The 72,089-nt window shown below is 39.5% G+C and overlaps 2 protein-coding genes and 1 pseudogene across 4 annotated transcripts in view; all 3 read left to right on the forward strand.

The window, feature by feature from the left end:
• Nucleotides 1-19,760: 19,760 nt before the first annotated feature.
• Nucleotides 19,761-28,801, forward strand: TM4SF1 (transmembrane 4 L six family member 1). Of its 2 annotated transcripts, none has more exons than XM_025377640.1 (5): nucleotides 19,761-20,482; nucleotides 22,117-22,206; nucleotides 22,298-22,443; nucleotides 25,968-26,168; nucleotides 27,967-28,801. In XM_025377640.1, the coding sequence occupies exons 1-5, from the start codon at nucleotides 20,306-20,308 to the stop codon at nucleotides 28,112-28,114; spliced, it is 762 nt and encodes a 253-aa protein (XP_025233425.1). In that variant the 5' UTR covers nucleotides 19,761-20,305; the 3' UTR covers nucleotides 28,115-28,801. The 2 variants fall into 2 exon arrangements, with proteins under 2 accessions (XP_025233425.1, XP_025233426.1); XM_025377641.1 differs by having other exon boundaries at nucleotides 25,968-26,148.
• Nucleotides 28,802-40,244: 11,443 nt separating this feature from the next.
• On the forward strand, nucleotides 40,245-40,675 carry LOC112619393 (annotated as a pseudogene).
• A 23,625-nt stretch (nucleotides 40,676-64,300) lies between these two features.
• The window catches only part of TM4SF18 (transmembrane 4 L six family member 18), a 13,808-nt gene continuing 6,019 nt past the window's right edge, over nucleotides 64,301-72,089 (forward strand). Inside the window, exons 1-5 of one of the 2 annotated variants that reach the window (XM_025376057.1) lie at nucleotides 64,301-64,369; nucleotides 65,103-65,199; nucleotides 65,310-65,503; nucleotides 68,811-68,900; nucleotides 69,981-70,123. In XM_025376057.1, coding sequence (XP_025231842.1) covers nucleotides 65,327-65,503; nucleotides 68,811-68,900; nucleotides 69,981-70,123 — 410 coding nt within the window. In that variant the 5' untranslated portion in view covers nucleotides 64,301-64,369; nucleotides 65,103-65,199; nucleotides 65,310-65,326. Of the gene's footprint in view, nucleotides 64,370-64,950; nucleotides 65,200-65,309; nucleotides 65,504-68,810; nucleotides 68,901-69,980; nucleotides 70,124-72,089 lie in introns of those variants that run through there. The other variant, XM_025376056.1, reaches the window with a different exon arrangement.

Consider the following 72,089-nt stretch of genomic DNA (forward strand, 5'->3'; position numbering starts at 1 on the left):
CCTCTTCCTTCTCATACTTTGTAATCAGAGATTAAGAAGCTCCTTGCCTTCTTGTGACGAAATTGATCTCATTAGGGTCATCTCTATATTAATGGCAGAAATTGTGTCAATATGTTGATCTTGGGCCCCTGAAAACAAGCGTTCTTTGGGTCCAGGGATAGAATTCAGGCAGTCCATGGGCCTGGATGAAGAAAAAATTCCTGTTTTTGATTTCCTGAACCTCTAGCATTTCTCTCAGTTATGAATTTAGACTCTAAACCATGGCAATTATTAGCTATTCCTATAAGTATGTCACCAAGGTAAGTAAAAAATATATTTTCCTCTCACAAGATAATTTTACATATATTAATGCCCTGCGTAAAAATTACAGTTAACTACAGACTGCATATGCAACAGTGGTCCCCTAAGATTATATATGTTTACTGTACATTTTCTATGTTTGGACACACAAATACCTTCTGTTGTATGACAATTTCTAATAGTGTTCAGTACAGTAACTTGCTGCAGCCTAGAAACAATAGTCTATACTGTACATCCAGGTGTGTAGTAGGCAATATCATCATAGGTTTGTGTAAGTACGCTTTGTGGATATTTGCACAGTGACAAAATCGCCTACTGACCCATTTCTCAGGATGTACCCTCATCCTTCACCCTTCACCATCAAGCAATGCATGACTGTATCTTGAAACTATCCTTTGCACTGATCACAACTTCAAAATATGGTAGCTACTAGACTTGCAGCTGGATCTTATTATTTAATATGTTAAGAAACACATATGTTATTTTATAATGAAGTTTTAAGAGTAATTTTGATAACTGTATTTCCATATAATTATTTTTCTAATTCAATTGTCATCTTATGTATTCTATTTTATGCCTTTAAAAACATTACTCTGAGAGGGGTACAGGTATTACTCTGTTACCACATGGGTCCACAGTGCAAATAAAAGTTTTAAAAACTTGCTCTAAAAAGACATTCACTGAAAATCTTAAATTATTCCCTAGGAACAAAATTTTCAAAACTTTTTTTTTTAAGGAAGAGAGATGTTAGGGCAACAATTCCTTAATTTCATCATTTCTTCCATTTATTTACTTGATTGAATGAATTCTTGACAAATAACACCTATGCAATAAACATGCATAGAAATGATGTCCCTTTTTATTCTTGGCAAAATTAACGGTGTGCTGAAAACAAACTGAGTTTGGTTCATGGGACATTTCCTGAAAGGAATGACAATTTAAGACAGAATAAAGTGGAAGGGGAAGGAATATCTATGTGGAGGAATTAGCCAACAATAAAATCTTACCTTGAAGAAGATCTTCTACATTGAGTCTGAAAACAACATTTGTCTTTATGTGAAAATCCATGCCCTGAACTAACTCTTTGTGTCCTGTCAGCTTAGGTAATCAAATTATGCATGAAATAATTTCATAATTCTATTTTCAACTGACAAGCACTACATAATGTATGCTTCTTCTCAGAAAATGATTATATTACAAATCTTAATCTAGGTACAGAAATGAAAGGGTCTAGGCATTTGACTAATATATATTGATTAATCCTATATAGCAGGAGGAGCTCCGAAATTGTCTGATAAAACTCTCCCAACAGTCTAGTTTAGTCTTTCATTTTGCTGCTAGAAATCATTTTGCTTGATTTGCTGCTGCTTCTTACATGAATCCACACTGGGCAGACTCTTGAGAGGTGGAGAAATGAGTTAGATGACTGTTAAGGGCAGTTTGTAGAGCATGTGTAGAAACCGCACAAGAATGGGGAGAAAGAGTGTTTGGTTGCTCCCCCTGGGGCTTACATTTTTACAATGCTAAACTCTGAGGTTCAGGGAGCAGACCGTATTTTTCATGTCCCCAAGCATTTTCCTGACCAATCTATCTCCCTAGAATGCTTTTCTTGTCCCTATTTACTCTCTGCAACTTAAGATCTGCTGATACTAAGTCATCAGTTTCTTGTAAAATCTTCACCTGACCCCTCCTCTTGTTCCAGATTGGGTTACCTACCCCTCTGTACCGCTAAAATTCCCTGTCCTCGTTTCATGGACTGGTACTGCTCTCATGTCCTCCCACCATATCCTTCTACCTTCTACTCAACATCAAACTCTAGACCATGACCATTTTGAGACCGAAATTATGCCCTTGAGTTACAGGCAAATATTGGGTTCTTTAGATTTTCTGCAGAATTAATTCCATGAAAAGTGAATGAGGCCAACAAGTAAAGAAGACAAATGAGACAGACAACATGAAGACTGAGGGGTATGTGAAGAAGGGTAGGGAGGTTAGCCAGCCCCAGCCGATCTTACTTCCAAGATGTTGATAGAAGAATGTGCTTGCATGTATGTTTGCATGGGAGCAGTAGTAGCCCAGAGGAGGTGAACTTTAAATGTGACTGCATAGAAATACTTCCAATATAGCAGGTGCGAATGTCACTGTGCCACTTTTTGGTGTAAATGTGACAGAAAAATTAGTTCTGTATTTTCACTCACAAGATGGTAGAAAATTCAATCTCAGTAATATTTGGGGGCTTTGGTGTTCATCCAAAAATCTCCTAGTATTTGGAGTGACAGAAGCTTGCAAGATGCTTGTCAGAGTCATTGGTGGCTCACCAGTGTTTGAAAGCGTTGAACAGACCGCATGTTCCAGCCAGACCAGAGATATGCCTCATAATGGTCCACTCCTTGACCACACACAGGCCCACAGAAACCTTCAGGATCTCAATGTCTCCTGTGAGCCTGGCGTTAAGTGTTGAGCCTCTAAAGCACATCCCGAAATAATTCCTGGCCAGCACATGTGTATGAGGGAGCCAACCCCCTTCCAGAAACCTGCCTGATTCCTGTGCACACTCCCCACTCCTAGCCTGAGGAAAATCAAATGTTTCCTTACATTAGGTAGCTTCTGTGTCTTCAACTCCAAAGACAACATCCATGCCTCTCCTTTGTGAACACAATCTGGGAAAACTTTTGTACTAGGTGTCATGAATGAGAAAAGAAGCTGGAAATACAAGTTATTCCTTTCTTAATAACTCACCTTGTTACACAGCTCTTTAGAAGCCACAGGAAATTTTATCCCTCTCCTCTCTAAATCCCACCCCCACCACATCCACCGGCTGCCCTGTTCTGTTCTGCAGCATGGAGATGCCCGAAGCCCAGTCTTGGCAGTTGTCCCAGTTTTCTTCGTCCTGTTCTTGACTCCAAAGAAAACACATTTCCCACTCAAAAACAAACTGGCAGTTTCTGTTGAGAACTCAGATATTTTCCCAGAGTCCACCATGAAAATAATAAGGTTATATTTTAATTTTAAATTATTTGGTCATGCAGATTCTTATGGAAAGACCTTGCTATAGTTTTGTTGATCATACAAAGAACCTTTTAAACAAAATATTTGCCAAAAATATAGCAGGCTTCCTTCTGCTGACCCAAATCTCAAGAAGAGTCAGCGTTTGTTATAAGGCTCTAAACAAATATTTATAAACCCTACTTTAAATTTGTTTTGCAACTTGCATAATTTTGACAATCATTACTCATGCTAGTATCATCACTCAGGGCTTGGCATTAATGTTTTCTTCAAAATATGTTACTTTTATAATATAAATGTACCCTATATTATATCCAAAGATGTATTGGACAAGGGTGGTCATCACTATACTGTGCTGAAACTTGGCTTCATTTTTGAAATAGTAGAAAATTTATCAGGGGAGTTTTGGGAAGATGAAATATTTTAGCGATCTAATCCCATAATATTTATGCCCTCTTACAAATAGTAGTGATTAGACCCCACTTGTGACCAACAAACTAAAAATTTGCCCTCATTCTATGAATAGGATTTCATTTTAAAATAATTATACTACGAAAACATAAAAAATACTTGAAACAAAAAACTTGTGAATATTCACATACTTCACTGCCCATTAAGAACAGTTCCACCAAAGCCTAGTTGACTTGTAACAATTTGTGTGCAGCAAAAATAGAGAGACAGGGCCGGAGTGTGCTAGTTTTGCATTAGAATAGGCTAATGAGAAAACGCTAAAGGTGTTGGGAAAGGCAAGAGCCAAAGAAGGCTTAGAGAGAAAGTTATGACTGAGGGTTCAGAATAGGAGATTGAAGGCATAGAAACTACAGGGCTTGCTGCAGAGCAGGCTGGGGAGAAAGGACTTGACCAGGTGTTGCCTTGGGGCTGTGTGTGAATCTCCTGTACAGACTCCAGTAAGGAGTTCTTAAGTGTTCACTTTTTTAAATTTAATTTTTGAATAGATTATACATTTGCAAGGTTCAAAAGTTTTAAAGGTCCTGTAGGGTTTATCAGGGAAAAGTCTCCGTAACACTCCAGCCCCAAACCACCCAGTTCTCATCCCCAGAAGCCACCAATATTATCAGTTGCCTGTGTGTCCTCCAGAGCTATTTTATGCACATACAAGCAAACAGACATTTGTATATATTCACTCTCTCTTTCATTTTTTTAAAACAAGTAGCAGCCTGCTACATAAATTATTTTGTACCCTGTTTTACTCTTTGTAAAATATCTTGGATATTGTTTCATTTTATTAGACAGATTCTTCATTCTTCATTTTTTTTTTAGCTGCGGAGTATTCTCTACAGCAAGGTACAAATGGTTTTTCGTCCGTTTCCACTCTTGGTTGCTTCTGATAATTTGCTATTACATACACGATGCTGTAAATTTGTAATTAATTTTGTGTCATGAACCCCTTTGGCAGTCTGGTGAAGCCTATTAATTTTTTCTTAATATAATGTTTTTCAGTGCATGCAAAATCCTCAGGATTAAAAGGAAACCAATTATGCTGATATATAGGCATCAAAATATTCTTTATATAAACATTTATTTAGAAATATATGTACTTATTTACTAACACATAATAAGATCTAGCAGTGGATCAAATTCCTGTAATTTCAAAATATGAATGAGCATAAATGCTGTTTCAAAATATCTGCAACAATTGTAATGTGACGTAAAACATCTGTGATTTTATTGGTAACAAAGGCATGGGCTGATACTATCGTAGTTTCCTGCATGCTTTCATAATTAAAGGAAATGACAAATTTTAGTTAGAGTGAAGAAACCCTGCCTGATACATACATCATTTCCCAAACACTGAAGTATATGTGTAGGGTATATTTTTTAGAAGTGTTTTAAATTAGCAACTGCAGATACATTTACAATTGAATGCATATTGCCAAACTGCTGAAAATGTAGTCATTCCACCAGCACTGAATAAGGGTTTGTTAACAAGCATTTTAATCCTTGCCAATCTGAGAGATGAAATATAATATTTTGGTGGTTTTATTTTGCACTTTCTTGTCAAAAGCAAATTTGAACATCTTTTCATATATTTATGAACCATCTTCTTTTCTGTGTGTTCATACCCCTTGCTCATTGTCCTATTGGTTTGTTAGCAGGTTTGCTGTGTTGCAAACGCCAGGGGACATTAGTTACAGAGACCTGAATGTACACAGCACCCCCTGGAGTTGGCAACGCGGAAGCCCTTGCTGTTGATCCCAAAGAAGATTTAAATAGCTGTCCATTATATTTTTATCTCAGACTTCCGTTTCTTTGAATAGTCCAAATAGATTAAAATATAATCTGGAATCGTAAGTGCCTTAGTCTTATTTAGGTAACAATACTATCTAAGAAAAACTCTAGAAGAATTCACAACACATTGCTAACTATAGTTATAGAGATAGAGGCAGAGGAAGTAGTATGGGAAAGGCGTGGGGAAAATTTTTACTTTGACTTTTTTCCAACTGTGTACTTATGTATAATTTGTGTGTAGAAAATAAAATAATAAATATACATGATAAAAGTTCGAATATTACAGAAGGACATAAAAAGGATAGGAACAGAATCTCTTTTTCCTACCTACTCTCAAGGTAGGAGTTTAAAAAAATTACAGGGCACTCCTCCTTCAGCCTGTATGATGGTTTTGAAATACCATTCAAAGAGAACCAGGACTTCTTAGAGAAATGACTGATTGCAGGTCTTGGGCAGGAAATGTACAGGATGAGCCCGGCACCTCTTATTAATACCACGTAGCAAGAAAGTTATGAAGATGACTAGGGCCATGGTAAAAGGACCATGAACTAACTGGAAGAGGCTTCTACTGACCAAAGACAGAGCAACTTAAGCATCAATATAAAGATAATAACTGTAATGGCTATGATGAAATACATTATGAATGCATAAAGTTCATACTAATATTAAACAAAATGAAAATTAATTGGTCATACTGGGTAGATGATGGCGAACCAACAAATTATTTTAAAAATTGGTAAATCCAGGCAAAGGATCTAGCATTTATTTTAACTTTTTTTTTTTTGAGACAGAGTTTTGTTCTTGTTGCCCAGGCTGGAGTGCAATGGTGCGATCTCAGCTCACCACAACCTCCTCCTGCAGGGTTAAAGCGATTCTCTGCCTCAGCCTCCCGAGGAGCTGGGATTACAGGCATGCACCACCATGCCCAGCTAATTTTATATTTTTAGTAGAGACAAGGTTTCTCCATGTTGGTCAGGCTGGTCTCAAACTCCCGACCTCAGGTGATCTGCCCGCCTTGGCCTCCCAAAGTGCTGGGATTATAGGCGTGAGTCACTGTGCCTGGCCCTATTCTAACTTTTTAATACAAACTGAGTCTCCAGATCATCAAATAATTGACAAGGAGAAGTTTCTTTTCATAAAAAGTAATCCGGTTAATAAATTAAAACAGAATGATAAAATTCATAATTCCTAATGAATGATCGCACCTAGACATTGGCCACCCACAGTGAGCTTTATCAAAAGGAAAACAGCTGGCCTTAGGTGGGTCCTAATGAAAAAGCGCAATCCCACATAAAACGTTGTTTTGCCAAATACAGGAAAAAGCAAAAACAACAACAACAACAAAAAACTTTGAATCTGATGAAGCCTCCAGGTCCAAAGTCCAATTGGCATGTTAAGCAGTACAAGAGGTTTCCAGGCTATGGACTGCAGGAAATGCTACAGCTTTCTTCACCAAGAAACTGAAAGGGAGAGAAAAAGAGGTAGGTGGAGGGGAACCTTCAGAGACTATCAACCAATCATTATCCGCAGACCTTATTTGGATTTTGATTCAAATATACAAACTGTATAAACAAAACAACTTTTATAACATTTATGAAACAACTGGAAATTTCAACACTGAAAGGATATTTGATTAAAGAACTTGTTTTACTAATTTATAATATTTTACATAACGCTATGAGGATTATGTTTTTTCAAATAGTTCATTCTCTTTTAAAGATACTGAAAAACAGATGAAATAATATTATATCTGGAATATGCTTCAAATAATGTGGGAATAGTTGAGGTATCAAAGCAGATAAATTGGTCACGGATAATTGTTGGAGCCATGTGAGAGAAAAACTATGGGGCTTTATATTATATTATTCTAATTTTGTCTATGTTAAAACTTTTTTAAGTAAACAAAATCATTAAAGATCATTTTGTCCTGAAAAGGGACATTGTATCACAAGAGGGTCTGTGATACTGACAAACTTGGTAGGGTCATCCTAGCTCCACAGCTGTCCGTGGGGTTGGCGGAGGCCTCTGTTGAACTGCATCAGAGTTCATCTGCTGCCCAGCCCTGCTTGCCTCACTCCTCTCCCCTCATAGGGATGATCCTGAGGGTACTCCCTAAGAGACCACCTATAAGCTCATCTCCACACAGAATCTGTTTCCCAGGGAAGCCCGTCTTCAGCACATGCGTTCTCCAAACCCATCAACTCACCTCCTGAACCCTAGGCTACCTGACAACATTGCTGCTGCTTCCTATGGAATGCAGACAGGAACATTTCTGAGCCATAAGGAACGTGAATTTTTAAATTCTGATTTAAAAAAACAACAACACGTGTATAGGACCTAAAAGAAATGAGTTAATTCAACTCCCTACTGCTACCAAGTTTGTCAGTTGAGGCAAGGAAGCCAGGTATAGTCTGCCTCCTCAGTGGTTAGAGATGGCTTCTCCTCAGGGAGGGGCCATAGCTTGGGTGATGCAGCTTCCTTAGGTAGAGGGCAGTCCCTGAGAGAACCTGGGCTGTGGATGGCTAACACTCACAGCACGCTCTCAACAGGAGGAGGAACAAGGGCCTCAGGCCAGAAAGAGAGCTGGACTGTGTCCCATCAGGGTCTACCAAAGACAACATTGTTGTCACACCAAATTTACTGCACACCTATCCAAGGATTATTGCTTCTAGGTGAATGACACATAAGAATTAGTCATAAAGGGCAAGTCAAATCCTGACATCAAATTCCTGACAATACACCAAATCTATATAATGTGATAAAAGGTTATGTATCATTCATGCTCTTTATGCCTATGTGACACTGATAGGTGAGTATCTTATATCTCAGTGCTCCTCAAGTCCCTAAAGTTCCCACAGAGGCAAAAGAGCTCTTTGAATGATTTCTAATACTATTCTAAAAGTAAAATCACACACTAGAATTTTTATTTTTTATTTTCTCATTCTGTCACCCAGGCTTAAGTGGTACAATCACAGCTCACCACAGCCCTGACCTCCTGGACTTAAGCAATCCTCCCACTTAGTAGCTAGTAGTCCCAGCTACTAAGCCTCCTGAGTAGCTGGGACTACAGGTGTGTGCCACAATGCCTGACTAATTTTTTGATTTTTTTTGTAGACACGAGGTCTCACTGTGTTGCCCAGACTGTGCTCGAACTCCTGAGCTGAAGAGATCCTCCTGCCTTGACATCCCAAAGTGCTGGGATTACAGGTATGAACAAACATGGCTGGACTATTCTATCTTTTTATGTTGAAATAGCTTCAAACTGACTGCCAAGTTGCAAGAATAGTACCAATACCTCCTATATACCCTTTACTAGGTTCGCAAACTAACATCTTGTCATATTCACTTTATAATTTTCTACATAACTACCATACAATAATCAAAATGAGGAAATTAAACATTTACAAAATGCTGTTATCTAACCCACAGTCCATATTTAAATTTTACCAATTTTAAATTTTACCAGTTGTCGGAGTAATGTCCTTAATAGCAATAGTTTTCCCTCCGGTCCAGGATCCAGTTCAAGGTAGTATCTTGCATTGTGTGGTTATATGTCCTCAGTCTCCTTCAACCCAGCATGTTTCCTCAGTCTTTCCTTACTTTTGTTATCTTGATGCAATTGAAGATTGCAGGCATCTTTGGCGAAAATAAAATAGAAACAACTATATTAGCTTTCTATATTGCAGTCAATCAATTTTCACATAGCAGCTTAAAACAACACATAATTATTATCTTACAGTTCCTGTAGGTAGAGACTTTGGGCAGTTTAGCTGGATATTCTGTGAGGCTATAATCAAGGTTTTTAAGAAATCAAAACATTATAATATACAGAAAATAAAAAATATAAACAATACATCCAGAAAGTAAGGAAGTGGCCAAAGAATAATGTCCTGTGAAAAGGACACAGGAGCCAGCTTTAAAGGGCTTTCACAGGCCAAATCTGGGACAATTTGAGCATTAGTAATGGATTATAATTCATTGAACAAAATAGGACTTCACGAGCTCATAGAGATATTAACTAAAAGTTTGATGAAAAGGCAATATTGACATTGTCCGAATGTATCTCTCCACAAAATACTATTTACAAAAGGGGAAAAAAGTAAGTGCACTGGAGAAGCCTGGTGGACACCACTTTCATTAAGTGATTCAAGTTAACATCGCTTGTAGTAGACTAAGGGGTGTGGTAAACCACCTCATAGGATGCAATGAGAACACAGCATCACCGTGGCTGACTTTATCGTGTCCCCCCGAAATCCCTGACTCCTAGTATTCACATCCTCATATAATCCCCTCCTCTTGAGTGTGGGTAGGACCTGTGACTTGCTTCTAATCAATAAAATAAGGCAAAGGTGATGGGATGTCACTCCTGTGATTGTGTTACATTATGTAAGGATCGGTCTTGCTGGCAGACTCACTCTAGAGTCTTGTTTTCCTGCTGACTTCGAAAAAGCGAGAGTCCTACAAATACTAGGCAATAAATTCTGCCAATGACCGGAGTAAGCTTCAAAGTGAATCCTTTCCCACTAGAGTTGGGGAGAGAGACCAACACCCCCCTCAGCCAGGACCATGTCTCTGATATGTAAACTAACCAGATCAGATCGTTACCTCTTCTATTTGGCTATACACACAAGAGGTAACCCTTCTCTGCTTTAGTCATTCCAAGGCCAGATACCAAGCAACTAGAGGACACCTCCATGACTTAGAGCCTATGGAAAATATTCAAACCAGCGAGTCCTAAACAGTTCACCCTGCCCCACTTTTCCCACGGCCATGAGGCCTGGCTCTCCTCTCACTCCTGCCCCTCTGCCTCCTGGCAACCCCGGAGCTTTCCCCTGAGGCTCTTTGTGGTGTACTGTACCTCCTGTCTTTAGGATCTGTGGGTACAGTAAACTGCGTTTTCCTGAGCCTCCTCATATGTCCTTTTGTGACCTCACCTGAATGACCATCTCATGAAAGAACACAGAACACCGGCACAAAATGTTCCAGAATTATCTCCCATTCTTCTTGTTTCAGCCCTGCAGTCAGTCACTTCTCCAAAGTCCAAAGTGCCTTGGTTTCTTTCACTGGAGAATCGTATTTAGAAACCAATATCTGGGCACTGTGTGTATTTTACCTATAATGGTATTAACACTCGTGGTAATACTTATTCTCTTCAGACCAGTTCCCCCAGGTTGGAGGCAACACGGTATAGTGGTTAAGAGGCTCTGGATCGAGACTGTCTGAATTAAAATCCTGGCCACCCTGGAAAATCTGTGAGACCTTGGGAAAGGCAGTTAAGCTCTTACAGTTTTATACCCTGTGTGATAGTGTTTACAATAGCACCTACCTAGAAGGTTGCTGTGGAGCGTAGTAAGATACATGTGTGAAGCTCTTAGACTTATGCCTGGCACTAAGTGATTGCTCAGTAAATATTTGTTGGGTGAATGATCCTTATGTTGATCAGAAACTCTAACTGAGGAATGAAAATGAGGGGAAAATTCTGCTCCATATCCTTTTAAGACAATGATTAAAATATTGTTTTGTCAGGGATCTCATCCTCCTGTGAGACTATCTTCCTTTAAGACTTTAAGAATTCCCTGTAATAATCTTTTTAGCTGTTTTTGACGTATGGACAACCTAGAAGAAATCCCTGTAAAGTATCACATATGTGATCCTAGAAGAAAAAAAAAAGTGCTTTCCACTTACACTTGTTTATGTTCTTCCTTCTCCTTCATTAAAAAAAAATAGTCAGAAAAGAATTCACACAAGCCTGGTGCCAAACCTGGATGTGTCTCTGTGTCCAGGACTCTGATTCCTAAAAACATCAAGTCATTATAGAAGACATCAGGACCATTGAGAAGACAGTCAGGAAATCAGAGGGGGAGAAAGTCAAGAAGGACGAGGCCCCGCAATCCTTCTTATTCCCCTGGTGTCCTCAGGATGGTGAATAAGAACTCTACGAACCTACACCTGCAAAAGAAGATCCAGGGCAATGTAGGGATTCCACATCCTGAGCTTGCTTTGATAAATCTTCTTGCCAGCTATCCCCAATTCCTGATTTAGTTCCTTTTAGGGACAGCTATTCTGAAGGGTCTCAGCAGAGAAGCTTATTTGGTTTCTATTGGGCAAGGAATAAATGCATTATAAACATTCCAGATAGTGTTTGTGTTTCAAATTGGTTTTTCAGTTGCTTTGCAATTCTTGCTCAAGTTTTCCTCACCTTCTAAGTCTGAAAAAGTAACTTCCAAATCATGGTGAAGGCATTATTGAAATATCAGGACCTTGCAGAATCTTACAGTCATGTGAAACAGGCCAGGCTAACGGTTTAACCTGAACGTGGAATGGATTTCCCATCAGGGTTCCCATAGTGAACAACTATGTTTTTGTAACTTAACACAATGAAGGGAGTTGTCACTAGATGATTCAGCTGGTTAGAATCTCAACTCCCTTTCTGGGGAGGAAATCTGAAGCATGGTGTTTGTATTAGAGTCTAGGGTCATGCTTATTTGGACTTCGGTTCTACCGCATCAAAGCCAGTCAGAGACTATGAACAGGGAGGGAGAAAGAAGGTCAACTGTCCACCTGGGCCAGAAGAGCAAGCAGTGTAGCCAAACCAAATCTGTCACATTTTTGGGGGTGTCTGTCTTTTTAACACATATGCTCACTTGTTCTCTCTCTCTCTGTCTCTCTCTCTGTCTCTCTCTCTCTCTCTCACACACACACACACACACACACACACACACACACGTTTCAACTCTCCACTGCTGTAAAGCTGTTGTTGGTAAAATTCCCTAGGGCAAAATCAACTGTAATTTGAGTTTTCAGCTCACTTAGTATCAGTGGGAAATTTGCCATGTTGGACTTTGACAGCCACAAAAACCAGTCTGACTTGAGAGTGGCGAGGCCATGAGGGCTAGGTGTAGTATGAACTCACCAACTTGGAATGATTACTTGGAGAATACTCACACTGCCTCTTATTTAGGCTTTGGTCCAAGTCTCTGAGAGTACTGAAGTCACAGAAATGACCAAACAAATGTATAGTAGGAAACTTTTTAATTCAGAACTCAACCACAAAAAAATGCTCCTCTGTCACCAGGGATCCCTGGAAAATGGTGTCTAAAAATCAGCTCTGAGCAAACCATCCTCAGTTCTTGTCCTTGCAGCATCTTCAACTCCCAACTGATGGAAGTCTCACTGGTCTGAACTTCAAATGGTATGAAAGCAGGAGTGGAGAGTTCCACCCCAATCTTTCTGCAAAAAAGCAAGCATATTTTATATAAGGTCAAAAGGCCATGTGAGGCAGGAGAATAGAGTCTGGAGACAGGGAACCTAAGGCTTTTCACGTCGACTTCCTAGAACTAAATTGCAAGGAAAACCCTAACTTTCCATTACTCAGTAACAAAAGGACCAGAGGCTACTCCCTTTGACCTTTCCTGCGTGGCAGATGGGAAATTGGCTGGAAGCGACAAATCAGACTGATTGCTGGTACAGTCTTTGTTTGCAACGTAGTAACTTCACTCCAGACTCTGGATGGTCTGATTGTGGCTCTGATCAGACTGATCATGGGCGGAGTCTTCAGTTTGTACAGAAGTATAACTTTATAACTTCACCCTACCCTCTGGTTGCTTTTTGAAATCAATTAGATGTTTGCAGGGGAGTGTGACCTTTGTAACTTCACTTCATCCTCTGGTTGGCTGCTGTCTGCAGCCAATCAGACTGATTTCAGGCTACCACATCATTTATATGAAGTGAGCATGAAGTAGCCGATGAGAAACTTTCAGGGGGTATTTGGACCCAAGAAGGTTCTGTATTCGGGCCCTTGAGCTGCAGCTTGGGCCCACTTCCACACTGTGGAGTGTACTTTCATTTTCAATAAATCCCTGCTTTTCTTCTTTTGTTGCTTCATTCTTTGCTTTGCTGGGCGTTTTGTCCAATTCTTTGTTCAAAATGCCGAGAACCTGGACAACTTGCAATCGTGACCAGAGACACAGGTAGGGAAATCCTTTTATAAGTTAGACCAGGGTAAAGGAAATGAAAATAGGCTTTATTATTTCTCTCCTCTACTGAATCTAGACAATTCTTTTAAAAATTTTTAATTGCACACATCTCTTGTTTGTTGATAGTTCTATTTTGCTACAATAAAACCAAGTTTGTAGAACAGGAGCTGTAGCTTTAATTTTGAGACATCAGGTTAACCTTGAAATCATTCGTCGAATTAAAGTAGAATCCAAGTGATTAATGTCTCAAAGTTATGTTATTTAGAAATGCCAAAGAAACAGTCCCCAAATCTGATCAACATTGTAGTAAAATCCGCCCAGTGTGTGAAGGAAAGAGCATGGGTACGTGAGTCAGGGAGCCCTGCGTAGGAGGAATCCAGGCCTAATTACTCACCAGCCTTGTGACTTTGGCCTGCATGCTTAACCCAGAGGAGCTTCAGTTTCCTCACCTGTAAACAGCTTTGCACAAGGGAGCTGTAAAGTTAAATTACAGCATCAGAGTGACTTACATGTGCCTACTCTCCTTCCACTCCACACTCCCCTTCCCCTGAATGCACAGAAAGTGGGTACGTATTACGCAGGAACCCTGAACAGTTTTGTCATTCTCCCCAAAGGCAGCTGTGATCTGGGGAAGGAGGCCAGCATGAGAGAACTTGCCACTTTTCCCAGGGAGGACCTGGTGTCTCATCAGACAGAGAGAGGAACTGGAAGTGGCCTGCTACTTCTCCTATCTCACAAAGAACCACTTGGTGAACCAGGTTCAAAAGGTGCAAACACATTAATTCATCAGTTTAAATTTTTTAGGGTTTTTTATTTTAATCAATGATTTTTCTTCTCAACTGAAATGAACCTTGCTGGACTTGTGTAGCCTCATGTATAAAACTAGAAAGTTGGGCCACCTACATCAGTGAACTTCAACTCTGCTTGTGCACTGGAGTCATTTGAGGGACTTACTTAAAATGCAGATTCTTGGCCTCACCCATAGACATTGTTTCCCTTGGGCTGAATCAGGGTGTGTCACTTTAGACCATAGACCATTTTCTGTTGAAAGTCAAATGGTCTTTGAAGCCCTCCACATCTCACATGCCAGGCTCTAATTATTCAACCCAAGGAAATGATACTCAAATCAGAACATGAGAGTCCTTCCCCCTTCAAGTATTTGTGCACTAGATGTCCTAGGTGCCCTGGATGCCATCAGCTCACTCATTCAACAGGAAGTCAGACCAGCCCTTCTGGGTAGCTAGCCCTCAGGAAGGGAGACCCAGAGCCACATCTTGAGCTTCAGATCATAGGGCAGGCACCCCAGGAGGTGTCTTGTCTGAAAATGGCAACTGAGACCTGGGAGAGTTCTTGGCTTAATAAGCCATCAGCTGAGCAATGTTGAACTAAAATTACCAGATAGAGATCGGGAATTGGTGATTAATTCTGGTTTAATTGGGCCAACAGAGCTTATTTTTTAGCCCAATAATAATTTGAGCTATAACCTAAAGTGAGGGGAAAGCCAGGAAGCTGTGTGTAGGGTGGTTTTACACTGCTCCCTGCCTCTGCATCTCTTTACTGTGGTTGTCTACCCTGATTATAGTTCCAAATAAAGGACAGCAACTGGCTTCCCTGCCTGGTCCCACACTCACCTTTTCCTCAGAACGACTTCTCCTCCATGTACCTGGTTGCAGGGATGGCTCCCAGCAGCCAAGTTTATGCAGGCCCCACAGGCATGGGCGCCTGGTCCCACAGGCATGGGCACCTGACCCCACAGGCATGGGCACCTGGCCTGGTCTTGTCCAATGCATGTCCCCTCTCTCACAATCTGGACTTGGGATGAATCTCTTGAACTGAGAAAACCATAAACTTCAGAATTGTCAGTAGCCATATTTTTTTTGTGTGAACTGAGAACCAGAGACAATGAGACTGCGCTAAGAATAATAAAGTATATGGATAGAAAGAGTCAAAAATGCAAAATGTGGAGTAGGACATTCAGAATTTTCAGACCTTTGTTGCCCTATCCATGAGTTCCATCATCCTATCTGCATCTCCACCGTTGAAGTTTGTAATTAATGCCCCTTTGTTTTAGGTAACTCAACTGGTTTCTGTTACTATAATCAGAAGGCGCTAATGAGCATAGTTACTATATAGGAATCATTACATTTGTCATGTTCAAATGACTAAGAAACTACAAGGAAGGAGAAACACATGTGGAAAAACACAACTAGGGTGCAGGAGATCTGAGTTCAAATCTTCCTCCTAGAATCCCACAACCACATAGAATCATAGACTGTTTATGTTAATTCTTAAAGGTAACCCAGTTCCACTGCAAACTAGCTAGATGACCTTGGGAAGAGTTTTTAACCCCTGTGGGATTAACTATAAAATGGCCATAATGATTCCATTCACTCTATTGAGGCTTCTTTCAGCATGAAAATCTATGCTTATATAGCACCTGATATAAGCAAAAGGAGTTTCCCCTGGAATTATTCTTCAAGCCACATTCTGTGCATGAAAACGTTGAAAGAGCTAACCCTAAGAAGCATATACCAGTTGCTTATGTTAATGATAGGTAAAATTGAACATTTTCTAATTTAAATATAGTAAATGTCAATTTTCCCTAACTTTTCATAAGATGTTTTGACTTTGCTTAAATGCAGATAATCTTAGAACTGAACATATTCAACTTCCCTCTTCATCTGAACAAAATTTGGCAAATATTAATTGAGAGCCAACTAAATGCCTGACACTATGCTAGCTGCTGTGCCCTCAAAGAAGAAAATAGAAGGTCCCTGCTCTCTGAGACTTCAGTGAAGGTGGGGAAGCTAAGGAGGATACACACTTGTGCATCGTGGTCAGATCGGGGCTGCCATGGAGGTGTGGTGTGTGTAAGAACAAAGCAGGAGTCATGAGCACGCGGAGGGTGGGTTGGTCGGGCGAAGCAGGCAGGGGTGTGATGAAAGGCATCATGGATGAAGTAACAAGTTCAGTCAGGGTAACAAGGCAGGGGTAGGGTAGGCTGGGCAGGAATAGCAGGGCCTTTCTGGCAGTTTTGGCATATCCAAAACATGGGGCTGAGAACCAGCAGCTCATGCTCTGGAACCTGCAGTTCTGTGATGCAGTAAAAACCACTGCTTCCAAGGGTGTCATGGATTAAGGGTGATTCCAGAAGGGATGAAGGAGCTAGAAATGAGTTTTACTGTAACTGGGGGAAGTCCAGTATTTTAAAATTTATCGGGAAAGATAACAAAGGAATCCAACATATATTGGAGTGATAGAATCCCAGAAAAGTAAATATAATGAATCACAGATAAAGTAGAAACATCTCCTCTGAGAGAGAGGGCTGATAAAAATAGTAAATAATCATAAGTAACATTTTTTGAGTGACTGCTAAATGCCAGAATCTTCAAGCTTTACACACATTGACTCAGTTCTGCATACCACAACCCTGTGAGGCAGATTCTATTATTGTCTCAGAGAGGGCCTCTAGTAAGGCCTTCTCCTCCCACCTATTTCCCTTTTCTGCTCTTATCACCATCTAATACCCTCTGTATTTTACTTATTATTTTTTATTTGCCTCCCTCTTTCTAATAGAGTGGATACTCCCTGAAGGCAGGAATTTTGTTGTTTGCTTTGCTTACTGCTATATCCCCAGAACTTACAACACATAGTAGGAATCAACAGATGTTGGTGAATGAATGAATTATAGAAATAGAGGTACACGGTACACAGTGGTTAATAGCTTGCCCCAAATCAAACAACCAGACAGTGGTGGGGCCTGGGAGCAATGGTGTGAGAGGCTGGGAGATCTTGAGCTCACAGACAGGCATAATGAAATTGAGGCTGGGGAGGCTGGAGCATCAGCCTGGTTAACAAGAGGCTTAAAAACTCATAGATTCACTTATTTTATTCACCCAACTCTTCAATACTATTTACTGAGCACCTATGATGCACCAGACATGCTCCAGGCACTGGGGAAACAATGGTGGACAAGGCAGAAGGTGTCTGCACTCTGTTGGGAGGGGAGACACCAACAGAAAAGGAAACAAGCAAATACACAGAGTAACTTCAGAGGCTGATAAATTCTGTGATGATAATACAGCAGCGTAACGTGATGGAGCGTAACTGGAGATAGAGGAATATCTTCACTAGATAGGTCTTCGGAGAGGACTTCTTTGACGAAGTCACATATAAGCAGCATCCTGCAGCATGTATGTTTCTTTTTTCTGCGGAGAGGGTTTTATTCCAAGATTTTCAAAAAATCTTTTATTTTTTATTTTAAGATTCTCAAAAACCTTCTAAGAACTACTGATCTAGCCCTGCCCGTTGTCTTATAGATTAGGAAACAGTCCTGGAATGTAAGTGACTGGACTGAGTCCACACAGCTGGAATATAGCAGAGCTGGGGGTCTCACTCCAGGCTTTCTCTTTCCAAGCCCCTCACTCTTCTCCATTCCCTGCTGACTTGGAGATGGGGGAAAGAAGACAGAAAGAGATTTAAGCGCTTGAGGGCAAAGCCGTCGTTTTAGTCCATTTTCACACTGCTACAAAGAACTGCCTGAGACTGGGTAATTTATAAAGGAAAGAAGTTTAATTGACTCACAGTTCTGCATGGTTGGGGAAGTCTCAGGAAACTTTCAATTATAGCGGAAGGTGAAGGAGAAGCAAAACTTTTCTTTACAAGGCAGCAGGAAAGAGAAGTGTCGAGAAAAGGGGGAAGAGCTCCTTATAAAACTGTCAGATCTCATGAGAACTTATTATCACAAGAACAGCGTGGGGGAAACTGCCCCCATGATTCAGTTCCCTCCCCCAGTCTCTCACTTGACATGTGGGGATTACGGGGATTACAATTCAAGATGAGATTTGGGTGGGGACACAAAGCCTAACCATATCAGTCTTTAAGAATCAGTTTGCCCCGTTTTGGCCCCAGGTGGGATAGATAAGCAGAGAGTGGGGTTGCAATGATTACGCTTCAACAAAGGATGCTGTCATTCACCCACAGGGCCCAGGCTCTGTCACCAGTGGAATTCTGTCTCCAAGCCGTCAGGCTGAACACAGGTTCCCTGTTGTTGGACACATGGTGGTGACCCAGTGGCGCTCTTGTGAGGATTTGCCTGCCTCTGCCTGAGCAGGTGGGTGGTTCCAGGCTTCCCGACTCCACTGATTTATTTCCTCAGGCCATCCTGGATCCTGGCTTCACCTCTGTTAGTGTGCTGAGGCCACACTTCTTGGGCCCTCCTCTGGTCCCATGCCATGTCATTAACCACAGCTGGTCTCCTCAAATTTGGTATGTGTCCCACGCTCTAGTTTCGGGCCAAATCCTTCAGACTCTAGATTCATGAACCTCATTCACCTTCTCTAAGCTAAAGCCTCCCTACCTTGGGCCTTTTCTATTTTCTGTACTCTCTATCCTGTCCTGGTGACCAGGCCCTCCAGTCTTGGCCCCACCCAACCACCCTGTCCACCTCCCACCGCCATCCATTGGCTGGTGCAATCTGCTGTTCAAGGCTTAAATTTATTCAGTGCCCAGCCCCTCCTTCTGCAAGGTAACCACATAGAAAGGTAGTCTAACACCCCTTATCTGCCCTGTGTGGGGAGCCTGTGGAAGCTGGTCTCAGGATCTGGCTGGGTAAACCATCTGTTTACCTCTGTGTGGGTTTTGACAGTCCTAGTCAGTTCTGTTTCTCTGAACCTTGTTTCTCCACTCTGCTTGCCAAGTCCCTTTCTCTTACTTTTTTCTCCCCCTCCCTCCTTCCCTCCCTCCCTCCCTCCTTCCTTCCTTCTTTCCTCCCTCCCTCCCTCCGTCCCTTTCTTCCTTCCTCCCTTCCTCCCTCCCTCCTTCCTTCCCTCCCTCCCTCCCTCTCTTCTTTCCTTCCTCCTTTCCTCTTTCCCTCTCATTCTCTTCCTCTCCCTCTCTTCTTCCTCTTTTTACTTTTGTCCCATGCTTTAAGCCTTCCTTGGCCCTTCCTGGCATTGGTTTTCCTGACAGCAACACTCAATAATTTTTAAAAAGCATCTGAGCCCTTTGTGCTGACTGATGCCACCTTTGTTGTGCAGATTTGTTTTAAGGGCAGATATCCAGGGAGGCTGAGCACTGAAATCCGTCCTGCAGAGCTTGCTGTAGCAGAGTAAAGAAGTTTGCTCGGTAGTTTCCCCGGTAGTTTCCCCAACAGCCTCCTCAAATCCATGGGTGATGTCTCAGACACCTTGTATTTAATAGGCAAGGAAATGAGCTCAGGATATTTGCCCCAGGTTGTAAATTAAATCAGCGCAAAGGTAGAAATGAACACAGAGCTCTCAGACTGGAAGCTGTCCAAACAGCTGCATGGAGCAGGGGCACAGCCCACTGTCTTTCAAAGCCTCAACCAGGGCTGTCGCATCTCGGACACTTGGCAGTTACTGGAAAGTCATGTTAGGCTTTCCTGTTGATTCTTTATCTTGTGGAGGAGTTGCACAGTCAATGCCTTGTTCAAGATTAATCATTTTCCCTGTTGCCTATAACTGAGGCTGTTTCTCACGTCCTGCCCCTGGTTTTGCCTGTCCCAAGGATTTCGTCTGAAGGGCGGGACATTCCCCCTGCCTCTTCGCACCACAGCCAGAGCCTGCCATTAGGACCAATGAAAGCAAAGTACCTCATCCACTCAGTGACTAAGAATTGCAGTATTTAAGAGGTAGCAGGAATGGGCTGAGAGTGGTGTTTGGTTTCTCCACCAGAAGGGCACACTTTCATCTAATTTGGGGTATCACTGAGCTGAAGACAAAGAGAAAGGGGAGAAAACCTAGCAGACCACCATGTGCTACGGGAAGTGTGCACGATGCATCGGACATTCTCTGGTGGGGCTCGCCCTCCTGTGCATTATAGCTAATATTTTGCTTTACTTTCCCAATGGGGAAACAAAGTATGCCTCCGAAAACCACCTCAGCCGCTTTGTGTGGTTCTTTTCTGGCATCGTAGGAGGGGGCCTGCTGGTAAGTCATTCAGGATTATTACTGAATTCTCTCCTGTTTCCTAGATGTTTTCATTATGTATTTTCATGGAAAGTTTTTTGTAATGTATATTTCCAAATCAAGGGACTTTTTTGTTGTTCATTCCTTTGAAAGCAGATTATACAAAAGGGAGGTAAGTACAGTATAGCCTAGTAATTTTATTAGATGTTGTTTTACAAAACCCTCTTTCAACTAAAAGTGAACTGCCTTTTTGCTAAACTCTATGGGTAGGAAACAGATATTCGCTCTTAAATCAGATTTGAGAGACTGTAGAGTTTCTGCTAGAGCGGGTAGTCATTTAACATTTGCTCTGGGGAGCCGGGAGGGGTTGGCTGGTTCTCTGCCTAAATCAACACTTTTGAATCCAAACTCTCTGCTGTTTCTTTTCATCCATCTGTGATAGGGAAAAATAATGCATTGTGAGTGCACTGCTATTTTAAAAGAACTCTAAGCTTTCTCCTTTATGTAAGGCTGGGGTGTGGCATCTTGGAAAAACCCTACAGTTAGCAGCAGGTCGGTGTCTGAAGCTAACAGTGGAATGTGTTGTTTTTTCCAAGATTTGTTTTTGATTGAAGTGAAAGGAAATTCCCTGCCAACCTGGGAGCTGAAAGCATTAGCTTCAACCACAGCATGGAAAGAATGTGAACAAACTTAAGTTTGCTACTTTAAAGTACTGGGATTAAAAATTTTAAAGAGAAATTTTATGAAATGGTACCATACATGATACATTTTCTTAATCAAGTAAAAGATACTAAAACGTTTAAACCTAATACACTGATTATGGCATGGCAAATCTGCCCTAAATTATCTATTTAATGAGATGTTATTTAATATTATTTTATTTAATGAGATGGGGTTTCACCATGTTGCCCAGGCTGGTCTTGAACTCATGGGCCCAAGTGATCCTCCTACCTTGGCCTCCCAAAGTGCTGGGATTACAGGCATGAGCCACCATGCCCGTCTGCCTCCGATTTAGGCATTATTATCTTGTTAACATGATTATTTGTCTTAAACATAACATCACACTTAAGTTTCTTTCGATCTTGAACCTGAAGTATTTCATGCTTACTTTATCTTAAGAGCTTAATAATGTTAAGTTAAAACTATGCATTTGTATAATCAAGGAAGCAGTTAATATTTATTATATATAGCTTTCATGTCTCCCATTTACAAAAAAGTTTCAGTTATTCTATTAAAGATTTGTTGGTATCTTCTGCGTTTTACAAGGGGAAAAAATCAGATTTAAAAAAAAGGGTTTACTATTTCCAAAACAGAATTTGTATCTGGGACTGTATGACAAACTCTTGTGGAATAAACACATTTATAGTTTATTATTTTACTCCTCCCACGTTACACCCTCACCTAAAAAATGCTTTGACAGATTACTTGAAAACAAGCAGATACGACATTTAGATGTTTTTTTTCCTTCTTAGAGGCTTACATTCTTTGAGCTACTAATCAAAGTAGCTCAAACCTAATCAAAGGTTTGATTAGGTCGACCTAATCAAAGCCAGTTAACATCATTAGAAATAAATATATTTTACCAAGAGATGCCTAACCCGACCCATATGAGCCTGGGCAAGTCAATGACTTGACTTTGTTTGTTTCCTAACCAGATGCTCCTGCCAGCATTTGTCTTCATTGGGCTGGAACAGGATGACTGCTGTGGCTGCTGTGGCCATGAAAACTGTGGCAAACGATGTGCGGTAGGTCCTCCTGCCTTGGTGATGAAAATGGCTCCTGAGATGTAGCTGTGGCACTCTGTGGCTCACTTCCTGTGTTTCTCCTTTTCCCTAGATGCTTTCTTCTGTACTGGCTGCTCTCATTGGAATTGCAGGATCTGGCTACTGTGTCATTGTGGCAGCCCTCGGCTTGGCAGAAGGACCACTATGTCTTGATTCCTTCGGCCAGTGGAACTACACCTTTGCCAGCACCGAGGGCCAGTACGTAATTATTCTCTACATGCCTACACATTTTTATCCACCACATATATATAGTGGCAGCTCCATCAAACCAGATAGGCATCCACTTATCCATCCATCCACCCACCTAGCCACTGTTTATTCTCACTGACTCAGGCATGGTTTAGGCAATAGGTATCCAAGGATGGATGCCCAGTCCCTGACCTAAACAAGTTCTAAATGCTTCTTCTCTTTTCTTTCTTTCTTTCTTTTTTTTTTTTCCCCCCAGAGACAGGGTCTCGATCTGTCACCCAGGCCAGAATGCAGTGGCACAATCATAGCTTACTACTCCTGAGCTCAAGCAATATTCCTTCCTCAGCTTCCCAAATACAAAGTGCTTTTGAATAGAATCAGTAATTCCGTCCTCATAATAACCCTATGAAATGACTTCCTATTTTAAAGATGAGGAAACGAAATCCCAGAGAGATGAAGTAACTCATCCAAGGTCACGTTGCCAGAAAGTGGCGGTTAGCATTTGAACCCAGGCAGTCTAGATGTAGAGTTTGTGTTCACACAGTGCATCTCAATTACTTCATACATACCAGAACAATTGGCTGATTACGTGTAATACATTTTACTATTTTATAAGAAAGTATTATAGAATCCATATATAATAAGAATGGCAACTATATGAATTTAACTCAAACCCAGGGCAAATCATGCCCTTACCCCTATACACACATAGACTCATATAAAACATATGAACTATGTACAATGCTCCCTTTTTTAGTTACTAAGCTATATAAGTAAGGCCTATTCACAATTGTAATATCAGGATAATTGGTGCTGTTCCGCCATTCTATGTTGATACTAATTTTTTCTATCAGTTATCAAGAACAGAAACAGCACAGCTGATAGAAACGGATGTATGTGGCGATGAATGAATGACATGTTTCTTTGAGCAGGAGTTGATTCTGAGTTTACCTTTTCCCTACTCAACTTTCTGAAGTGAATTTTGAAAGGTTTAGTTTTGAGATTCATGATTAAAAATAATATTAATAACGAATTATATTATCAAGAGTGTTTGTCCCCATGAATTTAAAGGATGTAGTGAGGATATACGAATCTCATAAATTTAGCATAGTTATGAGATCGTGAATTTGAATTACCTGGGTTCAATCCCAGCTCTGCACTTACCTACAGGAAAAGGTAAACTGAGCTCTCTGCATCTCAGTTACTCCACTGGTAAAATAAAATCAATTGCGATTGTCATGAGAATTAATGAAATAATATGTAAAATGTTCCCCACAGAGGCTGCCACATCGTGAGCAACTGCCACTGTTAACTGTTAGTATTATCTACTACCTTACAATAAACATAATCCAATGGTAGCCTTTGAAGGAAAATTGATACTTACAGAAGTTTGAAATTTTGGTGTTCAAAACCGTGATCAATCATGACTCAGCTTTTATCAGAATATACTGGATGTACTAGTAGAAAATGGCTATTCACATACGTACAAACATACAAAACTATTGCACAAACATACTTCTAAGAAAAGTCATGACTGATGCAGCCATAAAGCAGGTAGCGGTGGTAGTATTGCTAAATGGTTTTTATAGCTATTTGACTGTTTGCCCCTCCCATTATCCACCGTGGATTCTACAAGAAATCTTCCTTCTGTTCTACGTCATTCTTCATTTAAAACTGTCCAAGGATTTCAATATGGGAAATAACTAACAGTCACAAGCCACAGGTTAGTTGCCCGGGAGCCAGGTAGAGCCAAAGAATTTTTTTTACATTGCGACCTGAAAGTACAGATTTTTGTTCTGCTGACATGCAGCAAGTCAGAGCCACAAAGACAGAACTTTTTTTGAAATGAACAACTATAATCTCTGATTGGCTCAATGAACTATTCTAAAGTTAGGTCTCAAATTCCAAGCCCCTTTGTTCTGTTGTGGCAGGAAGTCGTGATAAGAGAAGAATTATACCAGGCCTCTTTGTGGAATCAAGTCAAACCTTGATTTTCCCACATGATTGTATTATATTTCGTTAAGAATCCAAATACTCTGTAGCAAAGGCTGAAATTCTAGGAGAGCTATCAGAAGTAGAATTCATACTGGAAGAATATCCAGGTATTTATAAAATTGACTAAATCCTATAATCTATAGTCAGGTATCACCTCGGTACGGTTTGCTGATATTTCACCAAGTAACTTCATGTTGTTATTTATCATTCAACTGCTTTTAAAATGTGTTGAGGGGCTATTGTGTGTCAGATACTATGCTAGCGGCTGGATATACAATGATGAATAGGTCTGGCTCCTACCTTCATGGAGCTCAGCCTTATTGAATAGATATATAAGCAGGTGTTCTCCCTGGACTAGGTTGGGTGCCCTTCCTCTGTGGCTCTTCCATACTTTGTTTACTGATCAGCGTATCTGTTGCATTGAGATTACTTGTGACTTGTCTCTTCCTTTAGAAGCCATGCTCTTTCAGGACAGAGCCCGTGCCCTGTGCTCCATTATATCCCCAGCTCTGGCTCAGTGTCAGACTCACACTGCGTGCTCAATAATCTTTGTTGAATGAGCGAATGCAGTGTGCTACCTGCTATTATGGACCCTTGGGCACAGCATCATGAAAGTGATGAGGCATCAGCCGGACGTGGTGGTTCACGCCTATAATCCCAGCACTTTGGAAGGCTGAGGCAGGAGAATGGCTTGAACCTGGGGGGTAGAGGTTGCAATGAGCCAAGATCGTGCGATTGCACTCCAGCCTGGGCAACAGAGTGAGACTCTGTCTCAAAAAAAAGTAAAGAGCTATCAAATTAGTTAGGTTTAATCCCCCTGTGCTTCATGTTGCAAATTAATTTATTCCTTAAAAGCAAAAAATAGCTTTGTTCCAAAGGTCTCAATTGAAAAATTCTAGCATATTAAATCTCCAAACTTGCCAGAATTTGGATAATTTTCAAAAGTAACAAATTGAGATGTAATAAAATGATCTAAATTAATACTTTAAAGTTAAAAAAAACTAGCCTAAAGAGATTGTATTTTGTAAGTATTCACTCAATATTGAATACAAATACCCATCTTTATACCAATAACAACAATAAAATTAGAAAACAGTTTTAAAAAACACCTATAATTACGTTAGCACATGAATTATTTTCATTTTTCCACATTTGCTCATAGGTTACTTCCATACACATACATGAATTTTACCTAGCTTTAAACACAGCATAAATACAGTTCTGTGTTTTTATTTTTGTTTATAAGAATTCAGATGTCTGTTAGGGAATATAAACATCATTATAAGGTGAGAATTTCTGACCATGTCATCCTAGATTAGAGGTCAAAAATTATAAATTATAATTTTATGTTTATCATTATAGTAGGATCTGGGCTAAATTCCTCCATTTTATGGAATGACGTGCATTGGAAGAAACTTACACAGGATATTGAAAAATTCATTCTTTTTTTTCTGAATGAAAAACCACCAAACAAAAGTAGTTTATGAAGTATCCCCTAAGTATGGCCATGTGTCAGAAGTTTCTCTTTTTACCCACAGGTACCTTCTGGATACCTCCACATGGTCCCAGTGCACTGAACCCAAGCACATTGTGGAGTGGAATGTATCTCTGTTTTCTATCCTCTTGGCTCTTGGTGGAATTGAATTCATCTTGTGTCTTATTCAAGTAATAAATGGAGTGCTTGGAGGCATATGTGGCTTTTGCTGCTCTCGCCAACAGGTAAGAACCTGCATAAAAATGTCATAGTCTGGCCCTGGTGTTAATATACCATTGTTTTCATCATAAAGAAAAAGGCAAAGCCAAACATGCTCGACCTACCAGCATTTATTCTGGTATCATCTTTGTAGCAACACAATTATAGCATTCACTTCAGCTGTCAGGAACAAGCTTCCTCGAGTCTCACAGTCACAGGATTGTCTTAGTTCTTTGCAGTTGGTTCTATGCACACAGGAGCACGCTGCCCATAGACACAGCGCTCCCTTCAGGATCTAATTCACTGCCTCTGCTCTGGTTGCAGAGACAGAAAAAAAGCGATGTCTACTCTTTGTTTGCTGTCATATTCCCAACTAGTATACATAAGTAATAGCCAACCATGCCATGCATCAGGCACTATACTAAACCCATTTTTCAGATAAGACTATGACTCAAATATTAAGCAATAGGCTTAAGATCACCTACTCAGGAAATGACAGGCTTCAAACCTTGAGTCATTTTATGCAAAAGCTCCTACATTTAACCTTTATTCCACACTTGCTGTTCTCCTGGATTTTCTACAATTCCTTCCTAATAAGGAGTCATAAAAATGCCTAAGCAGTAAGTACGGAGAATCACTAGCAGCCTTTGAACAGCAGCTCATGAAAAGCCTTTCGTTGTGAAAGAAAACCAGGAAGCACTTGTTTCCTGATATGATTTAGGAGAAAAAAAAATGCATTTGTTTGTAGCAGTGAAAGTTCTTGTTTCTATATCCTCCTAAAATATATATATTATTGAATTGATGTCAGTCCAGCTTTGATCCTATCTTTGAGAGGGTTATTTTATGTCTTATATTTTTCAAACCAATTACTCCTCTGGTGCCAGATCTGTTAATTTTCTTTTAAAAATAAGACAAAAACCTAATGAAAATTAAAAGTCCATTGCCACCATGAAGAACTTTGCTGAAAATAAAAGGAAACTTTCTGTAATTTTTTGGGAAAGTTAAAATGAAATCTAGTCTTCCTTATCAGGCAAGTATAGCAAGATTAATAATTTCTTTGGCAAATTTCCAAGAAAATAAGGGAGTAGGAAACCTTCAATATGGAGCTTTTTTCAAGCAATATGGTTGGGGAACGGCAGAGAAGTATCCTCTGGGGATTGCTGTAATGCAGCTTACCTTTAGCCTTGAATTTCATACAAGGCAGAGTTCAAACTAAGTGATTACTTGTACTAAATGCACTCACTTAGTACATTTTGGGGACAAGCATAAAGAGCCGATGACCAAAATGGCTGAAGTGATGTGGCAGGGAGTGATACTCTCCTCTGATCTGGGGTAGTAAATACACTGGGTTTCCCAGCTGAGTCGCTGTAGGGGTGGCTTCTTCCCAGATACTACAGGGAAGATCTGTTACCTTTGTTTATAGGACAAAAGACACTTTCAAAGGGCAGAGCTTTTCATGTAGAAGAGTCAGGTCTATAACTCGGTAGCATTTAACTTGAAAGGTTACCCACATTGAGCTCATATCGGTGTGAAACTTCCATGGCATTATCTTTTAAATCCCTAAGATTAATACCCTACACAAATGCACTCAAAGCAATGCAACATCAGTATCCTGCAGTTTCCATGGGCCCTTTCGGTGGCTTTTATTCATAGAGGACAAGGGATCCAGTTTTGTTTAGGACACATTTCGTGAGCATTGTCTAAGCCCTAAGTATGGTTGGCCTAAGTTTTGCTGAAGCTGAGGTCAGTCTGTTTATGTTTGCTTAAAATAGGAATTTAAAGGACTAAAATGTCATCATTATTTATCCTGATTATAACCTAATGGTATTTTATTTTCTTTACAGCAATATGACTGCTAAAAGAACCACCCCAGGACAGAGCCACAATCTTCCTCTATTTCATTGTAATTTATATATTTTACTTGTATTCATTTGTAAAACATTGTACTGGTGTAACATACTCCTCATATTCTACTTTTACAAAGGCCTGTAAAGACTGGCATCTTCACAGGATGTCAGTGTTTACATTTAGTAAACTTATGTTTTTTTTTAAGGAATGAGGAAACAAACCACCCTCTGGGGGTAATTTACAGACTGAGTGAGAGTCCTCAGTATATCTGAGATAAACTCTATAATGTTTTGGATAAAAATAACATTCCAATCACTATTGTATATATGTGCATGTATTTTTTAAATTAAAGATGTCTAGTTGCTTTTTATGAGACCAAGAGGGAGAAAATCCGACAACCTGGAAAGATTTTTGTTTTCACTGCTTGTATGATGTTTCCCATTCATACACCTATAAATCTCTAACAAGAGGCCCTTTGAATTGCCTTGTGTTCTGTGAGAAACAAATATTTACTTAGAGCGGAAGGACTGATTGAGAATGTTCCAATCCAAATGAATGCATCAAAACTTACAATGCTGCTAGTTGTTGTGAGTACTATGAGATTCAAATTTTTCCAACATATGGAAAGCCTTTTGCCCTCCAAGGACGAGCACTAGGGATCACGTGTTTAAAAAAAGAAAGGCTGAGATGACTGGGCCAGAAGAAAGATGGGAAACTGAATAAAGCAGTTGATCAGCGTCATAGGAACGGGGGAGGAGTGAGGGCAGGAGGACTACGAGGAAATACCTTCAAAACTAACTTGTTTACAACAAAATAAAGTATTCACTACCATTTTGTTGTTTACTTTCATTGTCCTTAAAGTTCTCTTTTGTTCTTCCCCCTTTTTTGTTCCCAGTTTGCAGGTTATGTGGCCCCTGTTGCTAACGGCTTCCTGTCTTTTGGTTTCTTTATCCTACTCTCTCTCCCTCATCCTCTTTCTCCTCTTCTTTCTCCTGTCTGTAAATTGCCATTGCTGTACCTGTGGGATCATCACCTCAGTTAGGCACTTGTCCTTTCTACCAGGTGCTGCAGGTATCAGCCTCCCTGGAAGGGTAACAGGCATTTTTCTCCTTACTTACAGGGTTAGGCTCTTTCAAGTGACAGGATTCCCGGACTTATTGGGAATTTTCTATAGAAATGTTCTGTTTTTGGTGTTCATTGGTCTGGACAACAGACAAGCAAAATTTACAAAGAAGCATAATCAGTTGTTAGAAAGCAGAGCTCCTCCTGTGGGCAAGCTGCCCTGCAGTGGGCGGCCCCTGATTGAAGATTTCAGCCTATTGTGTACCACAGTCCCTCTGGCAGGCTGGTGAAGCCTACAGACATCTTCGAAGAATAATGTTCATAAATACATAAAATGCATAGAATTATGAAGAAAACCAATACACTAGGATATTTTATGAAAAATTTTAAAAAATGTATAGTGTAGTTGTCTTGACAGCCAGCTCTGTCACTTCAACACCTGGGGACAGACAGCGATAACGTGTGTTCTAACAGCCTTCTAAAGAGTGGGTCTAAGAACTATTGTACTTTTTTTTTTTTTCTGAGCAGATTTAGCCAATATGCTAAGCACTTTTATTATTTATTTATTTTTATTTTATTTTCTTTAAGATCTGGGATACATGTGCAGAACGTGCAGGTTTGTTACGTAGGTATACATGTGCCATGGTGGTTTGCTCCACCCATCAACCCATCATCAACCACATGCATTAAGTATTTGCCCTCTCTCCCCTTGTCCCCCAACCTCCCTGAGTATCGTACTTTTGAAATACAATTTCAATTAAAATGATATTTCGAGATACCTGCAGCAAATTTAATGTGATATAAAAACATATGCAAATTTTTTATTGTAGATCAAAGTATGATCAGTATTACTGATGCTACTTTGGTTTGTTGCATAGTCATAATTAAAGGAAATATTAAATTTTTGTTATAAGTTAGTAAAAAATGACACTTCTTTCCCATCTAACACCCCACTCCCCTAGATATTTTTCCAAGGTTACCCCTTAAACAATCCTGAGGAAAACTCTTTTGGGAGTTCTTGACACCAGATTAAAAACTCCTGCAATACAGGATCCAAGAACAAAGGCATGACAATCAGTCATAAGCATCATTTTTTCCAAAATCTATCCTCAAAGGAAATGGCAATAATAATTATCAACCATTATCATATTAACAGCAACCATTTCTTGAGTCCCTTCAGTATGTCACATATTGTAATGAGTTTTACACATAATATTCCACTGAAATCTCTCAACAGCCCTAGAAGGTATTATTTGTCTCTATTTTGTAGACTCAAAGCTCAGTGAGGTTAAGTAATCTGTCCAAGGCCACATCTTTAGCAAATGAAAAAACTGTAGCAAAAAAACCCAAAAAACCAAAAAACCGAAAAAACCGATTTGAGTCTAAGTAGGTGTAACCTGAACTCTGTGTTTTCCCTGCTCCTCTCCTCTGCCTCATCTACCTTCTCTGCCACCAGGGCCCAGGGGCTAGAGTCTTCCTCTTATCCTACACTGGCACTCAGATACTCCACCCGCCTAATGGGGACCTTGGCCCCTGAGAGCCTCAGTCATCCCTATCCTAGAGCCCAAGTTTGAGTGACTCAACATTTCCCCTTGTTTGTGAATCCTTTAATAGTAGACATTGTCATCAAGTTACCTTTTACCCTCGTTAAGTTCTGTTTATAGCCTACGCTCCTGGTTTGTAATATTCTAGGCCTTTCAATTTGGCTGGAAACTCCCTCAGGGGTTGTACCAAAACAGCTCATTCTTACCTGGCAACATTAAAACAATAAAAATTACTGTAGAATCTGAATCACTTGAGTAGTACACATGGCCTGTGAGTGTCAATTTACCATAGTTACCAAATTTATAAATATATTCCTACATAAAGGAGATCTCATGTATTGAAATCTCAGACAATTGATAAAATGTTACCTTCACCACAGTTTGAGTTTCTTGTGTGGGTGTGAGTTCTTTTTTATTGTTTTCTCTGACACTTACCCATGGTGAGAACAGGTATGGGATTTGATGCAACTTTTCAGGAAAGCCATTTGGTGATACGTGTCGACAATATATAAAGCCAGCACATCCTTTAGCCAAGTATTTTTACTTGTAGAAATTTATTTTAAGAGAATCATCAAGGATGTTCACAGTAGTTCAGCTTCCAGGAATAATCATGGAGTATTGTTTGTAACACCAGGAAAAAAACGACAAGAGCCTAAATCTCTGATAACAAGGAATTGGTTTGATAAATGTAGTCGGTGACTGTTAAATCAGGTAAATGTATGAACCGCACAACATTACATGAAAGAGAAAGTTTCAAAAATATAGAAAAGAAGGGCTCTATCTCTCTCTCTACTAGGTATATGTATATTATAAATACCTTTTAAATATATTACTGAAAAGGAATTTCAATCAGATTCGATGTGATTTTTGTCTTGATTCATTTCGCTTATCTATACTTTCTGAAATTTCTACCATAAGCACATATTACTTTTAGAAATAAAACAAAAATGAGATGAGAAAAAAGATGCAGTCCTAAAATAATTCAGGGAACAGTGCACAGTCTTTAAGGGAAACTCCCCAGGTATGTGAGAAAACCATTGTTCTTGTGCTTGGACAGAGGAGTCATCCTGCCGTAAATGCGGGGGAATAATTATGCCTGCAATTAGGTGAAGGGATGGGCCAGGTGAGGCTGGCAGTAACCACAGGCTAAAAATATAATGGGGAGCCTATAATTTCTGTTGTGTGTTTGGGAAATGTTAAGTGCACAGTTTCTACTTAGTCTAGCCACTAAGTAAGATTTTTACAAATATCAACCATGTATCTGTTTTCAGTATTTTAAAAATGAAAGTAATGACATACCTTTTCTTTGAGCATTTTTATCAGGGCTTTGTGTACCGCAGCTTGGATTTTCTTTATTTTAATTTTCTCGGCTCACTGCAACCTCTGCCCCCTGGGTTCAAGCGATTCTCCTATCTCAGTCTCCAGAGTAGCTGGGATTACAGATGCACGCCACCATGCCTGGCTAATTTTTGTATTTTTACTAGAGACAGTTTCATCATGTTGGCCAGGTTAGGGGTCTCGAACTCCTGACATCATGATCCTCCCGCCTTGGCCTCCCAAAGTGCCGGGATTACAGGCATGAGCCACCCCCCCGGCTGTCCTTCTCTTAACATTAAACATTTTGTGTATGCAAGTCCTGGCCAATTTAGACACATACTGTAATTGTCGTAGTTAAAGAAGTCTATTACGTTTTTCTGGAGCTAGATTTCATGTTACTTCCTAGAATCAATTATTTGCTCTCATCTCTCTCTCTCTCTCTCTCTCTCTCTCTCTCTCACACACACACACACACACACACACACACACTTTCCTAATATACAGCAATTAAAAAGAACAAACTATTTCTGCATGAGACAACGTGGATGATTCTTGTAAATAATGAGAATCAAGGCCAGGCGCTGTGGCTCAGGCCTGTAATCCCAGCACTTTGGGAGGCCGAGGCGGGTCGATCACCTGAGGTCAGGAGTTTGAGACCAGCCTGGCCAACACGGCAAAATCCCATCTCTACTAAAAATACAAAAATTAGCCAGGCGTGGTGGTGCATGCCTATAATCTCAGCTACTGGGAAGGCTGAGACAGGAGAATCGCTTGTACCCAGGAGGCCGAGGTTGCAGTGAGCTAAGATGGCACTACTGCACTCCAGCCTGGGTAACAGAGTCAGAATCCATCTTAAATAAATAAATAGAATCAAAACAATCTCTCCTCCCTCCCTGCCCCCCAATTTTGAGGACACAATAATTCTGCATGTAATCTCAGCTAATGTAGCTAACTCCTTGAGACAGAGACAGTAGATATCTCATGAACATGTCACACACAGATTTTCGTATAGGAGCAATAATACAGTTCCCCAAGAGATGCCATTTCGAGTACCTGTGTTCAGTAGTTGCAGCCTGCAACTAGAAAGCTCTGTGTCAAGCATTCCACCAGTGACTAATTCTCACCACACTCCTCTTTGTTACATGTGTACAGATATCCTTGATTCGTGTGCAAGACTAAGGGACAATTGAAATGGCCACTCCTGTCTCAGATGATAGATGATATCCATATAATAAACTGTCATATATTCAATACATGAAACAGCATGAATGAATCCCACAAATATTAAGAACCCAAATCATCTACTCCCTCCTCCCCCAAGACTCACACAACTTGGGCATGGAGAACTGAAACCATAAACTGCTCCACAGCTTACTGTTGACATCCTCATGGTTTTATTATTCCATACTCTTGTTGAGCACAGTTTTACTATTCCAGGAGACTCTTTCCTAAGCAAATAACTTTATTATTTATTATTGGAACTCTCTGAAAGATCCACCATCTCCTCAATAGAAAACATCAGCAGTTTATATCTCAAGAGCCTTTGAATCCCCTACCTCAAAGTCCTTGCCTTGCTGTTTCCACCAGTCTTAAGAAATTATATCATAATCTTTACTGAAGTGTTCCTGTTTTTGGTTTATTTTATTTTATTTTATTTTTTTAACACCATGACCAAATGGTATTTATTTCAGGTATGAAAGTCTGGTTCAACATTTGAAAATTGATTAATGTAATCCATCACACCAACAGGCTATAGAGGAAAAATCACATGATTATATCACTAGTTGTAGAAAAAGTATTTGAAAAAATTTAACACTCATTAATGATAAAAACTTCCAGCAAGCTGGAAATAGAGGAGAACTTCCTCAACTTGATGGAGAACATCTACAAAAAGCAGCTAACATAATACTTCAAGATGAGGAACTAGAAACTTTCCCACTAAGATTGTGTACAAAGCCAAGTTATCTCCTCTCACCATTCCTTTTCTTTTTCTTTTAGTTTTTCATTTTTTTATTTTTAATTTTTTTGTTATACTTTAAGTTCTGGGATACATGTGGGGTACATGTTCTGGGAACAAAGAGGGGTGTGGTAAGAATTAGTAGCAAGTGGAATGTTTGACACACAGAGCCTTCTAGTTGTAGGCTACAACTAGTGAACATAGATATCTTGAAAAGTCACCTCTTAGGAAACTAGTGTTGTTTCTATACAAAAACCTACGTGTGATTCCTTTGAATTCATTGACATGAAAAATAAATACATAAAAATAAAATACAAAACTTCTGTGTGAAATGTTGCAGTGGAGTAGAATAATATCCGTTATTCTACTGATGGACATTGAGTTGTTTTCAGTTTTGGGATCTTAGGAAATATGTTGCTGTGATCATTTTTGTACGTCTTTTGGTGCATTTGGTGCATATGAGAACTCACTAATTTTTGTTTGTTTGTTTGTTTTTTGTCAAGGAATCAAACTGCTAGTGGAGCTTCTTTTGTTTTGCATTATTTAGCATCCCAGGGTTCCCAGAATTTTCCTCTAGCCTAGCACTCTCAAGGTTTGGCTCATCTCTTCCTGTCTGGGGGACTTCCAGTCACTCACTGATTCAGTATTTATGGATTGCTCATTGTATGTCATGCACTGCACAAAGTGCTGAGGACACAGCTGTGAACAAGATTTTCCGGCTCTGTGAGAGCAGAAACCTTGACTATGTTGCTCACTACTGCATTGCCAACTTCTAGAATAGTGCCTGGCATATAGTAGGTGCTCAGTAATCCGGGGTCAGCAAACTACGGCTCAAAGGACAAATCTGGTCTGTTGCCTGCTTTGTCAATAGAATTTTTTGGGAACACAGAAACACTGATTTATTTACATGTTGTGTATGGTTGCTTTTCCCCTATAATGGCAGAGTTGAGCAGTTGACAGAGATTATACGTTACACAAAGCCTAAAATATTTATTCTGTGGTCATTTGTGGAAAAAGTTTGTTTCCAATGTAGCTGGCTATTTGCCTAGATAAAAATGGATACTTCTATTATAATGGAAAAGGAGATAAATGAGTATTTTTTGTTAATTTTATACTTATGATAGAAGTTTTCAAATATATAGTTTTTAAAACAAAGAAGTAAAGAGGGGAGAAACTGAGCCTGATTTACCCACCACCCAACTAGAACATATGGGTTTCCTAGGGCTGCCAAAACAAAGTCTGACTAACTGGTAGGTAGCTTAGAAAAACAGAAATATATTGTCTCATGTTTCTGGAGGCCAGAAGTCTGAAATCGAGGTGTCAGCAGGCTCATGCTCCCTCTGAAGGCACTGGGAAAGGATCTGTTACAGATCTCTCTCCTAGCTTTGGGAAATGTCAGACATTCCTTGGCTTGTAGATGGTCATCTTCTCCCTGTCTCCTCACATTGTCCTCCCTCTCCCCATGTCTGCCTCTCTGTCCAAATTTCCTCCTTTTTATAAGGACACCAGTCATGTTGGAATAAGGCTCACTCTAATGCCTTCATTTTAACTTGATTACCTCTGTAAAGCCTGTATTTCCAAAAAAGGTCACATTCTAAAGTGTTAGGACTTCAACATGTCCTTTTTAAGAAGACAAAACTCAACTCATAACAGAAAAAGGGATAGCTGTCTCTGAGACCTCAGCAGCATCTTCTGAACTAAACATGTCTTATGAGATACCTTGAAAAAGTCTGGGAAATAATATATACCAAATAAATCTTCCAAAAGATTCACTACACACATGGACATTCCACTAGCTCTGAAAAATCTTGTTGTAAAAACCTATTTAACTCAAAACTTCTGAATTATTTAACTGTGAGACCGTAGGGCTACAGCTTTGGAAAGAGAATGAATAGCAGATGTAACAAAAAGCGCAGAGCTGGAAACATAGTAAACTCTCATTAAATAACAATAGATACGTGGAATTTGGAAGAGTACTTCAATGACAACCAAAAGCTTAGGATGAGAGAAGAAAATTTATCACATTATAAGCTGCGGCCTGTTCAATGGATGGGAACATGGATATGCTTTGTCCGTGTCTTCTGCACTCAAACAGGTCTGCAGGGCTTCTACCTTGTTTTTCTTGCTTCAATTCTCTAGGAAAATACTATATGTCCTTTAAACAAATCAGCTCCCTGGGTTTGTAAGGTGAGTCCTGATTTCCAATGTCACAACTTTGGAGGAAAAAAGTCCTATTGTAGTTGACTTGTAAGAGTCTTCTCTAAATAGGAGAGACAACAGAATTTCAGAGATAGAAGTACCACTCAGTATTTCTTAATCCCAATAATGCTTATCATAGGGTACGCTTGTATGTAAGTGTGGGCAATAGTATATGTCACCTACAATCCCCTGCAGAGGTTGAAAGGAGACTTCTATGTACATTTGCCTATGCATCCTTTTATGCATGGGAGTAGAGGTATGGGGGGCAAGGACATGCTGTGGATGAGGGGCACACAAAGCTTAAGGTTGGAAAAAGACAGAAATGAAATGACATATTAGTAAACAGTTGCTGCAAAGGCAAGCTAGGTGATTCAGTCTTCAGTGTCCCTGGCCAGAGCATCGAGGTGCCCTGTAAGTCAGGCAACCTGAAAGCAATCAGGTGTTTTTTTTGTTTTGTTTTGTTTTTTTTTGCCCAAAGAAGCATCACACTGGAGGCCATTGTGAGTCTTCTTTTGCAGAATGAGAGACATATCCACGTCCACATTTTCAGGGCTCCTTATGCATGTGAGGGCATCAGGGTTTCATGGTTGTAGAGCCATGCCAGGTGGGAGGACTGGGCTCAGGCACAGAGAAAAAGAATGAGGAGGGCGGCAGAGGCTCCCTGGGTCCTCCTTAAGCACCACCCTTTCCATGGCTCCTCATCTTCCACTCTCCCATTGGCAACACTCAGAAACAGGTTTGAAGGTAAAGCAAACTAAACAGTTCCCATAGACCAGAAGTAGGTGGTTTTTTTTCCCCATTTGGCTTTGTGAATATTAATTTTTTTCTTTGGAAATTATTCTCTCTTTAATGTCACAGAGAATTAACTGACAACTGTGTTCTTAATGTCACAGGGAATTAAATGACAACTGTGAAGTACATAGAAAGTAGCTTTAAGTAGCTGAGCAACCATATGATTTGAACAACTGAAGAAACAGGGTGCTGGGCTTCACTCAAGAACCTTTTGTTTGGGTCATGGTTGCTGATCTTGGACAAGTCACTTTTTCTCTCTGAGCCTCAGTTTCCTAATCTGTAAAATAGAGATGATAATATTACGTCTACCTGCCTACCAACATTGGGATGGTTCAATTAGATCTCATATGAAAATTCATCATAAACTATAAAGTTATGCATCAGATATGATTATTATTTTGGTCATAAAAGACTTAGAATTGTAGTTTCTATTATTGTCTACAATTGTCTCCTTAGTTCTTGCCCCATTTTCCTCTTCCTCACACAAATCAAGAACTTTGGAATTCTTCTTCCCAGCTTTATTGAAGTATAACTGAATAAATAAAAATGTTATATATTCAAGATGTAGAAGGTGATAATTTGATATACATATACATTGTGAATTGATTACCACAGTCAAGTTAATTAACACATCCATCACTCCACATAGTTACCATTTCTCTGTGTGTGTGTGTGTGTGTAGTGAGAATACTTACAATCTACCCTCTTAGCAAATTTCAAGTATACAGTACAGTATTATAAACTATACGCACCATGCTGTACATTAGATCCTCAGAACTTATTTATCTTATATCAGAAAGTCTGTATCTTTTACCAATATCTCCTGATTTTCCCCGCCATCAGGTCCCTGACAACCATCATTCTATCCTCTGCTTCTATAAGTTCAACTTTTTAAGATTTTACGTATGAGTGAGATCCTGCAGTAATTTTTTCTTTCTGTGTCTGGCTTATTTCACTTAGCACAATGTCCTCCAAGTTCACCCATGTTGTTGAAAGTTGAATTTACTTATTTTTTATGACTTAAAATATTTCATATATATTTTCTTCATCTATTCATCTGTCAATGGACACTTAATACTGAAATTAACATGGAAGTATAGATATCTCATCAAGGTACTGATTTCATTTCCTTTGAATGTATTAAACCCAGAATTGAGATTGCTAGATTATATATTAGTTCTAGTTTTAATTTTTTGAGGAAGCTTCAAACTGTTTTCCATAATGGCTGTATTAACTTGCAGTCCCACTGACAGTGTGCAAGGGCTCCCTTTTCTCCACACCCTTGACAATGTTTGTTATCTCTTGTCTTTTTGATAATAGCCATCCTAACAGGTGTGAGGTGACATGGCATTGTGGTTTTGATTTGCATTTTCCTGATGATTAGTGATGCTGGGCACCTTTTCATAAACCTGTTGGCCACTTGTATGTCTTCTTTGGAAAATGTCTATTTGGGTTTGTTCATTTGTTTGTTGCTATTAAGTGTCCTACATATTGTGGACATTAACCACTTATTAAATATATGATTTACAAATATTTTCTCCCATTTCATAGATTGCCTTCTCATTTTGTCAATTGTTTCCTTTACTGTGCAGAAGCGTTTTAGTCTGATGCAATCCCAGCAAGTCATTTTATGGGTGTCAATACTGATTTTAAAGTTTATATGGAGAGGCAAAAGATGCACAGTAGCCGACACAATGTTGCAGGAGAAGAGCAGCATTAGAGCTCTGACACTGTCTGACTTCAAGACTTACTATAAAAGCTACAGTCATCAAGACAATATGGTATTGGTGAAAGAATAGAACAATAGATCAATGAAACAGAATAGAGCCCAGAAATTGACCCACATAAATATAGTCAACTAATCTTTGACAAAGGAGCAAAGTCAATACAATAGAGAAAAGACAGTTGTTTTTCAATAAATGATGTTGAAACATCTGAACGTCACATGCCAGAAAAAAGAATCCAGACACAGAACTTACACTCTTTACAAAAATTAACTCAAAATGGATCATTGACCTAAATGTGAAAAGTAAAATTATAAAACTCCCAGAAGATAACATTGTAGAAAGCATAGATGACCTATGGAGATGACTTTTTAAAATATAACACCCAAGGCACAATCTATAAAAGAAGTAATTGACAGGTTGGACTTCACTAAAATTAAAATCTTCTGCTCTATGAAAGACACTATCAAAAGGAATCAGAAGACAAACAACAGATTGGAAGAGAACATTTGCAGAATACATATCTTTTAAAGGACTGTTATGCAAAAAACACAAAGAACTCTCAAAACTCAACATAAGAAAACAAACAACCTGATGAAAAAAGGGGTGAAAGACTTGACCAGACACATCATCAAAAAATATATATACAGAAGACAAATAGGCATATTAAAAGATGCTCAACATCAGAAATCACTAGAGATTTCAAATTAAAACAAGATACCATTATAATCCCATTAGAATGGTCAAGGTCCTCAACATTGACAACACCAAATATAGGTGAGGATGTGGAGTAAGAAGAGCTCTCCTCCATTGCTGATGGGAATGCAGTTTTAGAAAACAGTTTGACAGTTTTTTACAAAACTAAATATACTCTTACCATACAATCCAATAATTACACTCCTTGGTATTTACCCAAATAAGTAGAAATCTCATGTTCACACAAAAACCTACGCAAGACTGTTTATAGCACCTTTATTTATAGTTGCCAAAACTTGGAAGTAACCAAAATGTCCTTCAGTAGGTGAATGAATAAATAAACTGTGGTACACCTGGACTTCTGGACCATGGGATATTATCTAGCTCTAAAAATAAACGATCTATAAAGTGATGACAAGACATGGAGGGACCTTAAATGTATATTATGAAGTGAAAGAAGCCAGTTTGAAAATACTACATATGGTATGATTCCAACTATAAATGCCATGGAAAAGGCAATGCGATAGAGACAGTAACTAGATCAGTGGTGGCCAAGTGTTAGTGAGGAAGGAGGGAGGAATAGGGGGAACATAGGGGATTTTTAAGAGAGTGAAACTACCCTGTATGACATTATAATGGTGGATATATGTCATTTTTCATTTGTCCAAGTCCATAGAATAAACAACAGCAAGTGAACTCTAATGTAAATAATGGACTTTTAGTGATAATGATGTGTCAATGGAAGTTCATCAGTTGCAACTAATTTGCCGCTCTGATGCAGGATGTTGGAAGTGGCGGAGATTTTGTGTGTATGGAGGTGGCTGTGGGCTTGAGGGTGGGGAAAGGAGGTATATGTGAACTGACCCCTCTTTACTTTCAGTTCAATGTTGCTGTGGACTTAAAAGTGACCTTAAAACTAAATAGCTTTTTGTCTGACATCTTAGCGAGGTTAAAGTGGTTACTGCTACCCCCTGGGCATCGCGATGCTGCCCAAGGATGACAAGAAGAAGAAAGACACTGGAAAGTCAGCCAAGAAAGACAGAGACCCGGTGAACAAATCTGGTGGCAAGGCCAGAAAGAAGAAGTGGTCCAAAGGCAAAGTTGGGGACAAGCTCAATAACCTAGTCTCGCTTGACAAAGCTACATATGACAAATTCAGTAGGGAAGTCCCAGCTGTAAGCTTATAATCCCAACTGAGGTCTCTGAGAGACTGAAGAGTAACAGTTGTCTGTCCAGGGCAACCTTTCAGGAGCTGTTTGGTAAAAGACTTATCAAACCGGTTTCAAGGCACAGAGCTCAAATAATTTACACCAGAAACACCCAGTGTGGAGGTGTTCCAGCTTCTGGTGAAGATGCAGGAGCAGGTCCAACCAATTGTATATTTGGAAAAATAAAACCTTATAAAATAAAATAAAATAAAATAAGGTCTGTATTAAAAATATCGCCCAATAGCTTTCAAAATTCCCAAAGCCCAGGCCAAACCCAAAATCAATTAAATCAGGATATATGAGGTGTGACCTAGACATCAGTAAGTTTTTGACAGAACCCGTGAATCACAAAGTACTGTCAAGGCTGAGAACTACTGCCCTAGAGAATGCTACTCAATTAGAGTCAGGTTAGACTCATCACTTGGAGCTCACTTAGAGTTAGATTAGAATTGCCAATTAGAATTATCCAGGCACTTTAAAAAAATATATAGATGAGCAAGCCCCACTCGCTGAAATTCTAATTCATTTGATCTGGGGCAATGCCTGGGTATTAGTATTTTTAAAAGCTCTTCAGATAATTCTAGTACACAGCCATGATTGAGAATCACTGACCTCAAGAATGGTAAATTCCTAGAACATATGCTTCCAGCTCTCAGTTCTACACCCATGGTAAACATCGCTACTCATTCCCAGAACTGTTTGCCAATGAGCCTAGGCTTTGAAATCCATCTCTCCTCAGCCTGTCAAGCAGGATCAATAATTGATCTGAGTTGCCAGTGGAATCCCCTTTGGCATCTCTGTATTATACATGTATTCCATCCCCAGACCAGAGATAGCTTTGTTGGACCTGACCAGCTTGATTCCTTCCTCCATCTCCATGACTTGAAAGATCCGACATTTTCATAGGAAAGCTCTCCAAGGCTGTGACCCTTCGACAGCCTTGTTCAGGCTTTAGGACAATGATGTACTTTCACACTGTGCCTACAATCTTCATATCTCAAGGACTTTCCGCAAACATTAACTCATTTGTTTGAAAATGTCTGGTGTTGTGAGGACTAATGAGATAATGTTTCTGAAACACTCTGTGTTCCCAAGATGAGAGACAGCATGTTATTCATGTAAAAGTCACATTGAGAGGTCTCTGAAAACTCTCGCCCAACTTGGCTGCCTTTTTTGTTTTGCTGTGAAAATCCTTTAAGGCCAATGGACAGGCCACACCACCATTCTTTAGAGAAGGTGCAATGACATGGGAAGGCGGGTGGTGAGAACATCCTGGTAGAACTCCAGCCTCTACCATTTTTTAGTTTTGTGATCTTAAGCAAGTTTCATAGCATCCTTCAGCTTCTCTTCCCTCATACGTCCATCAGGAATGATAATGTCTGGCTCAGATAACGTAAGTGAGAATGCTGGCATGGTGTAGACATTCAGTGTCAGTTATTCTAAGGAGCTGGGAACTGCCTTAGGCTGATTTTAAAGGGCCCATAGGCAATACATTCTCAGTTAAGCAAAAGAAAATGTAGAGGACAGTGCTGTTTAAGAAATCTGGAAAAGAGCCTTCCTTTGACTAACATGAGATTCAGAAGAATTTATGTCTTCAAAACACTTTCCACGTGGATCGATAGTTAAGAACAAGATCTGTGCTCACTCTGAGAGGCCGAGGCGGGCGGATCACGAGGTCAGGAGATTGAGACCATCCTGGCTAACACGGTGAAACCCCGTCTCTACTAAAAATACAAAAAGTTAGCTGGGCGAGGTGGTGGGTACATGTAGTCCCAGCTACTCAGGAGGCTGAAGCAGAAGAATGCTGTGAACCCGGGAGGCGGAGCTTGCAGTGAGCTGAGATGGCACCACTGCAATCCAGCCTGGGTGACAGAGTGAGACACCATCTCAAAAAAAAAAAAAAAAAATTCTCCGCCGAGTCCTGGTATATTATCCATCTCTATTAAAAACAAAACCTTTCAACAAACATATACTGACTGACTACTCCTCATCAAGCTGAATAGTGGGGATGAAAAGAAAGTTTTATTTTCCCAATGAATGAGAAGAAATCCCTGTTACAAAAATGCAGGCAATATGTTTCATCAATTATAAGATGCACATTTTTGTCACCCGATAACATACCTGAAATTTGAGTGTATCTTACAACTGAGGGCAGGTCATAGACTCATTAGCAGCATTTTTTTCCCTTTTAACTATTTCATAGACTAGCTCATGGACAGAAGAATGGCTCATAGATGGGTCTTCCTCAAATTGAGGCATCTTAGATTAAGTTAAATATGACAATAACTATTCCTCAGGATTGTTCAAGGGGTAACCTTGGAAAAGCACTTATTCATTATTTACAGCTACATAGCAGATTACTTCAAAACGTAATAGTTTAGAACAACAGTTTTTTTCTCACAGTTTCTGCGGGCCAGGAATCCAGGAAGAGATTAGCTCAGGTTCTGCCTCAGGGTCTCTGAAGAGGTTACAGTCAAGGTGTCAGCAGGGTCTGCTGTCATCTAAGGCTTGCTAGAGTGAAGTATCCACTTCCAAAATCACCTACACAGCTCTTGGTAGAAGGCTTCAGTTCTCCACACTGTGAACCTTTCTATAGAGCTTCTTACAATAAGGCAACTGGCTTCTTCTAGAGTGAGTGATGAGAAAGAGAGCCCAAGATGGAAGCTGCAGTCTTTGATACCTAATCTTGGAAGTTACCTATTATTCCTTCTTTCATATTCTATTGTCACAGTGGCCAACAATAGTACAAGATGGGAAGGGACTACCCAGGAGGCAGGGATCACTGGGAACCACCTTGGAGATTGGCCATCATAGAACCCAACACACTGAATGATGAAAAGAAAATAAGAAATAAGTGTTAGTCTCTTTCCTTTTTACCTCATGTGGATGCTGTTGAAAGAATCTACACTTAAATTTATATTACCGTCAAACTCAATAACTTCAGTCTGTATCAACTCCAGTTGTGTATCTGGAGTGGCAACTGGAAGGAGAGAAAGATGCTGAAGAGAGTATTTTGTGTTTGACTAGTTGGTATTGTTGGGGACGGATGAAGAGCTTTCACCTATCTTGTATCAAGTTGGAAAATCTTAGAATTTTACTGGTATCTGTTTTGAAAGAAATGCTGAAGAAAGCTAGCTTAGACCCTTTTTTGTCCTTCTGGCTTCTGTCATATGAGGACACAGCAAAAAAGGCCCTTATCAGACACCAAATTCCAGTGTCTTGACCTTGGACATCTCAGCTTCCAGAACTGTGAGAAATAAATTTCTATTGTTTATAAATGACCCAGAGTGTAGTATTTTGTTATAGTAGTACAAAAGGGTTAAGATAGGTCACAGGAACAACTCACTGTGGCCCCGGAGTTGAGATATTTTGACAGTCCTTGCAAAGTCTATCTACCTAATTCAATGGGTAGCTGTAACAGGCCACTATGATTGGCCAACTGAACAGGATCACATGAATGCTACAGGGTAGTTCTCAAAAGGCAAGAAAAAGGGGATTCCAGGTTGTCAAAACAGTAACACATGGTTGCCATGAGTGGACATGGTGGGAACCTCACAAGTACCTGGGGTGGAGAGAGGGATATGGAAAATAGAGAGCAGAGTGAGGTGGCTCCAATGACCAGTTACAACTGGAACTCAGTGGCCCCTGGTCAAATGCATGTGTATTCAGTGCTGGAATGCAGAAAACCAGTGCAGATGCTGACAGACCTAACTTAACCACCCACCTTATCTCACTTCTAGCTCCCATCCAATCTGTACGTAATTATTTGGCCTTCCAAACCCAATAATACCTCCAGAAATGGAGACACAGGATCGTGTTGTGGAAAGAGCAAGTACTAGTAGTCAAGGCCCTCAGTCTCACGTTTGCCCCTGACTTGATCAAGTTCACTTCCTTCTCATTAAATATGGTACTAGGTCAGACAATATTTAAGCAGAGTATGGTGAAAATATGGGCAGGTCTGGGGGTGGGGGAAATAAAAGGATAAAATACCCCTGAGGGGATTAGATATATTTAAAATCACAAAGGTATTATATCATAGATCTCTAACTTTACTAAAAAATAAAAATGATAGAATGAAAATATAATTGTATTATTTTATCTTAGCCCTACAAGAGAAGCTAATCTTCTCTTGTGACTCTTCAGTTTTTAGTAAGAGAAGTGCAAGCAGCTTTTTCTTATGGGCCAGGATGAAAAGGAGCCTTATGAACTCCCAGGAGGAGTTTTTCGTTAAGGGGCTACATATCATTTAAACCACAGAAGAGAGGTAAGCAAAGGGTGAGTAACCTAGATTGTCTGGAAAAAGGTGATATTAGAGAGACCTTTTATGTTTTCCGAGTTGCAGGGTTGTGGTGGGAATAACACTGCCACCTACCCCTTGGCCATCATTAGAAAGAAATGACGGAAAGCAGTTCTGTAAGCAGTGGAATCCATTTGACTCAAAGCTTCTGGGGCCAGCTCCGGTGTACATAAACTGATTTTATGAATTTAAAGGGCTGCCACATTAGGGCCCCGAGCAGAGCTACATGTTGTGGGAGGCCACTGTCCTCCAAAAAGGGCCCTGTGGCCCCAGCAGGGACTGGCACCCCCCTGGATCCTCACAGCAGACATGATGTTTGGTGAACCAACTGGTCTTCAACAGTGACACCGTGTGGCCTAGAGAAGTAAAGACAGCCCTGAGCAATGATCTCTCCCCTTGGGTTGAAGATACCAGGCTAGCCTAAATCCAAACTTGGACGGTTAAGAGGTACACTTCAGGAGGAAGACACTGACCTTCTAATTACTAGGGTAGGCAGGGGATACAGTAATTTGTTTTCAGAGTTGATACATTGAGTTGTTGGAGCAGTTCCTACTGGTTAAATCAAATGTTACAAGTCGATTTTATTTACATTTCTGAAAATTCTTAACTACATAATATTGACTTTTGCAAGTTTTTGGGAGCCCTTGAGCATCACACTCCAGGCCACTAAACACAGCTTTGTTTCATTTCCTGTTTCACTTCTTGGTATGCAAACTTTTTTTTTTTTTTTTTTGGAAGAGGGGAGAGTGGGATGACCCAATTTTTGAATTTCAAATAACACTACACTGAATTATTAGTTTTTTCTCTAACGTATCTTTCAGTTGAAATGTCTACAATTTTATACGGAACTGTTTAATTTTTAAAGAATCTCCTGGGAAAGTTATTTATGCCACTCACTGTGGTCTTGTAGTTGGAATGTTTGATTTTATTTCTAGTTGAACACCGCAGTCTGTTTCTTGTGGCATTTTTTAATACATAGGAATACGACTGTGTGAATTAGTCAATGTCTATAGTTCATGTGGTTTAGAGTGTGAGCCCCAGTAAGTGTCAGGCATTTTTCTGGCAAGGAACAGACAGCAGTACAGAACAGAACACAGCCTCTTCACTCAAGGAATCTACTTGGCTGGAGAGAAGTACAGGACAGTTTTAGGAACAGAGAGGAGGAAGATCTGAGCTAATTTCAGTTGCCACCACTAACTTTGAGAGGCATAAATGTATGTACAAATACCAAAAACCAAAAATAGAGCCAGTTCATGAAATCAGTAATTTACATGGGAGGGAGTGCTGCTCAGAAATTGTCAGGTGTTAGAGTCAAGGATACTTGGTTTTGAATCCCAGTTCCACATTTACCAACTGTGTGATCTGAGCACATCGCCCTATGTGCCTCAGCCTTCTCACCTGTGACTCAGAGAGAATATAGATCTACCTTCAGAGAGGTTTAAATTAGATAATACTGGCAAAGTGAAATGCTGAGGATTGCTTTATAAATTGAGCTTTATTATAATCATGAAAATGAGTCAAAAATGTGTAGATTGATCAGATCATCAATGCATTTTTCTTATGTTCAAATCAAGAGTTGATCCATTTAATAAAGAGCTACAGGTTTAGACCAGATGAGATTCACCATTGTTAAAAGAAAAATTTTCTAGCTGAGCACAGTGGCATATGCCTGTAGTCCCATCAACTCAGGAGGCTGAGGTGGGAGGACCACCTAAGGCCAAGAGTTTGAGACCAGCTTGGGCAACATACCAAGACCCCATATTAAAAAAAAAAAAATAGCTAAGTATAGTGGCTCACACCTGTAGTCCCAGCTACTTAGGATGCTGAGGCAGGAGACTAGAGCCCAGAAGTTTGAGGCTGCAGTGACCTATGATCACACCACTGTACTCCACCCTGGTGACAGAGTAAGACCCTATCTCTTTACAAAAAATTTAGACAAATTAAATTTAACAGAGTTTAATTTAGCAAAAAAGGATTCATGAATTGGGCAGCCTCCTGAACCAAAATAGGTTCAGAGAGACTCTGTCACTGTCGTGTGATGGAAGAAAATGTATGGACAGAAAAAGGAAAGTGGCATACAGAAAACAGAAGTGACGAACAGAAATAGCTGGGTTGGTTACAGCTTGGCATTTGCATTATTTGAACATGGTTTGAACAGTTGGCCACCTTTAGTGGCCAAAACTCAGTGATTGGTAAAAGAGTAAAAGAGTAGGTAACAGCCCGTTTATACATCCAGTTAGGTAACAGTTCACTATGTACGGAGAAAACTTTAGGCCAGATTTAAAATATGTAAGGAGGCAGCTTTAGGCTGAACTTAATTGAACATCGTATTTCTCTAATTCTGTGGATCTTGACCTCAGCTATGCATTAAAATCACCTGGGGAGTTTTAAAAATACTGTTCCCCAAACACCAACCCCAAATAGTGTGATACAATTGATCTGCAGTATGCTTTGGATTTAGGATTTTTAATCAGGAATTAATGTGCAGCCAGGGTTGGGACCCACTGGTTTAACTGAATATGGAGATTGAGCAGATCTATGCTTGGGTCACAGGCAACCAGAGCAGTTGCTGATGAGGACATCCCCCTTATACACCCACATTCTGAGCTAGAAGTGGTCTTGGAAACACCACTGGGGAAGGGAGTCACCTCTACCAACTGGTGCTCAAAATTAACTTTATCTCCCATCCTGTTAACCCCATGAGGCATTTGTGACCCCTATCAGTACCAGGGCAGGCTCCTCAACCAGCAACTGTGGAATGCCTAGAAAGGTGGATTCCAGAGGCAGCTCCATCCTAGCACAGCCAAGAGACTGCCTCTCCCACTTCTCCCATCTTGGCTTTCTTATCTCTTCGCGTGTTAATGGAGATGACAGTGTCCTTCCTACATACCTAGCAGGGTAGTTGTTAGGTCCATGAGACTGTGTCAGTAAAGTACATTGTAAACCATGATATATGAATGGAATTAAGTACCCAGTGGAAATTAGACATTATACTTTTTGAAACTGTAAAAACGGCTGTTTCATAAGTCATAGCTTTTGCTGTCCAGCGCTAACTTTTCTACCACCTTGTAGCAGAGCTGTGTTAATTCAGGCATAGAAAATCTTGTATGCAGAATTACCTTGTATAGGGGAATTGTTATATATAAAATAGAAATTCTGTATACAAGGTTTCACAAAAACAATACTGCAGTGTACTCTATTTTCTATCCTAATCAATGTCCTGTCACGACAAATCTAAAACATTCATCTAAAAACACCCATTTACCCAGAGGGCTCTGCCTAATGACTCCTTTGTTATGGAAAAATAATTACTGTATTTTTTTCATTATGCAAATATGGAGCACAAAAGTACATGAAATTTTAAAGAGAAAGATAAAAAGTAACCAGAATTCGAATTAAGGGTTTTAATTAGTCATGTCAATTTAGGGGTGGGAGGATGTTTTTAAGCAGAAAGATGCCTTCTGTGTTGTGGTGACTTTAGAAAATGGCTTTTTGTGCTCTGATTTGCACTGCCTAGTGTGTGTGTACCTGATTGTGTGTTCTTTTTTTTTTTTTCTGAGACGGAGTCTCGCTCTGTCGCCCAGGCTGGAGTGCAGGGGCGCGATCTCGGCTCACTGCAAGCTCCGCCTCCCGGGTTCCCGCCATTCTCCTGCCTCAGCCTCCCGAGTAGCTGGGACTACAGGCGCCCGCCACCTCGCCCGGCTAATTTCTGATTGTGTGTTCTTACAGAGTTGTGTGTGTTGCGTTGTGAGCAGCTGGATGCAGGTGTGGTGCTTGTAGATGGGGATCACAGGAGAAACATGCAGGCTGATCTCTTCATCCCACGCTGCAGAAAAAGGCAACTACCAACCTAGCAAAATGTTAAAGGCACTTTCTCAAGAGACAGCCTAGAACATAGACTCCACCCAGAGCCACGTTACCCAGTTTAATCTTAGCTTAACTCTTACCAGCAGTATGGATTCAGGCAAGTAATTTGACCTCGCTGTGCCTTACTTTCCTGAAGATAGTAATGGTACCCACTTCATTGGATTGTTGTGAGGATTAAATGAGCTAGTATTGGTAGAATACTTAAAATAGTAGCTGGAAGATAGTAAGCACCACATAAATAAATAAAAGATAGTAAGCACCACATTACTAAATAAAATATACTTTCTAACTCAGTTTTGTTTTATATCATCTATAATTTACACCAAGATGCATCAGTATAAACAGACTATATGGGACTTTAAATTAATCTACATCTTAGTGGTGAGAAACCAACACTGAAATACCCAGTTTAAGAGTCCTCACTCCAGGAGTGGTTACAGAAGAGTTTCAAATATTGCTATATAAATCTGTACCAGAAGGTACCAGGTAAATCAATTTATTTTTAAGAGGAAGAAAAGGAAATTATGATAATAACGAAAAAGCAATTTATAGAATAATATGCTTTGTACTGTCAGTTACTTTAAAATACATTAATTCGTTCATTCATTCAGTGAAGTTATAAAGAATCTACTCTGTGCAAAGGGCAGAGATTGGAGTGATGCTGCTTAATTAAGGAACGTCAAGGATTGTTGGCAACCACCAAAGCTAGGACATGGGTATGGAACAGATTCTCTCTGAAAACTTCCAGAGGAAAGCAACCTTGTCAGCAGCTTAATTTCAGACCTTTAATCACCTGAACTGGGAGACAATACATTTCTGTTGTTTTAAGCCACCTAGTTTGTGGTAATTTGTTATGTCAGCTATAAGAGGCTGTGATAGATCTGGAATGAATTCACTGTCTACTTGCCCTGTGACTACCGAGGACCTCTACTGTAAGCTGTTGGGGGCTGGCATGGACCAGACCCCAACCAGACCATCCAGACCTTGCACTATAAATCTTGCTCAAGATGCTATACCCACTGATTGCAGGACCTTAAGGAAGCTGAAATAAGCAGCTCCCACCACAAATCTTACTCAAGGAAGTTAACCCTATCTCCCGCATGCGTACAAAGCCAGGAGAGTGACCAATCCCTAAGGTTAGCTTCATTATAATACTAAAAATCCCACCCAGAGGTAGAGAGTTAACATGCTAATAAGACATGTGATATCTGAAGGAGCATGAAATCAAACTGTGCAGGTGTTAAAAGTTCTCCGCCTCTGCATACCTAAACCTCACTCCTTTAAAACTGCCTTTCTATCACCTTCCGAGGAGGCCAGCCAAATAATCTCTGTCTTGTGCTACCTCCCTTATGCTTGAGCCTTGTCTGGGAAAACTCTTTTGATCTCATGTCAATTTATTTTTCTTCTTCTTTTTTCTTTAAAAGACAGGGTCTCACTATCTTGTCCAGGCTGGTTTCAAACTCCTGGCCTGGAGGGATCCTCCTGCCTCCGCCTCCCAAAGTGCTAGGACTACAAGCATGAGCCACCACCCTTGGCCTCAATTTTTATTGCATTGAGAGCCCAAGACCCCGATGGTAGGTAACAAAACTAATACGCATCTCTTTAACTCTTTGCTCTCAGTCCTTTTTTCTGGTTTCCCCTTGCTAGGCATACTCCTAGTGCAATAGAAAGTTTCCATCCTTTGTTAATACTCTCTCCTTATGCTGTCTCCATGCCACATCTTGGCAAACAGCCTTACTTTCCACCCTAGTCATCTGGGAAAGAAGTATGGGAGTTAGCCTGGACACTCTCCTCTATTCCAAACTCCACATTCAGTTAGTCACCAAGTCCCATGGGCACAGCACTCATAATTATATTTCAAGAGAAATAGGAGAGTAACACCTGCATATGATTAAAAAAAGTACAGTATGAATAGAGACAGACAAATGGAACAGACTAGACATTTCCAAATAGACCCAAGTATTTATGTGTTAAAGAAAAAAATAAATGGAGGCTACAGTTTAGATATACCCCAAGGCTAACCATATTTAACTATATAACCAAAAGTTCATCTCGATTTTCCTGAAATGCTAATTTCTAAACATAAACAAAACACAAAACATAGCTTTATGTCCTTGCCAGTATAATTCAGTGAAATTAAGCCAATCGGCTATAGATAAATTAGCTTGAACAGCACTATTTGTCCTAAAAAGAATGTTAATGTATAATAGCCAATCACGAAAACGGTGAAAATAATTTCTCCTTTATTCTTTGAACACTGTGCTATAACTGCTGTAAGGTGAGCTTCTTACCATTATTACCTTCTTACATTTATTCAAATTCTCCTGGTTGGAAAACTGTTCTTTTGTAAGTATGACACATTCTTTAAAATTTTCTAACTTGATCTGATTTGTTTTTTGACATATAAAAATTAGTAAATAACAAAGATGATCACTAAAGAAAATAATAACTTTTAAAAATGGTGTAGACATTTCAAAAAGATAAATTCAGATCCCTATCTCACAGCATATACCAGAATAAATTTCAAGTGGATCAGCAATCTAAACGTTTAAAAAAAAAAAGTAAAGCAAAAAAGTACTAGAAGAAAGCATGAATAAATTTTTATAACTGGGTTTGGAGATAATTATTTTCAAAGCTATAAAATGAGATCCCAAAGCAATAATAGAAAATCTTGATAAATTTGACTACATGAAAATAAAGGTTTTTTTTTTTTTTTTGGCAAGGCATATATCATAAACAAAGTCAAAAGACAAATAAATACTAGTAAAAATACTTGTAACTTATATTGCAAAGGACTAATCTCTTTAATGTATAAAGAGTGACTAAAAATCAAAAGAATAAAATTTAAAAACCTGATGGAAAAATTGACACAATCATAAACAGTTCACAGAAAGAGATATATAAATGGCCCTTAACCACATAAAAAGATGTTCAACTTTACTGATAATAAGAAAAATGTAAATTAAAAGTACGTAGAGATATCTTTTATTATTTATTACACTGGTAATAATTCAAGCACTTGAGAACACACTTTGTTGGTGAGGCTGGGGGAACCAAGCACTGTCATACAATGCTGGTGGAAATGCAGAATGATACAACCCCTGATGGAGGAAACTGGGAAATATCTAACAGTTATGACTATGGTTATTTACCTTTCCACCCAGAAAATGCACTTCTGGGAAACTACCTTGAAGGTACATCTCCACAAATATGAAAGAACACGCATACAAAATTTTTCATCACAATATCATTTATATTGTGAAATATTGGAAGCAACCCAAGCTGCCACTAATAAATTAAACTGTGGCACAGCTACATGATGGAGTACTATGCAGACACAATAACAATAACAACAAGTTTTTTTGTTGTTGGTTTGTTTTTTGTTTTTTGAAATGGAGTTTTACTCTGTTGCCCAGGCTGGAGTGCAGTGGTGCAATCTTGTCTTACTGCAACCTCCGCCTCCTGGGTTCAAGCCATTCTCCTGCCTCAGCTTCCCCAGTAGCTGGGATTGCAGGTGCATGCCACCACATTCAGCTAATTTTTGTATTTTTAGTAGAGATGGGATATTACCATGTTGGCCAGGCTGGTCTTGAACTCCTGACCTCAAGTAATCCACCTGCCTTGGCCTCCCAAAGTGCTGGGATTACAGACATGTGCCACCTCACCTGACCAACAACAAGATTTCTATAAACTAATATGCAGTGTCTTCTGGGAGATGTTATTAAGTGAAAAATAAAAAGAGAACATATATAGGACACTACCGTATGGAAAATAAGGAGAAATGTGTGTGTGTGCGTGTGTGTGTGTGTGCTTATTTTTGCAAAACCAAAAAAAAAAGAAACAAAAAGGATAAAACAGAGACTAATGAAAATATCTACTTATGGAGGAGGGTGGGAACAGAATGGAAGCAAAAGATGGGAGTGGCACTTCTTTAAATATACCTTTTTATATTGTTCTGACTGTCAAACCAAGTAAAAGTGATTCATCTAATTAAAAGATTTTAAAAAGCAAACCCTAAAGGAGAATATAAAAGAAAACAAATGAATGTCTATATCAAATTATTATCAAGATTTCTTTGCAAGACCCCTTTGTCCTTAGAACACAACTTACTAAGAATATACAGTCAGAGTACTGTTTTCAAAGTTACTTGAGAGCTGGACATGGTGGCTCATGCCTGTAGTCCCGGCTACTCAGGAGGTGGAGAAGGGAGGATTACTTGAGGCCAGAAATTTGAGACCAGCCTGGGCAACATAAAGAGATTCCACTTTTAATATCTGAAAAGTAAAAATAAACCCAAAGGTTACTTGAATTACTCTTTTCCATACCAAACACAATACCCTGATGACCCATGCTTAGTGTCTTTATATTCTAAAGAAAAAAAGGAACCACAAGAAATCTAAACTTTACTTCATAGATGTATAATTTATAGTTCTATTGGTATTGGAATTCTAAAGCTATTTTATGTACATTGTAGAATTTAAAATATGCTAATTCAATAAGGAATCAAGATTTTCCATTTTCAATGTGGCCATGTAGAAGAATGTTCTTGGTTTTAGAAGGTGCCTATGAAGTTTTTTTAGTGAAGTTTCATGATGTCTACAACTTTCAGATGGTTCAGAAAGAAATTATGTGAGAAAGATAAAGAGGATAAAATATGAACAATTGATGAATCTGGTTGAAAGATAAATGGTGATCATTGTATTATTCCTTCAGTTTTTCAAAGTACAAAATTTTCAGGAGAAACATTTTAGAATAAAGTAATATATTTACTGTTTTGGAATTTTTAAAAACATATGTTTCTCTATTTAACTCTAATCAGAAACACATCATTGATATCAGCAAAAAGAGCTAGATTTTGCTTCAGTAAGCAGCAGTATCAAAATAGCAAGGGCTTAGAAAATCAGAGGTTTATTTCTTGCTTATGTGATATGCCCATTAGAGTCAATATAGAAAGTCTGTTCATCATACTACAATTGTAGAGTCATCTCTAACATTGCCATTCTCCATGCAAGATGCAAAAACCAGCCATGGAGAGTCTCTCACAATTAAAATGCTTGACTGCAAATGGCACCTACGCTCATTAATCACATGACCCAACTCACCCCTAGGGGGAGTCAATGATTTGGAAATATCAGATGATTAGTGTTAATGACTATCACTCCATTCATTTGTTGTGTGTTATGCCACAGTAAACACTAATAGACGCAGTAAATTAACACAGCGTATGTAGTGGTCAAGAGCACAGATTCTGCAGCCAGATTATCATAGTTATAACTCAGCCACTTGCTTGCGAACCTTTGGCACGTTATTTAATCTCTTTGTGCCTCAATTTCTTCCTGTGTAAAAATTGGGTCTAATAGTCGTAACTGGGAAAAAAAAATTGGTGAGTTAATATACCAAAAGCATTTAACAATGGCTGTCATTTACTATCAGCAGTGTCATTATTATTCTGAAGCATGAAACTCATACTTGATGCAGTAAGGAAATTTCTCAATGTTTTTCCCACAAATCAAGCAGTACAAAGATTTACAGTGAAAAGGAAGTTTCTCTCTCACATCTGAGCCTCATCATCCAGTTTTTCTCCCTAGATACGACTGCTACCAGCTGTGGCATTTATGAACCTATTGCCTTTCTGTGCCAAACGCACTCTTCCTTTCACTGCTTGAGATACTGAAATATCTTTCCTTTGCCAGCTGACACAGTGTTAAGTTTTGCCACTAGAAGGCCTGGAGGGACTCTGGAAGAAAAAAGGGGATTCTCTTCCTTCCTGATTCTCATAGACCTTCTGCTCTTGCTCTTGCGGTGCTGGGCTGGCATGTGAGCGACGCAGTGATAGAGCTCACACCAACAAGTTTGGTGGGTGCCCCAGCTGGTTTCCCTGTGACCAGTTCCTCAACGGTCCTGCAGCAGCATCCTGGAAGCTTTCCAGTGTGTCCCCACAGTGGCCCAACCAGTTTCCCACAAGTTCAACAGCACTCCCCATGGGCAGTTTCCCCATGAATTTTGTCAGCACCCCTCAGCCATTGATTTCTTGCCTGCCAGCCTCAGTCTGCTGGTTCCCCCGTGGGGGAATTTGCACCTCGCTAGCCCTGGCTTATTACTCCCAACCTGTCAACTGGGAATCAGCTCTGACCTGGAGCAGTCCAGCAAAATGCACATCCAGAGGGCTGCACCCTCTCCCAGGAAGTCTGGATCCAACCTTGAAGGACACCCCTTCCAAGCTCATTTCTTCCTTGGGTACTCTTTGTCAGCCCTAGGGTATTGTTCAGAGTTCTCTTAGTGTTCCTTTTTAGTAAATTCCCTGTACATAATCATTCTTCATATGAAACCTTCTGTATTCAAATTATTTGTGGTTTCTGTCCCTGAATCGATCCTGACTAATGCAGCAGCTTCCTATTGTAGTCTTCCAGAGATTTTTTTATGCCTACGCAAGTATATGTGTGTATACACACGCTTTTATTATGTAATGGGAACACTTTATACACAGTCTTTTTTTTTTTATTTTTTTGAAAACGGGGTCTTTTTCTGTCACTGCAACCTCGAACTCCTGGGCTCAAGCTATCCTTTTGCCTCAGTCTTCTGAGTAGCTGGGACTACAGGTGTGTGCCACCATGGTCAGCTAATTTTTAAATCCTTTGTAGAGTCAGGGTCTGGTTACGTTGCCCAGGCTGGTCTCGAATTTTTGGACTCAAGTGATCCTCCCACTTCCGTCTCCCAAAGTGCTAGGGTTACAGGTGTCAGCCACTGTGCCCAGTCACATGTTTGTTTGTTTGTTTGTTTTGAAACTTAGCTATCATTGCATATCAGCAAAAATACATTTATCTCATTTTTAACAATCGTATAGTAGTTCATTGCATAAACAATTCCATAATCTATTTCACCAGTTTTCTGTGGATGGGGAGATAGATTTCCAGTCCTTTCTTTCCACAGTAGAATTCTTATTTGATAGGTTTGTATGCCCATGTGCAACCATATCTTATCTGAAAAATTCTTCCTGGAAAAGATTCTACTCTTAAATTATCTCCACGTTCAGTGCCACCACCATATTATAGGTGTTCCTCATTTATAAAAGATGGATGTGTAGTATTTTTTTATGGACTAGAATTAAGAAAGCATTTTTATACATTTTAATTGTTTAAAGAACATATGAAATCAATGAAAAATATATCCCAAGGAAGTGCTTCAAGACAGGCATGCCCATGCGTATATACACACAGAGAAACTTAACTCTGTGTGATCCTAGAACACAAATTTCTTCTTGAGAATCCTTTACATGCTTTTAAAAGTTATACACATTAAAAGTTAATAATACTTGTGCCAAATTGGCCTATGCCTCCATTCAAGTTGCTATAACAAAATATTTTAAACCCACTAATTTCCAAAGAACAGAAATTTATTTCTCACAGTTCTAGAATCTGGGAAGTCCACGATCAAGACATCAGCATATTCAGTATCTGGTGAGAGCTGTTCTCTGCTCCATGGATGGCACCTTCTATGTGTCCTCATGTGGCAGGAGGGCAAGGCAGCTCCCTTCAACCTCTTTTATAAGGGCATTAATTCAATTCATGAGGCAGAGCCCTCATGACTTAATCACCCTCTAAAGGCCCCACCTCTTCATATTACTGCACTGTGAGTTAGGTTTCAATATATGAATTTAGAGGGGAATGCCAACACTCAGATCACAGTAGCCTCTAATGTAACAACATGAAAATGGACAAAAATATTTTAGTACATTCTGAATTACTCCAAGATGTAACTTGGTTCAGCATTTCATCCTTGCGGTAGTCACTTGGCTGTATCAGGTGCTATTCTCTCATATCGCTACTTCTTTTATTAGTGTATCCATCTTCTGATCACTAAAACATCTTTCACTTTTCCTAGAGAATGTTTCCATTGAGTAAAATGTACACTTATAGGTACATGGTTTTGATAAATGTATACAGTTGTGTAACTACCACCAGAAAGATACTGTAGAAAGTATTTCCATGACCCCAGCAAATTCTATGTGCCCCTTTGTCATCAACCGCTTCCCCTACCCCAGCTCCTCGTAACTACTGATCTGATTTCTGCTCCAACAGCTTTGTCTTTTTCAGAATGTCATATGAATGAAGTGACTTAGTATGTAGTCTGACTTATTTCACTTAGCATAAAGCTTTTGAGATTTATCCATGTTGTAGTATCAGCAGTTCTTTCGTTTTTATTGATAAGTATTCCATTTATGAATGTACAATTTATTTAAGTATTTGCCAGTCAATGCTTCCAGTTTTTGGTGATTATGAATAAAGCTACTCTAAATAGTCCTCTATAGGTCTTTATGTGAACACATTTTCATTTTTCATTAATAAAAATCTAGGAGTGGAACTGCTGAATTGTATGGTATGTGCATGTCTAAGTTTGTAAAATAAATAAATAAATAAATAAAACAAAAACAAACAAACAAAAAACAAAAACAAAACTGCCAAACTGCCTTCCAAAGTGTCTGTACCATTTTGCATTCCCACCAGCAATGAATGAGAATTTCTGTTGCTCCTCCTTCACATCAGCGTTTGACCTTTATCTCTGATGGAATGACTGTAGTTGTCTCTGGACTGATCTCTTAGTTCTATACCTTCCAAACTCTAATCTGTCTTTCAAACAGAAACCAGAATGAGTCTCTAAAAATGCCCGCAACTCCTTAGTGTCTCTGACATCCTCAGGATAAAGTCCAAATTACTCAGCATGACATAGAGAAGATCCTTCAAGCTCTGAGCTCCATCCTCCCCCACCCTCCCAATCATATCTCTTGCATCCCACAAGCAGCTGGACACAGCTAAGCTTAATTGGCTCCAAGTTACAGCGGGTGCCACTCTTTTCTAACACAGTGAACCTGTGCTGGCAAATGCAGTAGTTTGGACAGAGCATTTATTTTCTTCTTTGTATTCCCAAGATGAAATTACCCTCTGAATTCTGGAAAACATTGTCATTCATATAACTGAGCGTCTGCTAGGTTCTTCTGTTGCAACTACTTTTTACGAAAATTTCAGGAAAGTGGAAAAACTAGTACAATGAACATTCAGATTTAAGTTCAATAATTGTTAATATTTTGTCACATTTGCTTCATTTATCTATCTACCATTCTTCTCCTCCTCTTCCTCCTCCTTCTCTTTATTCTTTTGCTAAACCATTTCAGGGAAGGTGTGTGTGTCTCCTAAAATTTAGAGCAACTCCTTCGTAACACCATCATTACATCCAAGTTAATAACAACCTTCTAATATTGTCTAATACTGTCTACATTCATACATTCATATTTTTCCAATCATCCCCAAAATGTGTCTTACCATGTTTTTTCTAAACCAATATCCAATCAAGCTTCACACTGCATTTATCTACCAGTGAATATCTAGCTTTTTTAGTTTATTTTTATTTATTTATTATTTGTGTGTGACAGGATCTCACTCTGTCACCCTGGTTGAAATACAGTGGCACAATCACGGCTCACTGCAGCCTCATCCTCCCAGGCTCAAGCGATCCTCTCACCTCAGCCTCCCAAATAGTCGGGACTACAGATATGTGCCACCATGACTGGCTAATTTTTAAAAAATTTTATGCAGAGACGAGGTCTCGCTATGTTGTTCAGACTGGTCTCTAACTCCTGGACTCAAGTGATCCTCCTGCCTCGGTCTCCCAAAGTGTTGCGATTACAGGAATGAGCCACCACACCTGGCAACATTTAGCTTTGATTGAGGCTCAGTTTACCCAGATACTTGCATCTTAACCTTGAAGACTCCGTTTTGTCCCCCAGACTTCCAAGAAATCTCACTTGAACTCCAGCTCCATTCAAGGTTCCTGTGTCTTTCAAAAAGCCTATGGTTAAATCTATTGGATATTCAACACTTTGTATTACAAATTTGTTGTTTAACTTTTTTATTTCCTCAACTAGACTCTGAGCATTTTGACGGAATGAGTGTTCTTTGCATCAGTCATCATGTGTCTTCATGTAAATGTTCAATACACATTTTAAAAATAAATGACTGAATACAGTTTCTTGCTCCCCTACTATGAAAAGCTTCAATAAATAAATCAATTCTAGGAGGCAGGGAGCCAGTCAGAAGGGAGTAAAGGGAGGATTCAACAATGGTCTGAGAGGACATTTCAAATACAGGAAGCTGCTTTGGAGAACTTTGAATAGAAATAGGAATACTCTTCTCCCTGTCTCAGTAGGGAAAAAGCTTAATGTTTATCATTAATTAGAGATAAACCTGGAATCTATTGGCACTATGAACATTTTGGCCAGATAATTCTAGAGAAAGGATTATAAATACAAAATTCAGGAAAACTGCATCAAAACAGCACACTTCTGTTTACACAGCTGCCCTGCCGTTGCTTTTCTAATGTGTTTTTAGGCAAACATTCACTCCCAGTGGGTCCCTAAATTGGACCCAGACCGGTGCTTTATGCCCATGCTCCATGGAAGAAATCACAGTTTATCTACTTTAAACTCTGAAGGTGAGATTTCTCCCTGAATATTAGCATTTTCTGCTGTTAAAAAGTCATATTCATGGACAATTTCTCTTTTGGATAAACTTTTTTTTCAGATATTTCCTTCTTCCCCACTTCCCATCACCTGTGAGGCTAATTCCAGGATCTTATATTAACTGATTTCAAAGTGAAGTGACTCAGAGACTGCATACCACGACTATTTTAGGTGGAGTCTTTCCTCCTGAGTCACCCTGTCCCCTGGTAGCAGGCATCCTGCGGATTTCCTCAACTCTGCTGTGGAGAACAGGAAGCCAAGGCCAGAAGCAGCCAAAAAGCAAGGCATCCCAGTGGCTCCTCCCGGTTACTGGAGGACCAGCAAGAAAACCCTGATTTAGTAAGAATTCTTTGGCAAAAAAATTAAGAGTTTACCGGAGGCAAATGGCTTTAAGAATGTTATTTATGAGCAAACATAGTTTTTTTTCCAGTGGCAGGTTAAAAGTGTTTTCTTAGAAATGAAATTAAGTAAAATGCTGAGTTATCTGAGGAGACTTCATTAGCTATTTTCACTAATAGGGTAACCAAAGACAAATAAATTACTCAACTCCCTTTTCAACAATTTTATCAAGTTTTCCAGCCAGGAATATCCTCTTCATTCACTTCTGTCATTCTTCCAGAACCATCTTCCAAATAACAATTGGTCATGTACTTTCTCACCAAGCCTTCGTAACTACCTGTGACATGATACCATCAGTAGAGACATCATTTGGGGCTGGACAAAGACTAGGGAATACTAGCCATGCATGTTGTTCTTCTCTGACCCCATCCCCACAGCAGACATCATTAATCTATCTAGCTAATCTGTATATCTCTCCCACTGTAACCAGTGTGCTTTCAAAACAGCACTGTAGGAAGCTACTACCAAGGAATCAGAACCTCCAAATTTGAAACCAATTTACAATGAAGAAGAGAGGGGTAATGCACAGCAATGTTATCAGGCAAGGGTGAACATGGTGGAATAGTATAAGAACGTGAAAGTCACACTTAACTGCTAGTTTCTGAGCAAGTTTTAAAATTTCTTTTGTAGAAAAATCCATGTTCTACCCAAAAGACACGTGTATGCTCATCACAGCACTATTCACAATAGCAAAGACATAGAGTCAACCTAGGTGCCCATCAATGGTAGATAGGATAAAGAACGTGTGGTAGACATACACCGTGGAATACTAGGCAGCCATAAAAAGGAATGAAATCATGTTCTTTGTGGCAACGTGGATGCAGCTGGAGGCCATTATTCTGAGTGAATTAATGCAGGAACAGAAAACCAAATACCTCATGTTCTCACTTATAAGTGGAAACTAAGTATTAGGCACTCATGGACATAAAGATAGCAATAATAGACACTGGAGACCACCAGAGTGAAGTAGAAGGAAAGGAAGGACTTTAAAACTACCGACTGAGTACTATACTCACTACGTGGGTGATGGGACCATTTATGCCAAATGATCCAAAACTTCAGCATCATGCAACATGCCCATGTAACAAACTTGTACATGTACCTTCTGTATCTAAAATAAAAGTGGAAATTATTTTTTAAATATCAATAAAGTAAAAAGGACAGTTTTTTTTTTCTTACATCCATTTTTTATACATGCAAAATGGGGTTAATAATGCCTTTAGTGTTATTGTAAGAATTCATTTTTTGGCTTTTTGTTTTTAATGCATGTGAAAACTTCTAGCACAGTGCCTCCACATAGAAGATATTCAATAGACGTCAATTTATCATAGTTAATTGAAAGGAGACCCTGACTGAGAGTGACAGTTCGCTTCACTGACACTGAAGATTCCTGGGAGCCACAGCATTTTTACAAGGCAGAAAATGCTCAATGATTCTGCTCACCACAAACGTTAACAAAACGTAATCTTAGTCACTGCTCTCCAAAGAGCAAAATATTGGCAATAAAAAGTTTTTTTAAAATCAAATCACAATTAAGTTAACCATCCTTAGAACCTTGCAAGAATGTCTGGTAGAACACAGTTACTTCTGGGTTTCCTGGTAGCCAATGACCCCCTTCAGCGATTATTCTGCCCCCACCCCTTCTTAATTCTTGTTTTGGTGCCTGTTAGAACCTCTACGAGACAAGGTTTCACATCGAGGAAAACTAAGAGCCAAATCACTTTCTTTTTTTTTTTTTTAAACTCTTGTTAAAAATTATTGGGAAGGGAAGTGGTGACTGCTGGTTTAAGAAACTTTAAATTTCAATGCTAGATGATATTTCCATCTCCCATCTGCAGTTCAGTCCCCCTCAAGATTACTTTCTTTCATTCCTTGAAGAGTCTAGCGCCTGGCTTTGTAAGTGTAGTCATTCTCTCCCAAATTGACATTGTCTAATTTTTTATTTTAGTATTCATTATAAATGATCATTCCAAATACACTGCCCTTTCTGTTCCTTTTCGTCTGTCATCTTGTCCTCCACCTCCCTACGCTACTCACTCCTAGGGTCACACCTTGTGTCAGTCTGCTAGGACTGACATAACAAAACACCACAGACTGGGTGACTTGAACATAAGACATTTATTTTCTCATAGTTCTGGAGGCCAGAAGTCCAAGGTCAAAGCAGATTTGTAAATTATGTGCCAAATCTTTGTTGGCAGATTGGTTTCTCCTGGGGCCTTTCTCTCTTTGGCTTGCAGATAGCCCCTTCTCACTGTGTCCTCACAAGGTCTTTTCTCTTTGCACCCCTGGAATCTCTTTGTGTGTCCAAATTCCCTCTTTCATAAGGGCATCAATCTGATTGGATTAACCCCACCATGCTGGCCTCATTTTAACTTCACCACCTCTTTAAATGCGCTATCCAAATACAGTCACGTTTGAGATTATGGGGAGTTAGAGCTTCAACATATGCATTTAGGAGAGACATGATCAGCCCATAACACACTTCCAAACTTTTTCTTCACCTATTCCTGAAACATCTCTAAAATCTCAAATTCCAGCATCACACTTCTCAATCACTACCTCCTCTCTTTCTAGCTCGCTCTGTTACCTAAAACCAATAATTTTTCAACCACACTGGGACACACAATTTACAAATCCAGTGCCTCTTTTACTATTATTTCTCACACTCCCTCACATCCTTACTTCCCTGCTTATTCAGCTGAAGTTCCACAGTCCATCATTGTAACCATTCACTTGCATATATTCTTGAATCCTTTGCCCATCCCTCTCTTCATGGTATCTGCCTGGCAAAGTCCCAATCCAGGTTGACTCCCGCTTTCTTCCCACTTGCTGGCTACACCTCTGCCACTGAACCTTACTAGGAAAAACACCCAAGTCTCCTGTCTAGTCTCACTATCCATTCACGGTCACAGACTCAAGTGTCCCTCAGCACCTGCCACATTTCTCTAGTCTGTTCACTCTCCCACTTTCCAAGCCAACTGTTTGAACCTCTCTTCTTTTAAACCTTTAACCTTCTCTCCCCATCCTCATTCTCAGCTGATAAAATTCCCTCCTGTTTCACTGAGAAAACAGAAGTATAATAATGAGAAGTTCCTGCTTACCACCTCCAAGCCCATTGTTATGTCCTCCTTCTGTTGCTGACACTGTCCTGCCCTGCTGCCATCTAAGGTCAGCTCCTCCATCTGTGCACACACTCCCACCCTTTCTCACCTACTCAAGGAGCCTGTGCCAGCAATTCTCTCCTTTATCTCCTTTACGGTAAATACCTACCTCCCCTCCCTCATCCCCCCTCCCATAACAGTATACAAATATGCTACAATTTTTTCCATTAATTTTTCCCCTTGGCTTCTACTTTTCCTCTAGCTGCTGCCCAATTTCTCTGCTCTCCTCTACAGCAAAGCTCTGCAGAAGAGTTACCTCTTCTATTTCCAATTTCTTTCCTCCCATTCTCTCATGAACCCATTCCAGTTGGACTCTCATCTCATCTCTAACTCACCAAGAAAGCTCCTGTTATCAAGGCCAGCAGTGACCTCCACATTGCTCAACCCAGTAGCCGATGCTCAGTTCTTTCATATGATGTGCGCTTTGGCAGCATTTAACTTAGTTGATCATGCCTTCTTCTTAGAAAGTCAACTTTGAGAATAAGCTCCTGATCTTCATTTCTGACTCACTGGCCATTTCTCAGTATCCTTTCTGCCTTCCTCTCATGTCCCCAAACTCGGTCCTGTGCTGCCCAGGATTTAGTCCTTGGGCCTCTTTTCTATCAACATGCATTTCCTTAGTGTCTCATGGCTTTAAATACCATTTATATGCTGACAACTGTCATATTTATATGTCATCCAGACCTCTTCCTTGAACTTCATATTTGTATATCCAGTCACCTAGTTGACATCTCCACTTGGATTTCTAAAAGGTATTTCAAAACTTAGTACATTCAAAACTGACCATGTCATCCCTCTTCTCCCAGCCCTGCTCAGTCAGCTGACTTGCTCACTTCTGTTAATGACAATTTTATTCTCCCAGTTTCTCAGGCCCAAATTATGTCGTCTTTGACTTCTCTCTTTCTCTTACACCCACATCCAATCTGCCACCAATCTTGTTGGCACAATCTTCAAAATATATCCCAAATCCAGCTTCTTTTCACCACCTCTGCTACTACTACCATCATGATCCAAGTCATCATCATCTCTTACCTGGAAGGTGGAAATGGCTTCAGAACTAATCTCCTTTATCTCCTCCACACCCTTTACCACCTATTTACAACACAGCAGCCAGAGTGAACCTTTTAAAACATCAAGCACAGTGCCTGCCACATAAGCGATGCTCAATGAATACTCAATCAGAAATATTATTCTCTTCCCAATCATCCCAGGAACTCTAGTAAATATGATTTTATGCTGCTTCTATGTGACTGGAAAAAATGTCTAATGCCCAGATTTTTTGATGCACTTAGATCAAAAGCATTAGAGGGAAAAAAGTCATATCCACAAGGGGGTGCCAAGAAACCTCTTTGGAACCTGTACTGCTAGTTTCTTTTTTCTTTCTTTCTTTCTTTCTTTCTTTCTTTCTTTCTTTCTTTCTTTCTTTCTTTCTTTCTTTCTTTCCTTCCTTCCTTCCTTCCTTCCTTCCTTCCTTCCTTCCTTCCTTCCTTCCTTCCTTCTTTCCTTCTTTCTTTCCTTCCTTCTTTCCTTCCTTCTTTCTTTTCTTTCTTTCTTTCTCTCTTTCTTTCTCTCTTTCTTTCTTTTTTGAAATGGAGTCTCACTTTGTCACCCAGGCTGGAGTGCAGTGGAATGATCTCGGCTCACTGCAACCACCGTCTCCCAGGTTCAAGTGATTCTCCTGCCTCAGCCTCCGGAGTAGCTGAGATTACAGGCACCTACCACCATGCCCGGCTAATATTTGTATTTTTAGTAGAGATCGGGTTTCACCATGTTGGCCAGGCTGGTCTCGAGCTCCTGATCTCAGATGATCCACCTGCCTCGGCCTCTCAAAGTGCTGAGATTACAGGCGTGAGCCACTGCACCAGCCCTATCTTTGTTTTCTTAATAGTAGGGAAAATATTTATTTCTGTTATGATTTTTCAGAGAGGTAGAGATAATAGATGCAAACTCTTGGAAGGAAAGCTGTACTAATCTAACCAAGATATTTTGTTTTTCTCATCCACCAGTTCCTTTCTCAGTCCTTTCTGTATCCTTGCAATTTGAACAAAGCTTGGTGAATAGTGAGCACATAAAAAGCATATTAGGTGAAAGACAGATACATAAAGAGGGTAAAGTCAGGACATTTTAACAAACATATCAAGCTCTAAATATAAGCCTCCTTGGTAGTTTTCTCTTTAACCCTCTCTCCACTGTTGGATGAAATTTACTACATTCAATCCCAGTCCCCACCCCAACTTCCTTCTTAACACAGGGTCAGGGTTAAGCCTTCAGTGGTTTAATCCAGAGGAAAATGACTTATTTTAAAAAGCAGTGAAAAACACCGCATTCCTTTGGCACAGGATGAAGACCAGGTCAGCTCTTCAGTTGTTGATCATTGTCTATTGTTCTCCAAACAGTAAACCACTATTTCACACTGACATTGTCGGCTGCGGATATATTCCAATTCCCCGGCTCCTCATGAATATGAAGTGAAGGGCTCTGACCCTGAAAGTGGTAGGTAATCTCAAAAAACAAAAAACAAAAAAAAAGAGAGAGAAAAAAGGTCAGGTAGGAAGAAGAAAACTAGACTTTCTGTGGCTGTATACTCTTGAAATCTCCCACAGGTTCTAAGCAGGGCAAAATGGGGTCTCGGAAGTGTGGAGGCTGCTTAAGTTGTCTGCTGATTCCGCTTGCACTTTGGAGTATAATCGTGAACATATTATTGTATTTCCCGAATGGGCAAACTTCCTATGCATCCAGCAATAAACTCACCAACTACGTGTGGTATTTTGAAGGAATCTGTTTCTCAGGCGTCATGGTAAGTGTGACTTTGGAGACTTGGGAGAGAAGGGGGAGTTGTAATTGAGACTTACCTTGTACCTGGTAAAAATAATGAACAATGGAAAAATCATTTGCTAATTTTGGGTGTCGGATTTGAAAGAGGGATGGGGATGAAGGGGCAGGTAATCTGCTAGGATTTGGGGCATAACTCTGTTTTCAATAAGCTGCTCAGCAATGCAGCTTCACTAATGCAGGAAATTAGTCCTAATGAAAGTCTGTGGGACACTGGCCTGTAAAAAGAGAATGTTCTCATGAACACTGCATATCAATTTAAGCTATTTGATCTTCAGTGGCATTACTGTTTTCTAGAACAGATTTTCTGTCTGCACTCATGTCTTTCTAGCTTGAATGGGCTTTAGGACAGCATGAAACAAAAGCAGCAACTTGGATATTCAGACAAACCTGCATGTCAATCTAAGTTCTGTTGTTTGTGCCATGGACCTTTAGCACGTTACTCAGTATCTTTGAGCCTCAGTATTCTAATGTGAAAAATGTGAATAATGGCATTTTCTTTTCAAGATTAAAAAATATATATAGATAAAGTGCCCAGGAGAGAGACTGACATGTAGTAGATAGTCAGTGACTGTTGTAATTATGATTATTAAAGAATGAGCTGTGTCATCATTAAATAATCCTACATTGAGACCCTAATAATGGAGGGAGTTTTTGAAAAGTAAATTGAATTATCAATGGTAAGAATCCATGAACGTTTTCCTGATGACTTTGTGTTCTTTAAAAATAAACAAACTGATAGTAAATCATGTTGGCAACTCAGAGGAAAAGACAATTTCCTGGTCAAGTCATTTCTTTTTTTTTTTTTAAATTCTTTTTTTTTATTATTATAGTTTAAGTTCTAGGGTACATGTGCACAACGTGCAGGTTTGTTACGTATGTATACATGTGCCATGTTGGTGTGCTGTACCCATTAACTTGCCATTTACATTAGGTATATCTCCTAATGCTATCCCTTCCCCCGTTCCCTCCCCATAATAGGCCCTGGTGTGTGATGTTCCCCTTCCTGTGTCCAAGTGATCTCATTGTTCAATTCCCACCTATGAGTGAGAACATGCGGTGTTTGGTTTTCTTTTCTTGCGATAGTTTACTGAGAATGATGGTTTCCAGCTGCATCCATGTCCCTACAAAGGACACAAATTCATCCTTTTTTGTGGCTGCAGAGCATTCCATGGTGTATATGTGCCACATTTTCTTAATCCAGTCTATCACTGATGGACATTTGGGTTGATTCCAAGTCTTTGCTATTGTGAATAGTGCTGCAATAAACATACATGTGCATGTGTCTTTATAGCAGGATGATTTATAATCCTTTGGGTATATACCCAATAATAGTGCATTATGGACTGTAAGCTAATCAGACCACCAATAATGTAGAAGAAAATTCATTATGATCTATTTCTACGTGTTTTAGGGGTGTTTAATTATTATATTTGAACAGCTATGTTGTAAAGCAATTTTCATTTAGTTATTCATTTTGCATATTAAATTAATAAACTTTAAAATATTAATATCCAATGCTATTGAAGCTGCTATGAAATAAGTACATAACTAATGTTGGCTGCACTACAAATAAGTGTCAGTCTTTTGGGGAAGAGTTTGGTGTAATATATCAAGATCCATGAAAATGCTTATGTCATTTGACTCAGTAATCCTATGTCTCATGATTTATTCTGAGGAAATCATCCAAAATAAGGAAAGAGCTATGTGCACAAATGATTGTGGCTGCATTGGTATAATAGCAAATAATTAGAAGAAGCATCTTACAGAGAAGTAGTGAAATAAATTATGGTACATTGACCTCATACAGTGGTGAAAATTATAATTATGAAGATGTAACAACATGGAAAATGCACATTATTTCATGTTAAGTGAAAAAAGGCACAACAACGTTGTGGGTAAATTACTATTGCAGCTGTGTCAAATAGACACATGTAGGAAAACACCAGAAATAAATGCGTGAAGACACACAAGGGTGGTGGAATTATGTGTAATTTACCTCCATTATTCTTGACTCCTCTATATTGCAGTTATATTTTAAAACAAAAAAAGAGGGCAGTGTCTCTTTCGACAGTTGATGCCTGAGCAATAAGACTACAGGCTCCAGGTCTAATTATCTCTATCAGTATTGTAATGAAGCTGGTTACTATGCTTTGGCCTTGTCTCATCATTGTTTCCCTCAATATGCAATTGCAATAGATGGAAGAGCTGCAAGACATAACTAAGATTAGACCAGAATTTCTTTCAGTCTGTCATAACTAACGATGTTGGAAGGAGGGGAATATAGGACTTATATTCCATGTAAAAATTAAAACTGGGAAAAGAAACCTGTTCTCTATTTTTTTCATTTTCCAGGAATTATTAAAATATATTACTATAACTGCATCAAATCCTTTTAGGAGAAAAGGAGAAGAATATAGGTAAATAATTAAATGAACAAAAAAATTAATGAAAGCTGAAGAAATTTGGAAACTAGAAACATTGGCTACAAAGAGTAAAATAACAGTGAACTCAGCTGTAGGATTCAGTCCTGAATAGTAAGAGTAAAAACCGGGTGGAGAATTTCCCATAAGCAATTCATGGTCTGTATCTAGCCTAACCAGAGATTATAATGGTAAAGAAATACATGTTCTTTCCAGAGCTCTGGACTTTTGCCTAAAATAAAATTTTAAAAAGGCAATAAGATGCATTGATTCTCCCACTTTGTTGGCTTGATACAGACAAAACACAGTGAAACAATTTAAACCTGAGATGGTTTGAATGCATGGGGAAATTGAAGTCACTTTAAAGAGATATGGTTTCAGGTTAACTGAGCCTCTCACCTGCATTCCCAGAGGACAGTAAATGAAGAGAGGTTGGCAAACTACCAAGCCTGCTGAATGATTTTCCTTGGTTCTCCACAACTGAGTCATTGAGAAAGGCAGGTTTTGCTGCCCAGGGTGGTATTCTCATGTCCATACCATTTACTTCTCCTTAATCATTAGCTTTTGATGGTTGCTAACCATGATAATGATAGCTAACATTTATCAGTCACTTACTATCAATCAACCACTATACTCAAAATGTCACATATATTACCTCATGACAACCTCTTGATACGATTTTATAGAGAAGGTGTTTCAAATTCACACAGCTAGAAAGTGGCAGAGCTTGGATTCAAATCCAGATCTACCTGACCCCAGAGTCTATGCTTGAAGTCACTGTCCTCTGATTATAAGCACAAATGTAAACGAGCATTTCATTACTAACATTTTATGTCTTCCCTCCTATAGATGCTTATAGTAGCAACAGTTCTTCTGGTACTGGAGAATAATAAAAACTATAAATGTTGCCAGAGTGAAAACTGCAGCAAAAAATATGTGGTAAGAGCAATAGTTTTTTGAGGATGGTTGAGTGGGTTCCAGCTTTCTTTCCTCTCACTCAGAAACACAAAAGTATTGACAGTATTGTACCCTCACTACTGTTGAGTACGGTACAGAGATCAAGAATTTACTGCCAAGATCATCTTCCATTTTGCTTAGTCTTTCCTCCATCTTTGTTCTACTGATGCGCTTTCAGAAAATCAACATTTAAAGATACCTAAAATTAGGAAATCTTACTTTTTCCTAACTGAGTTTCTATTAGTCTATTTTTTCTTTATAAACTTTATTGAGGGCTAAATTACATATAATAAATGGCATCCATTAAAAGTATGCAATATCATGAGTTTTAACAGTTGACTATACCTATGAAACCACCATTGCAGTCAAGATAACAGAATATTTCTGCCAATTCCAAAAGATTAACTGTTGATTTACTTTTTGTCATTATAGATTAGTTTGTATTTTATATATGTGGAATCACACAGTATTTGTCTTTTTTTGTCTGTTTTTTTTCCATCCAGGATAATAATTTTTAGATTCATCCATGTTGTTGGGTGTATGTGATGTGCATTTTTTAAGTTGGCACTTTAAAAGTCATTAAAATAGTATCAGGAAGAATAATACAACCAAATTTTCTAAGCCAGTACTCCTGCATTTCTACCATTCTCCTTATCCTCTTCCTCCTCTTCATCATTATTCACACTTGCATAGAGAACTCACTCTACCTAGAAAATAACAGGTCTTCAATAGATAGTTGTGGGTTGATTGATCACGTCCTTCAGTGCATTTTCATAAGAAGTGATCATTATTTTGATATCAAAATTCCAGAAGGAAAGAATAAATTTAGTAAATTACCTAGTTACCTCTATGTGATGCCAAACAAAATGTTATTTAAAAACTTATTTGTAAGATCAAATAGGTTTGGGTTACTTTTTTTTTTATTTGTATGTGGATATTTAGTATTGTATAGACTGCATGAGCTTGGATGAATAGGGGAATGTAGTTATCTGATAATTTATCCACAATATCCCCTTGTCATTGCATTCTATGGTACTAACCTGCTTCTGTGTTTTAATTTAGACACTGCTGTCGATTATCTTTTCTTCCCTTGGAATTGCTTTTTCTGGATACTGCCTGGTCATCTCTGCCTTGGGTCTGATCCAGGGGCCATATTGCCTCACCCTTGACGGCTGGGAGTATGCTTTTGAAGGCACTGCTGGACGGTAAGGAATAATTCCCCAAACCAAGAAGGTCAGAAAATCAGAAATACCTGGCCTCATGCTCATGCTCACGGTCATTTTCCATGATCACTTTGGGGTTCCCTGTGGCTGTTTTAGTGCAGAATTTTCCTGTTAGTTTACTAACATCCAGACCAATTTGTTCTTGCACAGATCTTTGTTTAGATTTTTTTCTTCAGTCTTTTAATGCGATTTTCATTCAATGTCTTGAGGCTGTCATGGAGCTATCCAAATGAAAGGTGTGTTTCTCCCTACCTCAGATTAAAGTCGTGTGGTTACTATGGTCTGATCTGGTAACAGCTGGAGCTTATGGCCTGGCTGGATCCAGGAACTCAGTTTTGTTTTGTGACCAGGTTGGACATGTGGTCTGTTACAACTGTGAAAGGGCTTGGGAAGGAGAGAAACCATGGTGCTCTTGGATGGTGCCACTCAGGGCTATAGTAGGAGGGATGATAAAGAGATAGAACAAGGCAGGGTGAGCAGGAAAGTGCAGTCTGTGATCCAGGGACATGATTAGGTGCAGGAGTTTGTGGAATGAGCCAGAGCTTATGCAGTTTTTACTAGAGAAGTGTCTAAAGTGGTGGTCTTGCTCAGAAGGCTAGTAATTCAGTCAGGAGTCTCACAACCCAAACCCAGATCTCAGAATGCCTCACACTAGCCTTGTGCTGGGCTTATTGGATTCCCAGCACCAGATGCAGATTAGGAAGTAGCAGGGCCCAGAAAGAAATACAGAAGAAGTCCATTGAATCTCTCCTTGTTTTTATCCTGTGCTCAGAATTCTAATGGAGTAAAATGAGGGAATGTCTGTACCATTCACTGGGGGAAGTTATATTTTCTTCTCAACTCTCCATGATTGGCTTTATTGTTCAAGGCCCATGTCCATCTGAGGTCTTACATGTGCATCTAGGCCTGCATGGCAGAGTTACTTCTGTGCCTGTACCTGCCTTCATTCTGAAGATTTTTACAGGGTGCTACATACCATGACCTTTCTTAGCAAACATGAATCTCCCTCAGGTCAGGAAAACCTAGATAATAACCTCAGGCTTTCCTGAGAAATTGGAAGAGACACTCCTGGAGGACTGACAGGGCTCAGTAAAGAGGATCCTAATGTAGAAATTCCCACTAGGTGCGAAAGAACCCTTTTTAACGCCATCAGCCCCTGAACTTTTCCCTACCTCAAAATCAGAACTTCCCCTTTTAAGTCATGACTCTCTAGGCTGCCTGTATGCCCCTCCATTACTCCCTTAAGCTGCCCCGGAGGCTTGTTTTCACCTGTTTCCATCTATGTAAAAATGTTTAAAGGTGAAACATTGATAGGAGGCAACACAGGGAAGCTAAGTCTCTGGTCCCCTCAAGAAGTTTCCAAGGCTTGACAAATACAGTGTGGAGCAGGTGTTAATATTGAATTGTGCATATCAATTATTCATTTGTGCATTTATTCAGCAAATATTCATTGAGCACTGACTAGGTCCAAGCCTTGCACTAAGTACTGGAGAATCAGAGGTAAATCACACAGAGTCCTTTCCCTCCAGAAACTCACACAGACCTGACAGAACATTCTACTGAGATGGAAACCTTAAGGTGAATGAATATTGCCATTGGAGTACAGGTCTTTGGTGGTTATAGATCGAGATTCAAGTCCCTCCCTCCTACTTATAAGCTACACGACCTTAGACAAGTATCTGGCTATCTTTGAGCCTCTGTAAGTTGGGGACAATAATCACTTCTACCTCATAGAATTTAGAATTAAATGGAAGTAATGGACAAATGTGATGTGATAAATTTTCAGGTTTTATTATTAACATTATTTCCCTGTATATTCCTTTATGCCACATGACATTCCCCACCTGCCAGGTAGCCAGCAGGTTTAGTCACTGCCATGGTGGCTGGCGAGGATCCTGAGTTAGTTTTCATTCAACAAATACTTACTGATCTTTACAATTTGTCAAGC

The sequence above is a fragment of the Theropithecus gelada genome, chromosome 2 (genome assembly GCF_003255815.1).
Source record: "Theropithecus gelada isolate Dixy chromosome 2, Tgel_1.0, whole genome shotgun sequence".
Taxonomy (NCBI): Eukaryota; Metazoa; Chordata; class Mammalia; order Primates; family Cercopithecidae; genus Theropithecus; species Theropithecus gelada.

Coding starts and splice junctions, on each gene's coding strand:
- TM4SF1 (XM_025377640.1), top strand. CDS start 20,306: ATGTGCTACGGGAAGTGTGCACGATGCATCGGACATTCTCTGGTGGGG. Junction 22,207..22,297: donor ACTGTGGCAAACGATGTGCG/GTAGGTCCTCCT, acceptor CCTTTTCCCTAG/ATGCTTTCTTCTGTACTGGC. Junction 26,169..27,966: donor GTAAGAACCTGCATAAAAAT/GTCATAGTCTGG, acceptor TTTTCTTTACAG/CAATATGACTGCTAAAAGAA.